Source organism: Mus musculus, chromosome 13 (genome assembly GCF_000001635.26).
Source record: "Mus musculus strain C57BL/6J chromosome 13, GRCm38.p6 C57BL/6J".
Taxonomy (NCBI): domain Eukaryota; kingdom Metazoa; phylum Chordata; class Mammalia; order Rodentia; family Muridae; genus Mus; species Mus musculus.
Window position 1 is genome coordinate 29001361 of NC_000079.6, and position 72089 is coordinate 29073449.

Genomic DNA, 72089 nt, shown 5'->3' on the forward strand with positions numbered 1-72089 from the left:
TTGTGTTTTGTTTTGTTTTGTTTTGTTTTGTTTTGTTTTGTTTTGTTTTGTTTTGTTTGTTTTCGAGACAGGGTTTCTCTCTGTAGCCCTGGCTGTCCTGGAACTCACTTTGTAGGCCAGGCTGGCCCCAAACTCAGATATCTGCCTGCCTCTGCTTCCCAAGTTCTGGGATTAAAGGCGTGTGCCACCACTGCCTGGCTGACTTTGAGGTTTCAAAAGCCCTTACCAGGCCCTCTTTGCTTGCCTGCCTGCTTCTCAGCTCCAAGTTTCTTGCCATAGTGGTAATGGACTAATCCTTTGAAACTGTAAGCAAGCCCCTATTAAATGTGTTTTTAATAAGCATTGCCTTGATCATGGTATCTCTTCACCACAATGGAATAGTGATTAAGAACTGTTTTAATTCTGTCCTTACCCACACAGTTTTCATTTCCACCTGGAACTCAATAGTAAATGATTTGTTCAGGGTTCACTATCTCCTAGTTCAAGAATCTACTCTTATGCCATATATATACACTTAGAATTCAATCTCCAACTACCTGTGATTAAGAGAAGAAGAGAGAGAGTGGGAAACAAGAGAGAGAGAAGAAAGAAGACAGACATACTGGCCATCAGAATTAATGGAGTAAGGACTTAGTCATATCTGGGAAACATTTTCCAGGAACATCAAGATGCTAGGAAGAACTCTACACTAAACAAAAGTCCCACACCACTGGATCTTTCCAAAGACACAGCATCTATTAAACAATGTCTAAAAGCTAGAAACATTTACATAGTACACAAAATAGGACTACACATAGGTTTTTAGACTTACATGCTTCTGGTTTAGCATTGTACTGATTGATTTTATTCAACTTGACACTGGCTGGGGTCATTTGGAAAGAGGGAATATGAATCACAAAAATGGCCTCACTAGATCAGCCTGTGGGTAAGTCTTTGTAGACATTTTCCTGATTAATAGTTGGTGTAGGAGAGCCCAGTATGTTATGGGTGTTGCCACCCCTGGGCAGGAGGTCCTGGGGTGCATAAGAAAGCAGGCTGAACAAGCCAGGAGGAGCAAGCCAAGAAGCAATGTTCCTCTATGGTTTCTGCTTCAGTTCCTGATGCCAGGTTCCTGCCTTGGCTTTCCTTGATGATAGACTGTAACTGGTAAGCCAAATACACCCTTGGTCCCTAAGTTGCTTTTGGTCATGATCTTCATCATAACAAAAGAAACCTAACTAAGACAAGTATGTTTTACCAAATAATATCATGTGTGAAAGTTAAAGCTGTTCAACAGAGTGGAGGGAGAAGAGTGGCCTGAAAATGGTCTACAGCTTAAAGAAACAATTATAGGGAACTGTCCTGTTTAGACTCATTTTTATGACAGGATCACAGAGCATACCATTATTTTCAAATTATCTTACAGCCCCTTGCTATGCAATTATTCATTTGGTTCTCTGTGCTTTATGAATTAGTACCCCTCAAGATCTAAAAATATTACACAAAATATGGTGATTATCTTTAATGTTACAGGGCTTTCCAAAAGGTAATTGCCATTTAATTTCCCAGGTCTGAATTTACTCCATGACTTGGTGATGAGCATGTATTCCCAGGATGTCTTACATGGCTATTGGGGGTAGAAGGGCTCAAAATACCGTGCATGCTTAAACTTTGGAACATTGTTAAAGTAAATTTTATTCTCCTTTATTAACTGTTGTCTCTGAGGCTCACTGCCTCCCCTGCAAACCTAGGCCTAGTCCTGGAAGCCTCTAGCCTCCATACAGTCTTATCTAGGCCTAGAATGCTTTCAGACTCTGAGACTTACTGCTGAATACACTCACCCATACTTGTTCTTCCTATGCTCTAGCTGGCTGGTAAACTCAGCTGTTCTGGCTCTAAGCTCCTCTCCAATACTAATGGATTCAACCTGGCTTCTCTTGGCTTCTCCTGAATTTCCCTCCTTGGCTTCAAACTAACTCCAGCAATCTGTCCTAAACTTCTGGCTCCTCTCGTTCTCTGGCTCATTCTGTCTTTACCTGTATCTAACTTGTTCTCTGTAACACTCCCCTGGTAAAAAACTGCCTCTTCCTTTTTTCTACACTGCCCTGTAAGTTGCTTCTCTTTCCTCTCCCTCCTCTTGAGAGTTGGGTATAGCCCATTCTGCCAAATCTTTCTCTGATTCCTCACTTTGTCTGCCACTCAGTAGACATCACTTTCAAACATGGCTACTTCTACAAACTAACTTTACCTTCATTGTTTGGGACCAAAGTTATGTACTAAGGGCATGTCTATACTTCAGCCTGAGGGACTAAAGGTGTGTGCTAAGACTGAGCCATACCACAACTAGAAATAGTTATTTTCAGTAAGTAACACACTGTCAGGGGTTCATAGTGTGATCAAATATCCTGCAACAGGATATCCCATAGGAACAAGTGTGAGTCCATAATGGTGAGTTTTGTGTGTTTGTGCATGCTTTCGATTCACAAAGGGACTACAAGAAATATATCCACGGTTGAACGCATGCACAAGTATGTACACTGTACACGCACACATAAACTCACACCCATAGATGTCTTAGCTCTCTCAGTGGCTGAGCAGCTTCACAAGAGTGAGGCAAGCAACCTTTGACTCAGGTAACCTACAGCTAGTCCACTTAAAAAAAAGTAACCTTATGGTAGGCCTAGTGTCATGGAAGTTTAAACCCAGCATTCAGGAGGCAGAGAGGCAGGCAGATCTAAATGAATTGAAGGCCAGCCATGTCCACACACTGAGCTCCAGGCCAACAAAAGCTGGATAGTGAGACAGCTACATACTCTCTAAAAAGAAAACAAAACAAAACCTTAAAAGCAACTTAAATTTGGTAGATATGTTCTTCAGTCGAGAGGAGGAAACAACAACAACACAGCATCAAAACAACCCAAAACCACCAATCTATAACATTTTGATTTTCCTTTTAAAGCCAAGAATAAAAAACGTAAGAACAATTAAATGCAAGAAATAAAAGTAAATATTTGACAGGGTCATCACAAAAGATACAGGAGACACAAGTGCGTCTGGACTTTTGACCCTGCAACATGACGACATTTACAAAGTCCATGTTTAAAAACTCTACAATGAACTTAACAAAAACCCCTCCAGTTCCTCAAGTATAACAGTAGTTACCCTCAGCTGCATGCAGCCCTAAGTTTCAGGGATTCATAATAGCAGAGAGCTCTGGGTCTATGACAAAGTGCCTTGTGCTATCATCTGGAATCCTTGAGTCCACTTTGTCATCTGGAATCCATGAGGAATGGACATAGGAATCCCTGCAGATACCCAAATCTGGAGATGGCTCAAGTCTCTCACACACAGAGCAATGGTATGTTTTGGTGTTACCTACACGCACCCTTTTGTCTCCAACTTACTTATAATACCTGGCTCATTGTGACACAGATACTAGGTAAGTGGCCATTATATTGTATTGTTTGGATTTATGACATCTGGCTTTTCATTCACCAGCTTATTCTACCAGGCCAGTGATAAGTGTAGACAGGGCTCTTTCATATTTTTGTGATGTTGTTGTTGTGGTTTAGAGGAGTACAATAATAACTAATTCCCTTGTGGGAATAATAATGGTCCTTTATATACAGCTCTTGGTCTTTTATATACAGTTCCTCTTCAAGGAAAGCCTTGAATAATTGTCATTAGAGATGACAAAACTTAAATAAGCTCTGTTGAAGTAGTGATCGTTCTACAAGGTACTCATAGTTACAAACAGCATCCTGTATAGTCTAAGCATATACTTTTTCTTTCTTTTTGCTATACAGAGGATTGAACACACAACCTTATACATGCTAGGGGAACTCTCTGCCAATGAGTCACATTGTCAGCCCCAAGATTTTTGTTTCTCATATGTAAAATTAAAAAAAATCCCTAGGATGCATCATTGACTATTGCTTTTAAGATAGGGGAAGATTAAGATTATCACATGTGTCTCATGCACTGTAGACAGTAAATGGTACACGTTTTTGTTCTTTTGGGAGTGCTGTTATTAGAATTTTATTTAGAACACCATCTTCCACAGGGGCTATGAAATTGATGTGTTTTAGGCCACAGCCTGGCCCAAAACTGTCATCAAATCTGATGCCAGTTTGATGGGTAATTGGTAAGCTGTGTAAACATCTGGGTGGTCCAGGAGGCTACAGAAGGAGGCAAGGCAGGGAGAGAGAGAGCAGATTGGGAAACCCACAGAAAGAGGAGGCTGACTGCTTAGATGTTCTGCAATGATACCACCTCTAATAAGAGGAAATCAATGTGTCACTTTATCAGAAAGGGAGATGTGCAGAATTGAATATCTACTTTCTCTCAGCTTATAGAAATTAGGGCTCAATCATGCCCAGCCTATAATAATGACACAGATAGCGTTCTCTGTTTTTTCCTTCCAGGAACTATCTTTGAGTTGGGTACCACAGTATTCACACAGTTTACTCTTTGGTGATTAGACCAGGATGGATGGAAGGAAAGGATTCTGTATATAACCTTTAGTGGCTTCTCTTCCCTCATGCTTTGGTGGAAAACTCATTTTCAGAAATGCTCAGTGCAGAGACACTGAAAGGATGGGACAAAATCTGGGGCCTGTTCTGTGAGTGTTCCAGCTCTACCATACTGTCCAAACATAAACTGGCCCTACAGCCTTCTGTTCTCTTCACACAACTTCTGAATTCTTTAAGTCATCTCTGCGTTGTGTATAATAGCTAAGGAAGTGTAAGTTCTATGTGAATAATTGTTATACATATTGTTTTTGCATAGGACAAGGGAAAATGTCTGTATGTTTCAATATGGATGGATTATTTTTTGATCCAAGGTTCATTGAGTCTGAGATTCAGAACTTGTGGATATAGAGGGGTGACTATGATATTTATCTGGTTTCTCTTTAATCTCCAAAAATTTTGCTGAACGTATGTCCATCAACAATTACCTTGTTGAATTTATACAACAACATCAACTCTTCAAATTTCCACAGTCCAAAAGGGTCAAGAAGTGTAAAGCAAATTTCTCTTCTCTAGAATCCCAAGTTGGTTGCATGTGGTGTTTTGTCCTTCTGTCTACAATCTCTTTAAAATGTCTTCCCTTGAGTCAGTATAGACAATGTCAATCAAATACAATGCCCAACTGAAGGAAAGGGAAGAGAGAAACAGGAAGATAATCTTGGCAAATAGCCATCCAGAGTTGTGTAAGTGTGAGGAGGACCTATGTTAAGTGATAGGCATTCATGTAACATGAGCTCAAATCCAAGCTGTGCATGGCTACTAGTCCTGGTTGACACAGAGGAGGCTCAGCCCCTGGAGAGTGAATTGATTTGTGCAAGGTCACAGATAATCAGTGGTGTAGACAGGATCTGAGACTGGCTCTCTGTCCTGAGAACAGCACATCCAGACATGTGATTATGTTTTAACCATTCTGGATTCCAGAGCTAAAGTAAAGGATTGTGAGACAACTTGGCATAATTAAATATTACAGAATGTAAACCAGATGTGCAGAGAAAAACAGCTGCAAGTTGCACATTTGCCTGTTTCTGTGGTGTAAATATCCATTCCACGGTTGATTTTAATCCAAGGATGGTTTATCACTGAGTAAAATTCCTAAATATTTAAAAATTGCCAACTGACATCAACATCCCAGTGGCTTTAAGCCTCTCATAGGAGGAGCTGGGTGGAGGTCTAGAGGACTAGGGTCTTGTACTCTATGCCTCTTTGCTACGTGAGCCAAGCCAAAAGAATCACTTACCTTAACATCCCCCACTTCATGCCAAAGAGCCTCAGAATTTAGGAAGGTCTGGTGTGAATTAGTCAATTTGGAAGTAATTCTTTTTAATACAAAAATTAGGACTCTGCTAATAACTTGAGCAAGGTCACTTTAGAAAGATACATTCAGTTTTAAATTTAATAAAGTTTAATAAATATACTTAGTAAATACATATACTTCTTAAAAGATTCATTATTTTAAGTTTATGTGTGTGTGTGTGTGTGTGAAGAACAGAAGCGTCAATCTCCATAGCTGCAGTTACAGGTAATTCAGAGCCAAATGATGTGAGCCATCCCATCCCTCCAGCCTCAAATATGACCTTCCATTCTTCTTTCTGCTCTGGATCTTATCAAGGATTTTCTTGAACTTTCTTCCTTATTAAATAATCACTGGAACGTGGACAATGAGATTCACCCTGCAATTAATAGTAATAGTTCTTAAGTGAGATCTGTGATACAATTTATATCCTCGGTAATTCTGTGCGTTATATTGCATGTACGTTGAAGAATATTATTGAGAAGTGATCTATAGACTTTTTGAGACTTCCAGAATGAATGTGTTTTAAAAAAAAAAAGAGGAGGAGGAGGAGGAGGAGGAGGAGGAGGAGGAGGAGGAGGAGGAGGAGGAGGAGGAGGAAGCAGAATGAATTGGGAGGACTTGCAAGAGGAGTAAGGAAGGATGACACAACACCTGAGAGTAAACCACTTCAAAGGGGACAATCGACAGAGACCCATGGTTTCAGACATTCTGATCCACAACTGCTTAGCCCTGACTCTTTCTGAGTATGTGTTGAGGAGGGAGGTCATGGTGGGACAGTTGGACAGAGCAAAGCTGCTCATATGATGGCCCAGAAGATGAGCACAGATTGCAGCATCAAGATACTTTTAAGGGTACATCCCTAATAACCCAACATCATCAACATTCTGAAGGGCCTATTGTCTCCTAAGAGGACCACAGGCTGAAACCAAACCTTCGCCACATGATACTTAAAACACAGAAAACACTTAAGACCTGAAGTATAACAGCCAGGGAGAGTCACACTCCCATTGGTCTATTTTTCCAAAATACAAGAAGTTAGAACATTTGCCTCTTTTTCCCCAGAATAATATCTAGAATGAACTGATGTTAACTGCATTAGGCTTTGATTAATATTGTTTCATCTAGCTTTCATTGAGCGATCAGTCTCTCTCTCTCTCTCTCTCTCTCTCTCTCTCTCTCTCTCTCTCTCTCCCTTCCTCCCTCCCTCCCTCCCCCCCTCTCTTTCTCCACTTTGGGTCTCACTCTGGACCTCAGGTATTTCTGGAATGGCCTCAAATACACGATGAGCCTCCTGTCTCAGCTATATGCTAGGATTATAGCATGATCTACTACTACCAGCTTCTTCTCTCTTTCCACATTTTCTGTGATTTTTTTAGGTCAACATTTACAGTACAGGACCAGCGTCCTTCAGTTTTTGGGAAGCATGTAATTTCAGGATGACCTGCAATGGAAGAAAGTCATCATGTTCTCAAATTGGAAATGTGGATATCCCTGCCATCTTCAGTAACATAAGGAAGAGTTCACTGAGCCTTGATCCTGTTATGTACAAGTGTGAACAGATGGAAGGAAGGCAGCAGGCCATGGAGATGAGTGTGCCACAGTCCAGAGAACCCACTCTCAGAGAGCTCATGCATCCATCACCCAAGGAAACAGGATTGAACAAAAGGTCTCCATGACAGCACTGCTGGAGAAGGGCATAAGGAGCTGTGGAAGGGTGCTTACATGTTGTTGGACTGTCCCCATGTACGGGGACATATGGATGTATCACAGATGTTGATTTTCCTAGTTAATTTCAATTTCTATCGATTTATATAGCATTGGAGTAATAAAGGCAAGTTTGAGGATTATTTTCACTTTTCCATATGTGTTTTAAATTATGACATTCATAAATGTGTTTTAATTTGTAACTACAAATTCACATGTGAAAGGAAGAAAAAGCAAAAAAAAAAAAAAAAAGACTTTAAAAGCAAAAAAATAAATAACCCTTATGTGGAGTTGGATGTGATGGCCCAAGCTATTTGAAAAGCAGAGACAGTCACACCAAGGTATTTTATATTATTTGTGACTATTGTGAAGGGTGTTGTTTCCCTAATTTCTTTCTCAGCCTGTTTATCCTTTGTGTAGAGGAAGGCCACTGATTTGTTTGAGTTAATTTTATATCCAGCTACTTTGCTGAAGTTTTTATCAGGTTTATCAGTTCTCTAGTGGAAATTTTGGATTCACTTAAGTATACTCTATCATCTTTAAATAGTGATATTTTGACATCTTCCTTTCCAATTTGTATCCTTTTTCTCCTTTTGTTGTCTAATTGCTCCAGCTAGGACTTCAAGTACTATATTGAATAGGTAGGGAGTGAGTGGGCAGCCTTGTCTAGTCCCTGATTTTAGTGGGATTGCTTCAAGTTTCTCTCCATTTAGCTTGAGGTTAGTTACTGGTTTGCTGTAGATTGCTTTTACTTTGTTTAGATATGGATCTTGAATTCCTGATCTTTCCAAGACTTTTATCATGAAGGGGAGTTGGATTTTGTCAAATGCTTTCTCAGCTCTAATGAGATGATCATATAGTTTGTTTTTCTTTGAGTTTGTTTATACAGTGGCTTATTGAACCATCCCTGCATCTCTGGGATGAATCCTACTTGATCATGATGGATGATCGTTTTGATGTGCTCTTGGGTTCGGTTTGTGAGAATTTTATTGAGCATTTTTGCATCAATATTTATAAGGGAAAATGGTCTGAAGTTCTCTTTCTTTGTTGGGTCTTTGTGTGGTTTAGGTATCAGAGTAATTGTGGTTTCATAGAATAAATTGGGTAGAGTACCTTCTGTTTCTATTTTGTGGACTAGTTTGAGGAGTATTGTTAATAAGTTCTCGCTGACAGAAGCCTGTTATAGTTGTCTCCTGAGAGACTTTATCAGTGCCTGACAAATACAGAGGTGGATGTTCGAAGCCTACTATTGGACTGAGCACAGGGTCCCCAATGAAGGAGGTAGAGAAAAGACCCAGGGAGCTGAAGGGGTTTGCAGCCCCATAGGAGGAACAACAATATGAACTAACCAGTATCGCTAGAGTTTCCAGGGACTAAACCACCAGCCAAAGAGTACACATGGTGGGACTCATGGCTCCAACTGTATATGTAGCAGAGGATGGCCTAGTTGGTCATCAATGGGAGGAGAGGCCCTTGGTCCTGTGAAGGCTCTATGCCCCAGTGTAGGGGAATGCCAGGGCCAGGAAGTGGGTGTGGCTGGGTTGGTGAGCAGAGGGAGAGGGAAGGGGATAGGGGGTTTTCAGAAGGGAAACTAGGAAAGGGGATAACGTTTGAAATGTAAATAAAGAAAATATCTAATAAAAAAATCTAAAAAAAAAAAATAGAAAAGGAAAGAAAGAAAGGAGGAAAGAAAGCAGAGACAGAAGGATTCAAGGTTCTGAAAAGGAGGCAGAAAAATTTTAAGAGCCAGAGGGAATGGAGGACACCAAGGAAACTAGGCCTTCTGGAAGTGGAAACTTCTGGTTTCTTTGGAAAGTCAGGTATGTCAAATGATGTTTTGCTGGGGGACACAGGTGAAAGGATGCTTTGCTAAAGCAGCCATGTGAAAGGATGTGTGATGAAGGAATATTAATATGACCCCACACACAGTGGGTGCTAGAGTATTGGTTTACTTTGTTCTTCTACCTCACGTTGTGTTGCTGAGCTCCACCATAGAGAGAATCCTGCCAAAGAACTTTTTGTGAGGTTCCTGTGGCTTCTGGCCGCTTCCCCAGCCTCAGCCCGTGGGCAAGCCTTGTGGTTTCTTCAGCTGCTGATTCGTATTTGGTGTTTGCCATGGGACTGAACTACTGACATCCTGACAATGAAAATTGGACACTCCCCAAAGAACTATTGCTAAACAGGTTCTCTTCCCCCATAACCTACTAACTTTTTTCTTCTACTACCTGTGGTGGGTGGTGGGCTGGAGGTTGAATGTTTATTAAAGTAGATTGAGAAAAATGTATGCCCTCACCTTCTAGACACAGTGGGACTGATGTATCTATGAACTCACAGAGACTGTAGTAAACATGTACAGGGCCTATGATCCAAGCCAGATGGAGCTCCTGTACTGAGAGGGGGAAGTGAATATGAACTCCCATCCCTAACCTATCAGCAATTGACAAACACTCACATACAGACAAATTAATTTCCTTCAAAGGATTCTCACTGGGGATGTGTCTTAGGTAGGATTTTCATTGCCATGAAGAGACTCTATGACCAAGGCAACTCTTATAAGGACAACATTTAATTGGGCTGACTTACAGTTTCAGAGGTTCAGTCCATAATCATCAAGGCAGGAAGCATAGCTGCATCCAGGCAGGCTTGGTGCTGAGGAGCCAAGAGTTCTATATCTTGTTCCAATGGCAAATAGAGGATGGTCTTATTGGCAGCTAGGAGGAGGGTCTCAAAGCTCACCCCTCAGTGACACACTTCCTCCAGCAAGGCCACACCTCCTCCAACAAGGCTGCACGTAATAGTGCCACTTCCAGGGCCAAGCCTATTCAAACCACCACATTATACAAACCACATTTAAGGGAATTAGGCTCCACCATAGGAGGTCAACACAAAATACACAACACACTCAATGATATTTTCAGAGACCTTTCTTTCTCTCTCTCTCCTCTCTCTCTCTCTCTCTCTCTCTCTCTCTCTCTCTCTCTCTCTCTCTTTCTTATTTATTTATCTATCTCCTCTTGCTTTCTTTGGGCATTACTGGTCTTCTGCTGATTATAGTATGGTTTCTGATTTTGTGGTGTTGGTGTGTGTGTGTGTGTGTGTGTGTGTGTGTGTAAGTAGCATGTGGCTGAGTATGTTTGGACTTTTTTGTGCTTTATTTTGTTTCCTTTTATTTTTTAGTTTGTTTTCTGAGACACAGTGAGAGAACGCAAGGAGTTGGGTGAGTAGGGAGGATATGGGGAGAGATGAGGCAGGAGATCTATGATCAGAAATATTGAATGAAATTTTTATTTTCAAAACAAATTCTGAGAAAAAAACTAAACAACGGAAATAAGGTGGAGACACTGGACACCCACCTCCAGTTTACACACACACACACACACACACACACACACACACACACACACACTTGTGTACATAAATATAAAACCTGAGAAGCTGAAACAATGAGGAACCATCAAACTGAGGGAAGGTTTGTAACCACACCAATGTTTCAGTTCTGTCCTGGACAACGGCCTAAGGGAAAAACAAATCACAACGTGGAGTAGGAGGTCTTCAAGGGAGGTAAGAGCCATGAGGGTGGCACTGCCACAAGGACCCACACTGACCACCACCCTTCCTGACTTCTGCTTTAGCTCCAGTCTTCCCTATGACCACCAGCAGGTCAGGACCCTGGGCACACAGGATAAAGCAGGAGAATCGACCTCCCTAATAACCTTGAGCCCCCCAGTTATGATTCCACCATCAAGGACCCACCTCAAGAGAAACTGAATTTCCTTTTCGAAAAATTCAAGTAACTACTGAGGAGTCAGCCAACAGTCATGGATGGGAACCATGTAGGGCTTGCTCCCTACCAGCAGGTTATCTTCTAGCAATTTGCCTATTTGTTTTTGTTTCACTGTCTCAGATAGCCCAGGTCATCCTTCAGGTTCCTTATGTAACTGTGGATGACCTTCACCTTCTGATTTTCCCACCTCTTCTTCCTGAATGTCGGGAATACAGGTATAGACCATTAGAACTGGTTTTATGGGATCCTAGGGATCAAACCCAGGGTTTAGTTCAAGTAAGGCAATCCCTCTACCAACTGAGCTAGCAAGGCACATCTAAGAGACCATTCAACTATATTACTATGAGCTGAAAAGGGCAACTGAGTCCAGATTTTGTTCTCCCTAGGTAACACTTCTCAGCGCTTCTCCATAAACCACAAAAGTGGGATCCAGATGCCATCTAATACTATAATTAAATGGAGGGCGTTTCTTCATCTAGTCTTGACTCCTCTGCCTGCTGTCCGGAAACATTTTCTTTTGAGTGAGATTCATGTCTCAAGAAGCAAACAGAAAACTAAAATTCATAAGTGGGAAACAGAGAAAAGATCACCAAAACCCCAGGGCATGCACGCACACGTCCTTAGCACAATCACCTGTAGGCGTGTCCTAAAATGGGTCTATACCATTCCGCTCAGCATCCCAGAGCCTGACCTGGGCGGAGCTGCTCGTGGGTTGCTCCAGTAGAGCAAACAGCCCATTCGGAGTGCTGTTAAATGATGAGAACAGGAAGTTCTCTTTAGAGGCTATGCCCTTAGAGGACGGTGCCATGCGAATTCTCCCATCGCTATTCTTTTTTAGCTCAGATTTATAATTGACTTTCTGTTAAACATTGCAGCAAGTTAAATTAATGCAGTAGGATTACAGTCGTTAAACAAATGCCTGATAATGACTGCTTGCTTATTTTAGCAGTTCCTCAAACCGCTGGGGCAGTACCTGTATGAAGCTTTTGGCTCCATTGTCACATTAATTGAGACGCACATGGAGTTTCACAACAGAAGCAAACGTGATGCTTCGTAACGATGACCATTATTTAGGGCTTCTGCCAGACTAATTTACCTTCGAGTTTTCTCCGTTGCCCTTAACCAATGTATTAGGTACAATTTACGAGTTCATGATAGCATCCCTGTAGCTTAAGACAATTTCTACCTGATTTAAGGACAGAAGAAGGGGGGAGGGGGAGAGGATAGAAGGGGTAGGGGAGAAAGAAGAGAGTTTTTAAAACGAAAACACCAGCAAGAATTTTTCCACACACACTGCAAGGAACCCAAGTGATATGGACAGTGATGGTTTTAACCCATTTCTTCATGGAACAGTCAAGTCACTTTCGGGAATGGCCTGTCAGCTTAAAAAAAAAAAAAAAGCAAGATGGAAATAATTCGTTCAGTCTTGAGTTAACACTGCATTGGCACAAACACATGGAAGAAATGATCGCCAGCTGGACAGATGTAGCCCGCAGTCCTGCAGCCCCCTGCAGGACCCCGTTGATGTCCAGGGTCATGTGCCTAGTACCACCTTAGAAACTGTCCCGATCCTGTTCAGGACATTGAATGATAACACCCTGCAAGTCAGCTGACTGCTGTGTCATACTGCATTCCTGCAGATGCCAGCTCCTGCTCCTGCAGATTGCCAGTCGAGATGCGGCAAAGCAGAGGCAAACAGCTAGGCACAAAGCAATAGAGTTGTAAACTTTGTTTTTTTTTGTTTTTTGTTTTTTTTTCCTGCTGCCGCCTATACTGCCTCTCTCCCATAGGAAGAACACTACCTCTGGGTAGCCAGGAGCTGAGATGCAGTCTGAATGTTCACGGTGGCTTCTGACGTGGCAGCGTGAATTCTCAGCTGGGCAGGTACTGCTTGGAGCTTGCTGAGCAAACTGGCAGTGGTGGAGTTCAACTGCTTGCCCACCTTGTATGGGAGTAGGCTTGGAGGTGGGGAGGCGGGTTCTTGTGCCATGCTATGGTACCTTCAGGAGATGATCTTGGCATGATTTGTCCTGACTCAGACCTGGGCAACTCATCACATTGGCACTGTGGGACTCTCCAGCTCCCATTGCAGGCTGGTCATGGGACTGGCGTAACCCCCCCCCCCCCCGCCCGCACTCCTCAGTTAGATCATGCTTTAAAGGAGAAACCAGATTTATTGGCCTAACTCAATCTTAGTCCTCTCTGGATGCAGGACAGCTGTCGGCTAGCAGGGACACAAACAGCCATCAAGTGGAGAGTCGTTGGGACTTTGGTCTGTGTGCAGGTGGAGCCTGGAAGACTGACAGTCTAATTTCGGTCATCTAATGACTTCTTATTTTCCTAACTAATTGTGCTTGCTAAGCACACAATGGTCTGGATTAGTCTTGGAGCCTTCATCAAGTTGGGCTGCAAATCAGGATGCCAGCAAGCCTGCAATAGCCTTGGCTCCCTCCTGTGTGATGCTATGCTAATTCCCAGGATGGGTCACTCTGACAACAAAAAAGAACGCTTGACTTCTCTTGTGATGCTAGAAGAACATAATTCTTTTTTGCAGCGATTCTCTCTCTCTCTCTCTCTCTCTCTCTCTCTCTCTGTGTGTGTGTGTGTGTGTGTGTAAAATTCATCAAACCAAAGAGCCTAAGAGAGATCATTGTGGATGTGGCTTTTAATGATTTGCGGGAGAAAAAGAAAAAGAAAAAGAAAAATGACAGCCTGTGGAGACGCCGATTGGAGAAAGCAGCACACTGTGGTTATTGCCAATTTGAAATACTGGGTTTGTGAAGCCAAGCCCTAAGGGAGTAGCCGGGTAACTGAGAAAGAGATCGTAGATAAAGAAATAAAAATGACAAGCGTAATGGAGGCTGTGCGAAGGGACTGTCAGAGCATCCGTTCATGGATGGCAATCTTGCCAGGCAGAGATTGAATAATTCATAGATGGAAACTACCCTGCCTTCACCTTCCCATTTAAACCGGGCATGAGCTGAATCTCTAATAAATTTTCAAGATAAAGTAAAATGCCAATTTGAATCTGAAGAGCTTTTAAAAGCAGATGTCGCATCCCCCCGAATCGTTCAGTATCTTTCACAATTACACTCTGAGGACTGCACTTCATCAGGAAGCACCGTCACCGGGGAAAATGACTGTGATTACAATAGCAACAATAGAATGCCATCGAATGATCTCTAATTTACCTAATTTGCTAAGACTGACTGGCTTAAATACCCATTGTGTGTTGCTGGTGCCCTGTCCGTGGATCTCTCTCAAGACAGAACAAAAGTGGTGTACTGTGTGTGCTCCCTTGGTTCACACAGTCTGGCAGAGATCGGTCTTCTAAGTTACAATGTCTCTTTCGTCGGCTTTTCATCTTTGTATTTTTTTATATTTTTACTTTTTTCCTAATGCTTTGTCCTAAATGCCTTTTGAGGGAAAATGGCAAGCAGTGACTTGTTAATTTATACACTTCTTAAATTTTAAAATATACAGGCCTGGGTCTATTTGAGGAGAGGGCAGATTTGGTGCTGGGAGAAGGATTTAACAAGCCAGCCGGGATGGGGTGTGTGTGCGTACGCATGTCGTGCTCGTGCATGAGTGCGTGCAAGTGTGTGTGTGTGTGTGCGCGCGCGCGCGCGCGCGTGCGCGAGTGCACATGCACGTGTTGTGTTGTGTTTCCTCCATAAGAAATTCTTTTCCTGGATTTGTGATCCCTGTGGAACATTAAGAACCTCTCCGATTGAATCTCAGGTAGTAAAGCCGGCAGCCACTCCACGTAGCTCTTTCAGAAAGGCTGTGTGCCTGATTCCTTGATGCATCAAGGCTTTTAGGCTACTTGGCTGTGTTTGTGTCTGCTCAGCGCACAGAAGTCTGTGCTAAAGAGAACTTTCTGTCTGGCAGAGTGCCCTGCTCATTCGTCTTGGGGTGACTATGCCATTCTGAGGAGGTGGCACGGGGCTATCCATCCTCCCTGGGGAACAGAGCGGAATCATTTAGCAGACACTGGGGTTTCTGGAATTGTCCTTATAGCATGGAGACAGCATGCCAATCAGTATTTGAATATTTCAGGGAGGAACCGGAGGTATGAATGACAACTGTTTGAGAAGAAGGTCCCAAATCCCTCTCTTAAAACCTTGGGATTGTGCTTGAGACTCAGCCCCGATGTGTTCCGTGGTGAGTCACTCACCTGGTTTACCCACACTGTATGCTCCCCCTACCTGCCCCTACCTTGTCATAAGGTAAGTTGTGTTGCTAGTTATTTATATAATAAGCATGAGTGATCCTTATTGTGTGATGTTAGTGGGAATGCGCTGTTGATGTTGCCTTTTCTTCCCATTGTGTTCACACCATGCTGGGGCAGACTTAGAACTTTGTGTTAAAATATGGCATATTGAAGCATGACTTAAATATTGTAGGTTTTTTCCCCCTCTCTATTTTTTCTTTCTGAGTGCATCCAAGGCTTTAATAGTGTTTAAGGAAAGGGGGAAACAGCTTTATGTAGTGAACACTTTGCTTAAAAGCAGTAAGCAGTGTGCTGGCTAGTACTTCTGTTACCACAATGCTGCTTTAGGTAGCCTGTTCCGGAAAGAGGCTCTATTGTGAGTATGTGAAAGTCCACACTACGCCCATGCCAGCATCTCCTTCCCTTTTTTGTAATTAAAACGTAATTAAAAAGTTTTGCTTATCAGCAAGGGATTTAACTTCTGACACCTTAAAGCTATTGAAGAACTGGGGTGTGAACAGGATAGTCATGGAGTGAACCGATTGGATTTTCTGTTCAGCATTTAACAGGTATGAGTACCTTCAAATTATCCAAGAATAATTGGAAACCAGGCTAGTCATTTGGGGAGACCCATAACAAACCGATCTTCGTTATTGGGTAAGAATAGCAAGTCGGGAGCTTATTTTTTAATAAGAGGATTTAGACATCAGAATCTTGGAAAATGAGGGTGGGTTTGGTTTTTTTAGGCTGTAGGTACAAGAATATTAGTGTTTCATGTATAATATCTGTAAGGTTTCCTACAGTATGCTGCTGCTTGCTAATAATGGCACTTTCTCTTGCTTTGCCTCTAGGAACATGGGACTGCAGAGTCCCTTAAAGATTTTAGATACCATTGCTTCTTTATAGCCAAATTCTTCTTTACAAACTTATCATAGTGATTATGCATAAGTGAGCATTTTTTACACATAAATTCTGTATGTAATTTTTAATCCAGTAGTGACATCTTGTCACTCTCACAGATACGTCTCACACTGCTCTAGATGCAGTGGCTGAGTGAGAGATAATGGGCGACTTTATAACTGCTCACAACCGCAAACAAGGAGGTGCTGGAAATACGTGTCAGCAGGGTTCATTTAAGTCAAACCTAAGAAATGGCTCCACTGTATATTTCCAGTTTTGTTTGAGGTTTGTTGTTGTTGTTGTTGCTGTGGTTGTTTTTTTATGAGCAAAAAAACAGGTGCCAATAATGCCTTGCCTCCATACTTGTAAGGTACCAGCACTCCAGAGACTCAACATCAGTTAGGAAGAGTGACTGAAAGTTTAAAGAAATCCCCCAGCAACCCACCCATAGAAGTTACAGAAATGGAAATGGCTTGCACTCTAAGAATGTGTAAATTTGGTCCCTTATTAATTGGTTGTGTTGGACATCTTTTTGTGAATGCAGGCTACATTCTATTTCATTATTAAAGTCCAGCTTGGAGCAGAAACCCAAATTGAAGTGACCTGAAATTTCTCCTAGAGAATACATTAATCTGCACAGAGCCATCTGTGAGCTACTTTTAGCGAAGTTATGTGGATGCATTTCACAGATCATCAGACTGGATATTCTGTCATCAAGCCTCGTGGCTCTAATTGAATTATCTTACAAGAACAACAGCACAGTATATTTCCATGATTTTTAAGTGAGTAGTAGTGAAAAATGTCTTTATCAGGTACCTATATTTGTGCAGCCTTAGTCTGGGAGGGAGAAAAAGGCAGGCACAAATAAGAAGCAGATAAGAACAACACTTCCATTCTTTGGTGAGCTGTTTTTGACGGTGGTAAGGTCAAAAGAAGTTGGTATCTTAGATAAATTATTTTTAGGCATTTGTGTCTATAATGTGTTGGTATGTACTCGTGAGTGTGGGTCAAAGAGTGTGCCAGATTCCCTGGAGTTACAGACAGTTGTGTGATATGCACTTTGTGCTGGCAACCATACTTGGGTCCTCTGCAAGAGAAATATACGTTCTTATCTGCTGACTGAACTATCCCTCCAGGCCTGAGGTTGGTATCTTGTGTCTATAGAGTGAGTTTTTTTTTTTTAAATAACTTGTTTTCTATAGTAAAACTTTTTTCCTTTATTGCATTATGATAAATCTCAAACACGAAGAACACAAAAGTAGGAATAACCATGCACATATCAGAGTCTATAAATACACTTTGTAGCTTTTACTCTGCCATCTATGTTCTTCGGCGCCCCTCCACCCGTCAGCCTCTTCATTTTCAGATGCAGTTCAAAGCAAGTTGCAGACATCACTACACTCCATTCCTGAGGCTGTGCCTGCTGAGATGTTTAGCTAGATTCAAAGTTTACGGTTTTCAGTGCTCTCCTTTAAGCACATTTGGAGCAGGACAGAGAGTTTTTGAGAAGAAAGCACGTGACACAAAGTTCCTCTTGTACTTATCATGAATGTATGGTGCAACCTTCAGGAGCCTGAGGTTTAAACTGGAGGGCAAAAGTCCCTCAGTTTTTGATAAAGTATGAGTGTCCCTAGGCCCTCCCCTAGTCTCAGTCTCCATTCACAGGCCAGACTTCATCCACCAAGCCCTGGAGGCCCTGGGACTGCTAGCAAAGGCACTGCCACTGTACTGGGGTGGAGGAGGGTTAAGGCACACTTCAGCAGTTCCCAGGGCTGCTCTTGCTCCTGGGCCCATGGGAAGGAACCCTCTTGAGCCACCAGTGGCCTTCCTGCTGAAACTCGCTGCTCTTCCTTGCTACTCTCTCCATACCTGCCCTCTCTGCCTTCTCTCAACTTGTCTTTCCCGCTTCAGATACAAGAGAGCAACTTTGCTCATGTCCCCCCAAGTCACTGTTTCATGAATTTCATAGAAATGGTTACAGGAGATGACAAAAACCAAACCAAACCAAACCAAACCAAACCAAACCAAACCAAACCAAACCAAAACACTCAAGAATCCCATGACCTCTCATTAATTTTTTTTGATCTTAATTAAAATGTAAGTGATTGAGAATTGTGTCCCAAGTCATCAGTGCTCATTCATCTCTTGGATCTGTTCATGTGGGCAAGGGCTCTCCACTTCTCCCTGTCCTGAAGCGACGTCATAGTTCTCTAAGCTCCAGGTCAGTGTAGCCCCCCAAAGAAACCTTCCCTGGGCTTCCCACATCTAATGAGTTTCCTAGGCACCAGCGTCTGTTGCTAGCTGTGGTCCAAAGCATCTCCATTCAGGAACAACACTAAGTCATATGATATGGTCTTTCCCTTGATTCTTAAGGATCTGCCTGTCTCTGCCTTCTGAGTTCTGGGATTTGGTCTTCTCATCTCTTCCCTACCCCTTCCCCTTCTCCTTCCTTTCTCTTCCCTTTCTTCTTTTCCCTACCTCCTACCCTCTCTCCTCACTTATTCTGGGTGCCTTTTTCTTTCTTTCTTTCTCTGCCAGGAATTGAACCTATAGCCCCTACCTACTAGGCAAGTGCTTTACCACTAAACGATACTTCCAGCCCTTTCTTAGGCTTTTTAATCCCTGGAAATACAGCAGATGGCTGAAGTTATACCAGGAAAACACATCCCTTAGACCTAGCAAAGAGACCACTGGCCAGGCACCAGACTTCCTAGGGACTCAGCTTGCCCTAGTGTGGCTCTTGTCAAAAGAGTGAATAGAAGAAGCAGAGGTATTTTATTTTGCACTAAACAGATGAACTTGGAAGACAGAAGTTAAGGAATTAATACGCAGTGGACAGACAGCCATTTCTTCATAAAATACAACTTCAAGTAATTTCCCTGGTTGAGTTTTCAAAAGACAATTGAAGTGATATAGGAGAAGACTTAGGCGATGCAGGGACATGTTATGCTAAGACTATGCGAGTGTCTCACATGCACTACGGTGTGCCTGTGTGCAGCTGAATGGAAGACGACCCAGCTACCACAATGTCTGATATGATGGAGTCTGGAGCCAGACAACCTGGGTCTGAATTCTGACCCAGCTGCTTCTTATCTTTATGGCTGGACCACTTGTTGAAAGTTGGTGTTGGGAGAGATTAACATCTTTCTTGTAAGGATAGGCTAGTGGTCACGGGAATGGCTTAGGTGGGTGGTGGTAAAGCAAAGTGGTGACTTTGGCCCTGCCACCTCCTCTGCAGATATTGTGAGGTCCTCTCCTGAAGCCAGGCACAGGCTGGCATTCTGCTCTCGGACTTCCAGAACCTTGGGGCAAATCAGCATCATTTCTTCATACGTTACTCAACTCAGGTTGTCTGCCGCAGCCGTAGTGAGGACGCTCTTGGCTTCTTCAGACCTTACAGGAAGAGTAACAGTGTCTTCCTCATAGGGAAGAAATAAACTCCCACTAAGTAAATAGTTGGTGAAACACAGAGAATGTCCGGCAGGTGGTGGGCGTAAATAACAAGACTGAGAAGCTAGACCAGGCGTGGTGGCTCACGCCTTTAATCCCAGCACTCGGGAGGCAGGGGAAGACGAATTTCTGAGTTCGAGGCCAGCCTGGTCTACAAAGTGAGTTCCAGGACAGCCAGGGCTATACAGAGAAACCCTGTCTCAAAAACAAAACAAAACAAAACAAAACAAACAAACAAAAACCCAAAAAGGCTGAGAAACTAAAGTTCAGGGAAGTTATCAACCTGCTCCCCAACACATAGCAGATTAGTGAACCATTTACAATGTGACAGAGACACCCAAACCTCAGGGCAGTTTTGAAAATTGCACGTTGCCCAAGATCTAATTTTGGTCAAAACACAGATTTGTGTGGTTGTTGTGTCTCTAAAGGAAAACCAAAAGAATTCTTTAAAAAAAAAAATCACACAGTGATATACTGTTAAATACTGAAGTTTGTGTGTATGTGTGTGTGTGTGTGTTATACCTTCTGTATTCTGCATCTCTTCTAGGTTGTGATTTTTACAGGCTTTTTGAGTTCATTATTTAAGGTTTGTTTTTAATTGTAATTATGTCCATATGTCTGTGAGTGTATTAACTGTGAGTTCTGGCACCTGGGGAGATGAGAGGTTCAAGTTGAGCTGGGGTTATTGGAGGTTGGGAGCCACACAGTGCAGGGGCTGGGAATTGCTCTTAATACTGACCTGTTGCTCTAGCCCCGAAGTTCGTTTTTAAGTTCCCAACCAGAAAGTCTATGGAGACAGACCACAGTCATTAGTTTCCTTGTTTGTTTAATGTTTTGGAGAAAGTGCAAGAGATATGTGATTGCACGTGTATACATATAAACACACACCACACATATAAACACATCTAATCTAAAACATGTACCTGTGTATGTGCACACACATACATTCTTGTACTGGGCTAAGGAATAGCATGATGAAAATAACAGAGGAATAAGAAAAAAAATGGGAAAATATACAGCAGCATAAGGAAGATGACCCCAACCAATGTCCTCTTGCTTTTTAAGACAAGCACTGAGTCTGTCATTCAATCTTGTACATGTAAGTACACTCTGAGACTGTTACTACATTTCATATTCTGTGTTGTAAATGGCCTAAACATTTAGTATATCAAGGATATGGGTTAGGGATATACTCCAGTTATTATAGTGCTTACCTGACATGCATAAGGCCCTGGGTCCAATCCCTAGAACTGCCAAACTAACTAACTGACTAACTGACTAACTAACTAACTATCAAACAAAATAAATAAAGATAAAAAACCAAGAATGTGTAACAGGCCTTTTGGAGCTTGTGAGATGGCTCATAAAGGTGGCACCACGGCAACCCGAAATTGATTCCTGGAACTCACATGCATGTGGAAGGAGAGAAGTGATTTCACAAAACTGTTCTGATTTCCATATATAGACAGTGCCATACATGTCTGCATGTGTGCACACACACAATACATAAGTAAATGTGTGTGTGTGTGTGTGTGTGTGTGTATGAAGACTGGCCTGGTGAGATGGCTTAGCATGGAAAGACACTGCCTCCAGCCTCACAAACTGAGTTGGATTTCTGAGACCCGCATGGTGTGCTGTGTTCTTGCACAGCTCCTAGGGTTTGCCCTGACTGTGGTGGTGAGGGAGTGAAGGTAAAATAAACACAGACAGAAGCGATGGGATCAGATGGACCGGACTCTGCTGGAGAAACCACAGCACTCCAGAAAGCTCAGTGAGTTTCTTATATCCAGTTGGCCTGGGAGCCATTGCATACAGCTGAACGCGGAGCCAGGTCCTGAGGCTTGTTGCGGTCCTGGGCATGGCTGTGCCCTTGGTCAAACAACACAGACCACACAGGACTTCACTCGCTGCCAACAGTGCAAGGAAAGAAAGAACTGACTTTTGCTTTTGCTTTTTTGGCAGTGCTGAGGATTGAACCCATGGCCTCGTTGCATGTCAGGTAAGCACTTTGTGACTGAGGTATATCCCTAACACATAACATTGATATACTAAGTTTTAATTGTCCTCTGAATTCCACACACTCCACTTGGCACACACTCCCCTCCAAGAGAACTAAAATAAATTGCTAAAACAAACAAAAAACCCAGAAACTGGAAGAAAAGCCTTTTGAAAGAAGGGTATGTTTTTTAAACTCTACAACTTTTTGGACTCTTTTAATGGCTGTATATTATCCCAGTGGCTACTCCCTCTAGTAGGGCATTACGTTTCTCTAGTGCTCACTATTATAGATGTAGTCTGGTGACTTATTCAAACATTAGTGTACGCTACTGAGAATATTTTGAGACTAAGTTGCCTGATTTGTAGGCTGTAGATTTATTTTAAAACCACAGATGTCTTTCTTCCCTGTACTTTCCAAGGGCTCCAGTGCAGATTTAGATCCACCTTCTGGATGCTTTGGTCCCTGGAACAAGGCAGCAGGCTCTTGCTATCAAGAACCTGTCCCTGAGAAGGTGAGTGACAGGAAGCACAGCCAATGGGAACTCACAGGCAGGATGGAGATGATGGAGACATTGAAACTTGCAGAGGGCCTGGGATGTTTTGAGATAGTGAAAAAAGATATGGTTCCTCACAAGGCTGGGATAACAGAGCCTACAGGGATAAAGCAAGGTGGGAGACTAAGGATGCCAGGAAAGGCCCTGGATCCCTGTGGAGCAAGGACATGTGAGCTCAGCATAGACGTTGGCTGTGACCGTATGTGTGTAGAAGCCAACTGGGAACGATCTTACCTAAGCATATATATGGGCTGTTTTCTATAACTCAGAGGGATGGAAGACAAAACCTCAAAGTAGAAACAGACTGGGTACCAAATCTGAATGTGATCATTTCCTTAGGATAACTTGCCGTAAACAAAGTGAACTTAAGACTCAGAATGACCCAAGGTTTTCTGTCTGTATCATTCTCTGTATTTGTATTTTTCAAGTCTCTGGTACTTCTATTTATCTCTGGCAAAATGTTATTAGAGAAAGGTGGGAGAGAAAAATTACCCAAGCTAATTGATCATTAAGTATAATTGTCCATTAAGTACAAATTTCCATTTATAATCTATTTCATCCCAGAGGATTTCAATTATTTGATTGCCTTATTGATACGCTGAGGGGGTAATCATTAAGTGTGTAAACAAACAATATAACTTTCTACACGAGAAAGAGGCAGATATTTATCAGTTATGCATATTGTCAGAGAATTCTCTAGAAGGGTGAAGATATGTACTAGAATAAACAGAGGTGAGTCTCATCTCAAAACCCAGCTCCCACCTCTTGGCGACTTCTCAATAGCTTCAGGACACAGGCCTGTTTTGTGCTCAATGGTGAGGTGTATGAACTTGGCAAGGTGCCTTGACTTCCATGAGCCTGTAATTCTTCTTTTCTAAGCAGTGGATAATATGGAGACTCTTCTCAGAGGGGTTCTGGAAGAAATAAAATCATTTAATCTTGGAACCTTCTAGAAACATTCCTGGTGCCCCACGAGCCTGTGGACTCTTCTGGAACATGGAACCCAACATCAAGCCTCCTGACTTACCTTACTCTGTTCCCTTACCATAGGTATGCCCCAGCTGACATGAGGGTCTTGTCCTTCCCTCTGCTCCCGCCATCTTCTTTTTCTGACCTTTCTAGGCTCCTCTGCTGTCTGGAATGATGGCCACATTCTTGTCTTGCTTGATTCTTCTAGAGAAGTACTAAAGATTGCTATTCTCTGCTTCTGTTTATTCCTTGTCCTGGCAGACTAGCAAGTAAGGAGATAGTGGCTTTCTCTGTAAAACCCTCCAGTCTGATCTGGCCACATTTCTCCGGGCTACTTGTGATAATTAGCAGAGTAATTTAATTGCTCTACCATAGGAACAATCCCGGAAGCCAGGGAGCATGCACTTTGTTGACTCTGTCAGTCCTTGTCTCCTGTGGTCATCTTAGGTGCTCAGTCGCTGTCACTCTTGCTCTGGTTTATATCTAAGTTTTGGGGATCCAAGCCAGGGCTCTTCCATGACAGACAAGCACCCTGCCACTGAGCCTCCACCTCAGAATCAAGCATCATCTAAGAGTGACTTCACTTGTTAGTTAGCGGACAGTGTGAAAGGAGGGACAGGACGCCTCATCTCACTTTTGTTTCAAGCATTCTGCTTACGTCCCATTAGACTTACAAGGAGCAAACAAACCACAGTTAGGAATACTTTCACCAATGTCCATGAATTGTAGTGTCAAAAAAAGAGATGTCACTCAGTACTGAGGATGGATCTTTCTGATAAGGTCACCTGCCAGGAGTATGGCAGCAGGATATTAGGCTAAATCAATCAATCAATCAATAATGTGGCATTCAGAGCTGAGCAGGGCAGGTCCCACTCAGCTCTGAAGATGAGCTGTGTGACTCCAAGACGCTACTTGTTTGCTGTCTCTGGGTTTCATCTCTTAAAAAAAAAAATGTGTCTAAGAGCTAGGGATGGTTTAGTCAGTAAGATGCTTGCCCAGTCAGACTCACATTCTGAGTTCAATTCTCAGAATCCATGTGAAAAAGCTGGGCATGGTAGAATATGACTGTAATCTCACAACTGAAGTGGAGCTGGGGCATTCTGACCACATTGTAGCCTACCTAGCAAGTTCAAGACCAATGAGAGACTCTGTCTTTAAAAAAAAAAAAAAAAAAAAAAAGCAGACAGTGCCCAAGGAATGACATCCAATTTCAACTTCTGACCTCCAATCCAAAGGCATTGTATCTAGGTATTCACCCACCCATCACCTCATGCATACACACACACACACACACACACACACACACACACACACACACACACAGAGGCAGGGGGCACACAAACATGTATATAGCCATAGCAGCTACCTTGTACTGTGGGGATGTTTCACCATACTACAGACTTCCAATATTCCAATATGTGGAACATCATCTCCTAAGTAGATGCTCAATAAAAATCCGTTGGCTCTATGAAAAGAGCTAAAGACTATTGATGGCATGTGACACAGAGCCTGGTGTTGGCTGAGAGGAGTTGCTAGCTGCCAAAACCTCCACAGAAACAACAAAATGTTATCATGTTTCCCTCTGTGAATCCAGAAGTACAAGATGGAAAAATAAAATAAAAAAGACTGGCGAGATGGCTCAGCAGGTAAAGGTGCTTGCCATTAAACCTGATAACCTGACTCCCATCTCTAGAAGCCACGTGGTAGAAGGAGAGAACCAGTTCTAGGAAGTTCTGTAAGTTGTCCTCTGCCTCTGCATTCATGTTGTGGTACACATCACCCCTGCCCCTGCCAATACATAAAAAATGTAATTCTTTTTAAAAAATCAGAAAAAAAATTAAGGGAAAAAAAGGCGGGGAAGGTGTCGGGGGAGGTGGGGACAGCAGCTGAGTGATGGTGGCTCATGCCTTTAATCTCAGTACTTAGGAGGCAGAGGCAGGCAGATCTCTGAGTTCAAGGCCAGCCTGGTCTTCTATAGAGTGAGTTCTAGGACGGCCAGGGATACTCAGAGAAATCCTGTGTTGAAAAACAAAACAAACCAACCAAACAAACAACAACAAAAACCTAGACAAAACAAAAATGAAAATGAACTGGCAAGATGGTGGGAAAAGATACCTGCCACAAAGCTGGACATTGGGGTTTGATCACTAGAGCCACATGATGGAAGGAGAAGACTGACTCATGTAAGGAGTCATACATACATATACATACATAAGACATGGATGGCATAACACATGCTTTCTCTCCTTTCTTTCTCATACACACACACACACACACACACACACACACACAGACAGACACACAGACACACACTCATACTAAGTAAGTAAATAATAATAAATGCAATTTTAAAAGAACTTTTAAAATGTTATAGATTTTTATTTAACGTCTATTGGTGTTTTGCCTGCATATATGATTGTGCGAGGGTGTTAGAAGCCCTTGAAGCTGGAGTTACGGACAGCTGTGAGCTGCCATGTGAATGCTGGGGATTGAAAGTGGGGCTCTTAGAAGAGCAGTCGGCTCTCGTAACTGCTGAGCCACCTCTCCAGCCCTAAAAGAACTTTGAACAAGTGTGTGACCTGGACCTTGGAGGTTTATATAATTCAGGTTGCTGGTGCGCATGATTGCACCACATTTGCACGCCTTGTACACATTCACCGCACTGCAATGTCTCCCTCCTGCCACCTGGGATATGGAGGCTTGTCTGGGATCGCTGAGCCACTGCCATTATGGATCCTGGTGTAGGAAGTCTATGTTGCAGTGGGAGGCAGAATGAGACCGGGTGTTCTCCATGTACCTGACCCGAGGTTTCTGGTGAAGACTGGGATGGGGTATGGCCAGTGATTCTTGTGTGTGTGTGTGTGTGTGTGTGTATGTCTGTGTATGTGTGTGTGTATATGTCTCTGTGTGTGTTTGTATACATAGAACATTTTGCATTTTGGAGATAGGGTTTCAGGTTTCGTAGTCTTGAACCTACTATGTAGACCAAGATGACCTTCCCAGTGCTAGGCACGCATCACCGTGCTCATGTGGAGCTAAGGATAGAAATCAGGGCTTCCTGCACACGAGACAAGCATTCCACCACCCAAGCTGTATTTCTAGCCCATAATCCCATGTATTTTTTTATTACATTTACCTATCTAACCCTATCTATCTATCTATCTATCTATCTATCTATCTATCTATCTATCTATCTATCTATCTATGTGTATATGTGTGTGTATGTGTGTATCTGTATTGTGTGAGTGCACAGACCATGGCACCTTTATAGGGATCAGGAATTGAGGATAAATTATGGAAACTTGTTCTCTCTCTCTGGGACATGGGTCCCGGGGATGGTCTTGGCAGTGAGCCATCTCACTGGCTCTATCCTGTATTTTTATTGTACTGTATGGTACTCTGAGGGGTCAAGAATGGAGGGCTTTGAATTAGTGAATCAAATAATCATATACCTAACAAAATTACTGAATAGTCTTCAGGCTTCAGAGGCAACCAAGTCTCTATATCTCTAAGGCAAGAGGGCGTTTCCCTTGTCAGATCTCTTCAGATTTAGGAAGGTTTTCACATGGCCTAATGGAAGGACTATTCCTAATGAAAGAACTATCAGTTGACTGATCTGTGGCAGATAACCACGGAATAGCCCGGCACTGGTTTCTAACTGCTTTTTCTTTCCTGCCTCTACTACAGGTGCTGGGAACATTAAATCTTCATGTCTGGAGGACAAGAAAACTAAAAGTACTCATTGTTCAGTAGCCACTGAGGCTGATGGGAGGCGGGACTGTGGATTCACGTGGCTGACGATGACTGGTCTTCCTGGCCATATTACTTTCTCTTTCTTTTATCAAGTACAGACATGGCGCCTGCCTGGAGTGGTGGTATGAGTGCCCAATCTCAACGAAACAACCAAGGCCACCTGTTCCCATTTTTTTTTATTGCTGTTGTTACATGTGTATATGTGACATATGTGCATGTATGTTCATGTGTTTGTGGGTACACATTGTATGCCGGTGTGTGTGGATATGTCTCTACGTGGCCATTGAAGAAATTAAAACAGGAAGACTCGATTGTTATCGAGTTATAGTTTCTTTGTGTTGGTAAACCTACAGAAAGAGATGCACACAGTGAATGGGGCAGAGAAACTGCATTAGTAGCCATTGGCTACTTAGCAAATGTTTGGCTATGCTATTTCATATTTCAGCACGGACCTTCTATAAATAAGGAGGTGTTTCTATTAAGTTCTTCAAAAATATATATATATATTTTTTTTTAAAATGAGACTCAGGACTCCACACAAATCTGAGTGCTTACTGCTTTCAGGAAGTTTAGTTCTCAGCACTTGTGTTGCATGGTTCACAACACCAGTAACTCCAACTCCTCTAGTCTCCTCTGGTACCCACAGATACACACACACACACACACACACACACACACAAATAAATAAATAAATAAATAAATAAACAAACAAACAAACTAACTCAATTTCTCTTAGCAAGCAAAATTATCCTTGGAAATGACATTCTTAAACCAGACATATTTAAGCCATGTCTATCACCCTGAGTCTCAAGAGGCTGAGGCAGAAGGACTCTTGTTAAATTTGAAGCCAGTCTGGGCTATATAATGAGTTCCAGGCCAGCCTGGGCTACCATGTGAGGATTCATCTTCCACTCCTACTCCCCTGTCTCCACCACAAAAGAAACTAAATAGCTGCTAGTTTAAGTGAGATAGTCAAGTTTGGTTTTCTCTAAGGTTCAGTCCAGCTACTTTAGGGACCATCTCGGAAAGCTTGTTTGTACAAGAGACTAAGGAAAGATCATGGAATGCTAGGGTCATGGAAAGAGCAGGGAAGCCGGCCTGAATGTCTCGCACCTGGCCAAAGCCATGCCAGTTTGAACACTGTGATATATTATTTTATAAATAGTTTAACTCAACCAATGATGCAAGGGGTATAAACCTTTACACAAAGAATAAACAGCACGAGGAATCTGTGTCCTCAAGGGATTGCACCTCCAAATTCTGAGGTCACAGAGGAGGGGAGATGATTGACCGTGCCTGGCGAACCCTGACTTTGGAAATGAATCTGAATATCACCTAAGGGGTACAAAATGAAGTTACCCATCACTGAAAGGCATAAGCTGCACAGCAGCGCTTGCTGGCTATTCATGCCTGTGATGCCTAGCCAGCTGGGGAAAGCCCAGGGAGTCACTTGCTCTGCTCTGCTCTGCTCTGCTCTGCTCTGCTCTGCTCTCTCAGGCTCGCCTGAGTTGTTATGGTGATGCCTTGACTCAGAAGGGCTTAGTCTTCCCTCCTGCATCCTTATGCTAGTTTCCTTTGGAAGGGATGTGAGATTCTGGGGACCGGATCCTTTTGCTCTAAGTCCATTTCTGAGACCACTAGTGGAATTTTAATTCCTCCCTCTCCCGCAGGTTTGAAGGCAGCAATGTGCCCAGTGTTCATTTTCCCAATGTTGACGGTTGTGCTGTGGTTTTACTGAAGAATGCCCCTTGAAGGTAGGAAAAAAATGTACGTACATTAAAATATTTTAGGTGAGAGGACAACAGGCCACACACACACTCCCAGATGGTCCCCATCAAGAGCCATGCATACAGTAGCTCCAACATTGCTGCAAACTTGTGATAATTTTGAAGAAGGGTGGAGCTGGCTGTGATGGCCCCCTTTTGGAATCTGACCACATGGAGAGCTGAGACAGGAGAAGTACCACGAGATCGAGGCTCGTCTCGTCTATGTAGTAAAAACCTATCTTTTGAAAACAGACAAATATCTTCCAAATAACTCTTGATCCCCAAAGAATTTATAATCAGTTTCAAACAAACAATGGATCATTAAAAAAAAAAAACGTTATCTACCTCAGCATTTTAAAAGAGACTTATTTCATTTCACGGATGTAAGTGTTTTGCTTGCATTTGTGCGAGCTTGCTGCGGCTCAGGCATGCGATCCCCTGGAACTGGAGTTGCAGACAGTTATGAGTGACCATGGAGGCACTTGGAACCAAACCCAGTCCTCTGCAGCGTCAGCTAGTGACCTTAACCACTGAGCCAGGCTCCACCTCTCCCCGACACCAAGTAGTTCTTAAAAGCAAACCCCACGATTTTTCATCCATCAAAAATAGACAACTGCTTGGTTTCTGTAGAGTTTGCCTGAGTATTAACAACACTGCCACAGGGCCTAAGAATGTGGGTGCCACCCACGTTCAGGGTGGGTCTTCTCCCATCTGCCCCTCTAGAAATATCTCACAGACACACCCGAAGGTGTACCTCAGAAATGCCCAAGGTGTTCCTTATCCAATCAAATTGACAAACTAACGATGCACCTCACTTTATATAGATTCTTGCCTTGGGCATGCAGCTTAGTTGGGAGAGTTCTTGCCTAGTACACACAAGGCTTTGGATTCGAGTCATAGCCCTGTATAAACCAGGGATGGTGGCTGTGCCTGTAATCCCAGCACTTGGACAAAGGGAGAAGAGATCGGGAGTTGACAGTCAGCTTCCACTAGTGAGTTTGAAACCAGATAGAGCCACAGGAGACCCTCAAACCAAATAAACAAAAAAGGAATCTTGCCCATGTTTTGCACTTACCTACAGCTCTGCTGACCCACCATCTGGATCTTTTTTTCCCCATACAATGGGGTTAATCTTTCCCTCTCCATCCTTAGGATGGTTTCTTTGACATTAAAGGGAAACTCTAGATTGATTTAGAACCCAGTCCTGACTAAGGTTAGACATGCTTAAATGAAGGAGTGACAAATACTGGCTTGGGCCTCATGTGAGTATATGTGAACTTGTATCAGCAGGAAGGAATATTCTAGATCAGCCTCCTGGGAGGCAATTAGTTTAAAGAAGACCCCGGGCTTTGGTAGCATGACGTCTACTTATATGTGATGCTGGGTAAGTCACTTGAATTCTTATGCATCTCTTGTGAAATGTGGAAAGTGTGTCACATAACCAATGAGATGTTTTGAATGAAGTGTCGTAGACTTCTTGTACATAAGATGCCTGAGCACACACCGAACACTTTGAAGTGACTGGTGTGTCAGTTCACCCAGAACAAGATGTATCGATTCTCTCCAGTCGCAGACATATCACGTGTTTACTCATGGTCAGTGAGAACGCTCAGTAGCCCACCCTGTAGGACAGGCTATATTATTCTGCAGTAACAACCACCTTCACCTCCCAGTAGCTTTAAGAGCAACCGAGAGTCTGTTGAGAACCTCTAACAGAGCCTCTGTAAGCAACAGGTGTGCACATATGCAAGCAAAACACTTAAATGCATAAAATAAAACAAGTCTTCTTTAGAATGCTGAGGTAGACAACTTTTTTTAAAAAATGATCCATTGTTTGCTTTGAGACTTATTATAAATTCTTTGGGGGACTGAGGGTTCTTTAGAAGATTTTTTTCTGTCTTAAAAGGATAGGTTTTTACCACATAGCCAGTAACTTTTAGAGCAACCAGAAGTCCATTATCATTATTCAAACAAAGACTACTTCAGACCCCTTGACTTTTCAGAGAAGGCTTCCCTTTGGGATGGCTCAGCCTCCTTCTTAAGACAGGTTTTTTTTTTTTTTTTTTTTTTTTTTTTTTTGTGGTGCTGAGGTAGGGAGAGAATGAGGTCCAGCTGAACTGGAGTGATTAGATGCTCGAGTCAGATAGGAAATTCAATTTTCCCCCCATTTCATTGGTAAAGACCAGCTCTATGGCCTGATATAAATGCAAGGAGCTAAAGTCATGTAATCTCTTGAACTTCTAAAAGGCAAATGACAAGTGAGAGCACGGATGGCTCTCTGTCTACTTGGAGGGGGACATTTCTAATCAAGTGCTATTAGAATTGTCGAATTTGTAAACCGCACAAAAGCTTTGATGGCCAATCCAGTGATATTTACAAATGATGCCCTTTTGAAATGAGAGCTGTGGTTCTAGACTACAGAGCCTGCTTTCTCTTCCCTATTTTTCAACATTTTTGCAGTGTTATGACTTAGAGAAGTGTCACTGAATCCCACCAAGCACGTACTAAGTGCTTAGTACTTACTGACGGAGGAATACCACCATAAAGAAACTACACTTGAAACGTCAGTGGATTCATGGTTGTACTTCATATCCAAAGTCACAAGGCCATGACAGAGCCAGAAAAAGAGTTTTCCTGTATATTGCCATTAACTACCAAAGTGCTTTTATTACTTCCCTGAGAAAAGCTGGACCCAGCAGAGTTATTTATGTCTGTTGGCAGTTTCCAAAGGTGATTGCCATCTTTAGCCTTGGACTCTATTCATGCCCAGGTTTGGCGCAGATATAGAGCAAAAACAATGCCTAGCACAGTTAGAGGCAATATCCTACTGTAGTTACTCCATAGTGCCTATCCCAACAGAGAATGTACAAAGACACTACCCAGATGCTTCCTCCTCTTAGATTAATTTCCTGCTATTGTGATAAAAGACCCCAGTAAAAGCAACCTATGGGAGAAAGGGTTCATTTGGTTATAGTCTGTTATGGCAACAGGAACATGAAGCAGCTGAAGGCATTATATCCACAGTCAAGAGCAGAGAACAATGAATTAATGCAAGCGAGTTACTGCTTAGGGAATTGTGCCACCCACAGTGGGTGGGTTTTCCAACTTTAATTAATGTAATCAAGGTAAGCATTCATGCCTACAGGTCAACCTGGTCTAGACAGTCTCTCATTGAGACTCTTTTCTCAAGTGATTGTAGATTGTGTCAAGCTGACCATTAAAACTAACCATCACATATTCTACAAACTTCCTAAGGACCAATCAGAATGAATGTTTATACTAATAGCTTGCCTATCTTCTTTGCTGGATCCTGTGAGATCGGATCAGGACACTATTGGGGAGGAGAGAGCATACTGGCAAGAGGGGAATGTTGATACCAGAGGTGGGAGGGAGGAGTCAGGGAGAGGATGAATGAGATTTAAGTACAGTGATAGATATACATGAAAATGTCACAATGGCCTGGGGAGGTGACCCAGTATGCAAGCTTGAGGGTCTAAGTTTGGATCCCAAGAAAGAACATAAAAGCTAGGAATGGCAGCATATACCCATTACTCCGGCACTGGAAAGGTAGAAAGAGATAGTTCTCCGGATCTCAGCAGCCAGGCTGTCTAGCAGAAATAGAGAACTATGGGTTTGGTGACTGGCATTGTCTCAGAAGGAAAAGTAAGGCACAAAGAGCAGCATGCAGCATTGACCTCTGACCTCGACCCAGGCACACAGGCACAAGCGCACCCCACATATATGCATACACTTACATACTCCACACTAAACACATGCACACGGAAGCCGACTTCTTTGTATGACAACTCAAATCTTAATAGAAAAGAATGAAGATCTGGTTTGTGTAGAGTTTTGAATCCCCTGCTCCTGAGAGGATTCTTAGACTAACAAAGAGCAAAATCAGTGTTTCCTGAGTCAGACAGAAGCCCTGCAGTCACACCAGAGACCCGAACGTTAGCCTGCACCTTTCTGCCTTACTCTGTTTTACAATGATAAATTGGCGTCTGTATGCAAAGAGGAAAATGGGGACAGGCTGAGTTTGTATTCTCAGCTGTTGCCCAGACCATGCGAGAAGAGAGACTTCGATTTCATTTTAGCATCCAGGAGACATCAGGTCCAATTTAATTTGATCCCCAAATGACCAAGCTGATTAATTGTCAAGTCTGGTTTTACTCCATAGTAAACCTTAATCTTTCATAATTTGCCATGAAATTAATGGGAGTTGGCTATTTCAGGCACGAATGAGGGAGGCCTAACAAACCTCCCCAGGCTGTCTTTAGGCCAGGTGGGGATGGCCTGGCTGCACCCGAAGAGGAACAGGTGGAATGAAGATTAGGTCACATGGTGAGAAGGGGGTGGCCGGAGGCCGGCAGCTGTTGAAATCCCAGGTGTGTGTGAGTTGGCAGGGGTACAAAGCCAGGAGCTGCTAACAGCTCAAAGTCCCAGGGCTGTGCAGCTGCTCGCTTGGCGCTAGCTGTGGACCCACCTGTAGTGTTGACGGGCACACCCCACTCTTGGAGCAAGAGAACATGAGAGGTCTGGGGAAGAGCAGCCACCCACCCCTTCTTAGCCAGAAGGTTGCGGGGAGCAAACTTACTCCCTGACTGACAAAAGTGAGTGGACTTGAGACCAGACCTCCTTGGCTTTTCTTATTTACCACGCAGCCCTTGGAGGTCTAAAGAAAAGATACACATTTTCTTTCTATCCAAGAACCTAGTCCCAAGCACCCCTAGGAAGTAGGGAAAAATTAACCCTGAGCTGGAGGGTAAATCAACAGGCAAAGACATTGGCTGGGGGTAGGGAGACCACAAGGGATCAAGACTGAGAGACCAAAATAAAAGCTGCCCCTGCTGGGCTGGGGAAGTGTGTACAAAAGTCCTACAAGCCAGCCTGTCTTAGTCTGTCTCTGCCCGGAACAAAGCCGGGCTGTGGCTTTCTCGGAATGGAACACAGCCTCAGCTCTGAAAAGGCTAGGCTCAGTAGCTGTCAGTTATGCAGTGTTTCTTTCTTTTCTTTTTTTTTTTCCATTTTTTATTAGGTATTTAGCTCATTTACATTTCCAATGCTATACCAAAAGTCCCCCATACCCACCCACCCCCACTCCCCTACCCACCCACTCCCCCTTTTTGGCCCTGGCGTTCCCCTGTACTGGGGCATATAAAGTTTGCAAGTCCAATGGGCCTCTCTTTGCAGTGATGGCCGACTAGGCCATCTTTTGATACATATGCAGCTAGAGACAAGAGCTCCGGGGTACTGCTTAGTTCATATTGTTGTTCCACCTATAGGGGTGCAGTTCCCTTTAGTTCCTTGGGTGCTTTCTCTAGTTCCTCCATTGGGGGCCCTGTGATCCATCCAATAGCTGACTGTGAGCATCCACTTCTGTGTTTGCTAGGCCCTGGCATAGTCTCACAAGAGACAGCTATATCTGGGTCCTTTCAGCAAAATCTTGCTAGTGTATGCAATGGTGTCAGCGTTTGGAAGCTGATCATGGGATGGATCTCTGGATATGGCAATCACTAGATGGTGACCTCCCGAGCACAAAAGGCAACTGAGGGCGGCACATTCAAATAATAGCAGTGTGCACAGGTGAAGTAACAATCTCTTGCTGGGGTGCAGGCTACAAAGTGTTGGGGGATCTCATTCTATGTTAAAGCCAGCCTCCAGCCTCCAGAAGAAGGATGAATCTGGCCATTGCCTTCATGGTTCGCCCATCTCTGCTTGTGAGTACAAATGGCAGAACTGCTGACCTGCTATCACGTGAAGTCACTCTCCCGCGTCCCTTGTAGAATTAGAAGCCCATTTTGAAGGTATGGGGACATTACAGACCTGCCAAAGGCACGTGGTCTCAGCTTGGTTGGGGAAAGGGGTGCATGATCAGTCAATGGTCTTCATGTGTGGGCCCCCAGGTCACTGGAGCGTGATCCCGAAAGAGGATTAGATTATAGGACCTTGTTCCCTTTCTCTTACCTTTTGTTCCTTCCTGAACTGTGGTGGGAGTGGCTTTGATGTCACTCAGTGAGAGTAAGTCAAATCAAGAACTGGAACAAAAACTGTGGACCTAAACTCATTTAAACTTAAATCAGTGCATCTTTTCTCTTGATGGGTTGGCTGTCTCAGGCATTTTGTCATAACTACAAAACACTGATAAAAACAAAGAAATGACAGACAGTATGAAAGCTATGGCATTCTTGCCTCTGTGTATTCTGCAGCCCCTTGGCTTGGCTGTGCCACTCTGACTACCACAGGATCTTAAGTAGAGGTTATCTAGAAAGGTTTTCCAGTTTTTGAACAATATAGTCTGGATCCACCTATTTTTGTGGTGGAATGAAGATGTATCAATAGTACATCTTGTTGCAAAGGTTAAAAAAAAATAAAAAAAAGCTCTGTGCTAAACATGCCTGAGAGGGACACAAGAAAAAAAACTAGGGTCCTCTTTTACCTTGGCTGTTGCTGTGGGGACCAGTCTTGACGCCCAAGTCAGGATCTCTCATGACAGAGGATAGTCTTGTGGCTCTCATACCTGATTGAGCATCTGTGGTCATTCACAGGACTCTAGAGTCAGGAAGTCTGGATGGAACTTAAAGCCTAATAATGATCTAGACCCAGACGGTGCTGATCCACCTATTGGAGACAACATTGTTAGAACCTCTTGGACAGCTGTACGTGATTTCTCAGATATACTGCCCTGAGATAACTCTCAATGGCTATGCAGCCAACCCAATCTTTCAGTTCTAAAAGGGGACAAAGAGCTCATTGGATCACAAGGTACACAATATTCAATAAAGTTGTCTCTCTGTTTGGACCCTGACCAGAAAATAATCATTAAATCATAGAAACAAATCTCGAGTTTTGTTTTCAGCAACATTTAATTGTGTTTCCTTTCTAATTTAGTTTGATTGAACATATTTATGTGAAGTACTGTGATCATTTAATGCATGTATTTAATGTCATGGCCAGATATGGGCAATTAGCATTTCTTGATCAAATATTTACCATGTTTAAAAATGCACATTTGTATGTATGTATGTGTGTATGTTTGTGTTTAGGGTGTGCACGTGTGTATGCATACAAGTGTGTGTGAGTGTACACATATGAGTGGAAGAACAACCTTGGGTGTCATGCTCAGGGACACTGTCCATTTCCTTTGAGACAGATTCTCATTGGCTGGGACCTCACTAGTTAGGTTACCGTGGCTGGCTAGAATGTCTCAGGGATCTCACTCTCCCCCACTGCCCCAGCATTGGAATTAAAAGTATAGTTCATCACACACCTCCACCCCATTTTCCCATGCATTCTGGGGGTCAAGTTCGGGTCTTCATGCTTGTAATGACTGTGCTATCTCTCTGATGCAACATCTATCATTTGTGTTGGTAAACCTTTCAGAGGGTTGGAGAATTGAGACAGGATTGTACTCTAGCTCAAGATGGACCTGAATTTACTGTGTATCTGAAGCTAGTCTCAAACTCACTGTATTCCTCTGGCCTTGGGTTCTCAGGTGCTAGATAGATAGATCACAGGTGCACGTCACCATGTCCAGGTATGTTGGAAAACTGAATTTCTCAAGTTCCTTACCAAATATGTAATAAATGGTTAGTTGCCTTGAATACATAAAAATGCAAATAAAGTATAAAATAAACTATAGCTACCTCACAGTACTTAAAAATACTAGCATCTAGCTGGAGAGATGGCTTAGTGGTTAAGAGCATCAACTACTCTTCTGAAGATGCTGAGTTCAATTCCCAGTAACCACATGGTGGGTCACAACCATCTTTAATGGGATCTAATACCCTCTTCTGAAGACATCTACAGTCTACTCATATAAAATAAAATAAATAAATGGTAAAAAAATATTCTCATCTTTTTATCCTAGCCATTAATAAGCACATTTTGGTACTCATTGTCCAGCCTTCCTCTAATCCCTCCTTACTCCCATTTCCCTTCCTCCAGTGCCTACTGTTCGATGAAATAAACTTTTCTTAGCTTCCACATTTTGGTGAGAATATACATCCTTTGCTTTTCTCTGCCTGGCTTATTCCAGTTAATGAGATACCCTGTAGTTCCATCTCTGTTGTTTCAAATGATACTATCATGTCATGAATTTGGCTAGATAAAATTTTGTTTTGTGTATATATACCTATTCTTCCATAAACATAAGCCTTAGTCAAAGAATCTTGACTTTTTTCCCCTTCAGAGGCAGTAGGATCACACCTAGGTCCGCACACCTGTTGGGTAAGCACTCTTCCATGGAGCTATATCCCCTCTCCCAGAATCTCTACTTTTAACTTGGAGATACTGTCAGAGGTGGAGGGAGGAGACACTCAGAATAGAAGAGTGAACTAGAATTTGTAGAATATCAAATATTCAATTCCACTTTCAAGTCTGTGTTTCCTGGGTTTCTTTCTTCTTCTTCTTCTTCTTCTTCTTCTTCTTCTTCTTCTTCTTCTTCTTCTTCTTCTTCTTCTTCTTCTTCTTTTCTTCTTCTTCTTCTTCTTCTTTCTTCTTCTTCTTCTTCTTCTTCTTCTTCTTCTTCTTCTTCTTCTTCTTCTTCTTCTTCTTCTCTTCTTCTTCTTCTTCTTCTTCTTCTTCTTCTTCTTCTTCTTCTTCTTCTTCTTCTTCTTCTTCTTCTTCTTCTTCTTTCTTCTTCTTCTTTTTTTCCCTAACCATAGAACCTGGGGCAAATTCTTTAACTTTTCTAAATCTCAATTTCTTTCCTCTAAATCTGAAGTGATAATATTTATCAGACAGATTTGCTGTCAGGCCTAATGATGTTAGGGAATCAGAGATGGCCTGTCAATCACTGGATAGTAAAATGCATACATATCACAGCATTGTATATCAAAGAAAGACACAGCAAAATAGATGCACAGATTCCAGCTCAAAGAAGCCATGAAAACACAGGTGCTTAGGGGAAAGAATAGGTACTGAATCACTTCTATAAATTAGACAATAAAGGAGATGCATATCAAGTATACATTATGTCTATATATTAGAATTAGAGTGGGAAAGGAGAACAAGATATGAACATGAAAACTTCAGAAATAAGTAAATCACTCTGAGTGGTAAAAGTCTGTGTCAGACAATACTAAGAAGCTATGGAGTCAACACCCTGTGGATAGGACAGTATCATGTGGGAGCCTGGCCAGGCCTCCATAATACTGTTTCCTCCTCTGCAGAATTGAGTTCTGTTGCTTTACATAGCCACTGAGAATAATCAATGCCCCAACCTCTTTCAAAGGTGCTGTCAGGTGGGTTCTGACTAACGTTATACAACTGCAAAAGTCACTAGAAACTTCTTTTCCATAAGTAAAGGAGTCTTCATAAAGGATTTAGTACAAAAGTACATCTCAGAGAGAGAAGGGAATTATAGAGAATGTCTGAAATTGTTGCCATAGCTGACCCACCCTAAGGAAGAGAGTTGTCTGCAATGCTCACACTGTCCTTAAAGGCAGAGGAGAATGGCCTTGGGAGATGCAGCCTTGTGATGGTTCATCTTGACTAAGTTTGGAACCCCCAAAGATACATCTTTGGGTGTGTCTTCAAAGGCATCTCTAGAAGGGATTAATGGAAGATTAATGAATTCACCATCTTGAATGTGGTTGGTACCAATTCATGGGTTGGGGGGCAGGGCCGAATAAAAAAGAATAAATGAGCTGAATATTAGCATTTATCTCTCTCTGTTTCCTCATTAGGGATGCTGTGTAACCAACCAGCCACCTCGTGCTTCTGCCACTGTTGCTTCCCCACTGTGATAGACTGTGCACACTCAAACTGCAAGCCAAAATAAACCCCACCCTCCTTAGTTGCTTTTCCCAGGAATTTTGTCACAGCAGTGCTAACATAAGCCAAGCTTGGGGTTAGGGTCATTAACCCTAAGAGGGAAAAAAATGTCTGTTCAAAGAAAGAGTTATAAACAAATAATAGACATTAATAGAGTGGCTTTAAGGTAATTTGTGTCTGTAAAGAATAATTCTTTCCTAAATCTCTGCCTTAGCTTCCCTGTATACTACCTGTATATGCATGAGTACTCAGAGTTCGTTTTGATTGGGCAATCCTTTACAGAAAGAGATTATGAATTCAGTTTGATCATGTTTCTCTTTCCTAAAAACAAAGATATTCTGGTCCTCTGTCATCTGACTTGTTTCAATAACAGCGTGTCTAGTACAGAAAACCACAGCCACACATCTGCTGCTAATAAAAGTCCCCGATCGGCGGATGCCCATTGCCCTTCAAAATGCATTTCCTTGGCTCCCAAACTGGTTGTGGACCTGGCCAAAGCTTGTTTATGTTCTCGTCAAGATACAATGGGCACTGTGCTTATTCCAAGAGGAACAAATGACCAAGTGGAATCTGTGTCAGCCACTGAAGGTTACCACACATTTGAGCCTTAATGACAAGTTGACAGTCTCATTTATTAAACTGCTGAACATGCAGGTTTAAAAATTTTGTAACATTTTTCAACTCTTGGTAAAACTTGGTTGCAAATCTCAAGGCTAAATGACATTTGATAAGCAAAACAGACACATTTCCAGTAAAAACTGATTCTTAGAGCAGCAACCTTAGGAGCCCCCCCCCCCTTCTTTTTCCAGGAAACATTGACTTAGAAGAACTGAGAGCTTTGACTTAAGAAATAAGCTACTACTATCTAGCCAAGAACTTCAGCAGGCTCTAGACCCTGCTTGCAGGTACCTAGGTAAATGAGTTAAGGACAGACTATAGTCCTCCCTGTAGACAGTGTTGTTTCTAAGCAAAAATCAGATATGTGTGTGTGTGTGCGTGTGTGTGTGTGTGTGTGTATTTGTGTAACCTGCTTGTGCAACTTGCACTTTCCAAATAGAGTAAGCAGGAAGGTAAGAAAATTTCCTGCTAATCTGGGAATGAACTTACTCACCAGAAGAGGACGGGGGGTTCTTCATTAGGAAACCCTAGAAAGACAATGAAGATGAGTTACAAGGTCAACTGCAAGGACAGAAAATAGAAACTTCTGGCACAATGTGGCATGTCCAGACAGCCTCAGCATTTGTTTCCATAGACTTCTGTGTTGGGCACAAGAGGGGGTCTACTGGCTGATTATGGGTGTCAACTTGACACAAGCTGGAGCTATCACAGAGAAAGGAGCCTCTCTTGAGGAAATTCCTCCATGAAATCCAGCTGTAAGGATCAGTTAGTGATCAAGAGTGGGAGGGCCCATTGTGGGTGGTGCCATCCCTGGCTGGTTGTCCTGGGTTCTATAAGAAAGCAAGCTGAGCAAGCCAGGGGAAGCAAGCCAGTGAGTAACCCCTCCATGGCCTCTGCATCAGCTCCTGCTTCCTGATCTGTTCAAGTTCTAGTCCTGACCTCCTTTGGTGATGGAATATGGAATATGCAATATGGACGTATAAACTGAATAAACCCTTTCCTCCCTAACTTGCTTCTTGGTCATGATGTTTTGTGCTGTAATAGAAACCCTGACTAAGACAAGAGGTCAAGGGGTGATTTCCCATGAGCTCTTGGAAGGTTAGTGGGGAATGGAGGAGTAAAGACACTGTAAGCTCTCTACTCAGCCTGTTGGGGGTATAAGTGATAATCATGAAGTATAGGCCTGGGCCCAGCAACAGCTCTGAGTACTAAACAGGCCTGAAACCAAGCATGCTTCTTTCTTCCTTTCATCTTTACAGAGAGATTTCCCACATACCAGGGGAGAGCATCAGGTCAGGCACTGGAGGTGAGACCTTTCTCAGGAGGTACTAGCAAGTGTCTTGTCAATGCTAGCAAAGAAGAATGTGGATAGAAATAAGTCGAAGGGGATACCGTGCAAGTGCACAGGGTTGAAGGGAGACAAGAGGTATTAGGACACCCTATTTGATTTTAATTTTGATCTCATCTGCACCCACAGAGGGTCAGCCTTGAAACACTTTATTTTCCATACCAAGAACCAGGGAACACTAATTGTACCCTGATCAGCTCAATAGCCAGTGGCAAGAGGATCCAGAAGATATCCAGGTCCTGGGGACACTAACAGAGAGACTGGACCATACTCCGATCATCAGTAGATGTGGCACAAGGGCCACAGAACCCTTGGGAGAGTGTATCTGACCCAGGACAGTTGAGAATGTCAGTAGATGGCACTCACTCTATTTCTTGGACATCATTCATTATTTTCCAAAGGCTCCAGTGAGCACCTGTCAAATGCCAATCACTGTTTTAGGTATAGGAGAAACAAGCACAAATAGAAAGGATATAAAGACACTGTCCTCCTTGACCTATGCTTTTAAAAAGCTAGCAAATAAGATATAGTTTCAACCAACACATTATTTGGAGAGTCTCATGGAGCCCAGGCTGGACTCAAACTTGGTATATGGCTGAGAATAACCTTAAACTTCTGATCTTCCTGCTTTTACCTTCCCCAGGCTGAGGTTCCAAGCCTGTGCCACCATACTCAGTTTATGTGGTGATGGGGATCAAAGCCAGAGCCGTGGCTATGCTAGGTAGGAACTCTATCAACGTAGCTGCTTGGACTGGATGGTTTTGTGTGTCAGCTTGACACAAGTTAGAGTCACCTGAAGGAGAGGAACCGCAGCTGAGAACAGTGCCTCCACGAGACTAAGCTATAGGGCATATTCTTAATTAGTGATTGGTGGGGAAAGGTCCAGTCCATTATGGATGGGGCCATCCTTGGGCTGGTCTCAGGTTCTTTAAGAAAGCAGGCTGAGCAAGCCGTGTGGAAGCCACGAGAAGCCATGGCCTCTGCATCAGCTCCTGCCTCCAGGATCCTGCCTTGTTTGAGGTCCTGTCCTGACTACCTTCAATGATGAGCAGCAATATGGACGTGTAAACCAAATAAACTCTTTGCTCCCCAGCTTGATGTTCAGCCAGTGTCTCATTGCAGCAACAGAAACCCTAAGACACTACTTGAAGAAAAGCTTTTTCGTAAGTTATATATAATAGAGTATAAGGACAGAGAAGGATTGGAAGAGCTAGTGACTAGAGCTAAAAGCCAAAGGGCTCCCCCCAGAAGAAGCTCAACTCTGGAGTAGGGAAACTACCACCTGATTGGCTATCTTCTCTGCCCCCTTTCTCTCCCCCCTCCCTCCCTCCTTCTCTCCTCTCCTCTCCTCTCCTCTCCTCTCCTCTCCTCTCCTCTCCTCTCCTCTCCTCTCCTCTCCCTCTCCCTCTCCCTCTCCCTCTCCCTCTCCCTCTCCCTCTCCCTCTCTCTCTCTCTCTCTCTCTCTCTCTCTCTCTCTCTCTCTCTCTCTGAATGTGCTTATGTATGATCAGATGGTGTCTATGATTGGCTGAATCACAAGGCTCCACAAAACAAAAAACAAAACACCAATACTAAGTTAGGTGTTAGTTTGTCTGCATGCCAAGCTAGGATACAGTTTGCTAAATCTGCACTAAAATGTGAGACCGCCGCAGGCTTGCCTGTTTACTTTGTTCTAACACTACATTAGATGGTAATGAACGTTAAAATATAAAGCTGAGAAGAGGGGAAGAGTATAGGGAGACTGTCTGTGAGATGTTATTTGGGGGAGGGGGAGGGAATCAGCGATTGCTTCCCTTCAGAATGTAGTGAAGATGTGAAGAAGGCTGGGAGGGGGGCGTGGGGGGCGGGGTTCGTGCAGGCATATGCAAAACAGCCTTCCAGACACAGCAGAGAACATGTCTAAAGACTATAGGCAGGAGCATGCTGGACACTGGAGAGACACAGGAGAGGCATGAGGCTGCAGCGAGAGGAGAAGATGGAGGAGGCCCACATGAGGTCCAGAAGGGGACACAAGATCCACCACCAAGTGCACTGAGACCATTTCCCTCTCATTTCTTCTTAACCGAAATTTAACAAACAAACAAAACACCAAAAACTTGAGACACATGTAACTTGTATGGCTGCCCGAAGGAAGAAAGAAGAGAATGCCTAACAGAAGCCAGGCAGCTGCCTTCCTGTGTATGGAGAGGTTTCACAGAGAGAAAGTCATTCAGCTAGACGCTTGTTATGTAGCTAGTCCTGAAACACCAGGGCCCCTTCTGGGGAGCTTAGTCTCTTCAATAAATGAGTTTAGAAATGGTCAAAATCAGAAGCCCATGGACAATTTTTTTTTTTTTTTTTAGAGTTTAAAAGAAAAATTCCAGGGCAGGCAAGCTGTAAACCTCAGTAGCTGCCCAGAGGAGGAGAAAGGGGAAAAGGACCAAAAAGGCCACAGCAGTTGAGTTGAACCAGCATGGAGGTCAGACACATGTCCGGACAGGCATCTGCATGGTCAGGCACAGACCCTAAGCCAGAGTGTCAGCCAGTGAGCATGATTAGAAGAGAGACGAGAACTATCGTGCTTTCCTGCACGGTGGAAAGAAGTGTGCAGATGTAGGAAGCTGCAAGTGCGGCTCTGGCAGAGACTGCCCGCACTGAGGTTTTAGATCTGCTACTTTTCTTGGTACTCTGACCAAATAGCTGATGAAGCAACTTGAGGGAGGATGGGTGTATTTTGGGTTCACACGTGGATGTAGACCATCACAAAGAGGAAGGCACTGTGACAGGCTGGAGGGAGTCGGGGCTAGGAATGTGGGAGCGGGGAGGGATGGGGAGTAGGGGGAAAACAGATAGGAGACAGCAAGCAGGCCTGGCTATAAACCTACCGTGACTCACTTCCTCCAGCCAGACCCCTACCTCCCAAACATTCCATATCCTCCCCCAAACAGTCTCAGCAGCTGGGGCAAATGATGAAACACCTAAGCCCATGCTGATAGTTCATTCAAACCACAAAGAATGAGAAAATATGGGGAAACAGGGGCAGAGCAGAGGAAAGAAAGCTCTCCTACTTGCAAGGAGAGCCCCTCCAGGCCCCTAATCTGAGTTCTGATGTAGGTTCTCTAGGACCCCCACTTGGTTTGAAATTGCTACCCCTGCAGGGCTGTAGAGCAAGGAAGGGGGTCAATGGGTTCTAAGTTCTTCCATCCTGGTTGTCTTCTGAGAATAGATACAGTACAGCAAGTACTTGAACAAATGAAGAGGCTTCAAAATCTCTTTAGTTTGGGCACCTCCCACCTTTGCCTCCAGTAGACAGCAATCACCCCAATAGAACTTTCCTGAAGAGAGAGGAGTCTTCAAGTCACACTCCGGATGGAGTCTGGAACTCAGAGGGGTGTCATGCTGCTCAGTCAAGAAAATACCAAGGAAGAGGGTTTTTTTTTGTTTTTTTTTGTTTTTGTTTTTTTTTTTTTGTTTTTAGATGGCAACAAGTTAATTTGGGCCCCTGCCTAAGTGGCCATTCTTCCTCCATCTTCCAACTTGAGTCGCAAAGAGGGCACCTCAGGGGGACATAGTTGAACAAATGGCAGAGGCTGGCCACCTGCATGAGGAGAGAAGGGTGCTTGCCCAAGGATATCCCCAAGTCTCTGGTCAACAGAATCATTCTCCAGGCCCCTAATCTGAGTTCTGATGTAGGTTCTCTAGGATCCACACTTGGTTTGAAATTGCTACCCCTGCAGGGCTGTAGAGCAAGGAAGGGGGTCAATGGGTTCTAAGTTCTTCCATCCTGGTTGTCTTCTGAGAATAGATACAGTACAGCAAGCTTCAAGCTTATTCTGTAAAAGACTGAAGACTCGCCCCCTCCCCCATTAAGAAACAGTCTCTCTCTCTCTCTCTCTCTCTCTCTCTCTCTCTCTCTCTCTCTCACACACACACACACACACACACACACACACACACACACAGAGACACACTTTTCTCTTTTTAATTATTTTGGGACATTGTATGAGTGATTTTTGTAACAGTCCAGACAAATTGGACTGTTAACTGATATCTATAACCAGACAGGATGAAACTTGTCTCAACTGAGGTTTAAAGGTAGCTTTTCCATCAGGTTGAGATTTGCAAGGAGAAATTCCCAAGCCTTGAGTTTCCATTGGGGATCCCCCCCTGAGAAGAAGTCAGAACTCGCCAGGTGCCAGCCTTGCAAGTGAAGGGGGACTTGACCACCGAGATGTCTCTAATAAGTGACAAAATTCATGTGGGTAACAACTTGACATTTCTTTATGTTCAAGTCTCTATGGAAATAGAATGCACAAATTAATAGTCTTAGGAGACCCGTGTGGAAGAAAACCAGAATGGGGATCATGGACTCCATTAACTCACTCGTCTCAATCCTCTAATGAGACGATCACTGGGGAATGGAGAGGGGGCAGGATGTTCAGGGCATGCAGATGCTTTTAAAAGCTCACAAGCATCCATTTTACCAAGATTCATAGCAGCGCCTTCCATTGAATGTGGAACAGTCTTAAAGTACAGCAGCTGGCTCTGTCTGGAAAGGAAGCAGTAACTTCTCTAAAGATACTGTTTGCGTTGACAAGTTATCTGGTTTTTTGCTTTTGTTTCTGTAACACTCTGCAGGTTGTAACTCAAAATCTATTGTTGTATCAGATCAGTTTCCCCACAGGTGAAAAATGCAGTAACAACCACACATAAAATTCAGTGCTGTCTGCTAAGACCTGCACAAGAGTCATCGAGATTCTGGGGGCCTGGGCCATAGAGATGGAGAAAATACTTAGGGTAAACAAGTCTGCTTGCTGATTACATTCTAATAAAACTGCTCATTCTGTCAGAAAGTGGCGAGAATTAAATACAAACAGATTTATTTAAACCCAGTTGTACTACTGTGCAATAGATTGCTTTAACCCCATTCTGACATTTGTCATTAAATACATGGTGCTGTTTCTATGGATAGAAGTCGGCTGAGCTGAAGGTGTCCATTTCTACAGCCCGGTTCTACAGTTTTACTGTTTACAGTTTGAGAAAGTTACACACTATAGGACATATTCAAAGTTGCACACGCTTGAAAGTCTATCCAACAGCATAATTATAGATTTGGGGAGAGTCCGAGGAGAGGAGGTGAATCAAAGCACATTGTAGAAATTCTTAATGAACCAATAAACAAATAAAGTATAACACAGATTATAAACTAAACTAGAAAGTTGCACTCGTAGCCATCCTGGGTACTGACTACGAGGCAGGCACTTTATCTGTAGTTGAGCTCCAATCCATCCCAGCAACCTTGCCAGGCAGGATTAATATTCCTATGCTTAGATGATAAAGTAGAAACTTAGCAAAGTTTCCCAAGGTTAACTTAAACTTTAGCCAGGATTAACAAAAAATATACAGGCAGGTGGGCACTCAATGGTAGTTTGTGTATTTAGCCTGGAGGCCCTGGAATTAACTGCCAACCCCCAAACAAAATTGAATAGTATAGAATCAAGATTTGAGCTTTTGCATTGTCAGAGCACCCAGGGCCAGCTCCAGGGACTCGAGGCACACAAACTCCAGGACCTGTTATAGTGCAGTTGCAGCTCCCAGGGTGAGCTCCAGAGTAAGTTTTCAAGTTAATTGATCTAAAGAACCAACAACAGCATCACCAAGTCTTACAGGTGCTTTCGTATCACCCTTCTTAACACGCATGATCATAGAGAAAAGCATTGTAAGAGGTCAGCGAGATGGCTCAGCACACAAAGGCATCTGAACATGGGTTTGATGTTCCATACTCACTGTGGAAGGAGGGAACTGACTCCTGCAAGCTGCCCTCTGATAACACGTGCACTGTGACACACACGCTCACACTAAATAAATATAATTTAAAAATCCAATACTACAGACTGCATTTTAAAAGTAAACTGCGTGAGTTGACAGGGAGCGACATGGAAGGCTTCTGTGATAACCCCTACCCCGACCCCACCACCCTAAAAATGTAACAACCTAGACAAGAAGCCACTGAAGAGAACTCTTAACAAATGCGACAGGGCTGCTGATGCAGCTCCCCACAGTCAATGGCTTCCGGTGGAGGTACGGGAGGAGAAGGACTCAGTTTTATTTAAGGAGCAGACCACTGAGAGTTTGACCATCTTCCAGTGAGTATATAGATAATACACCTGGGACTTCTTTTTTAATTTTAATTTTTTCTTTCCTGGGGAGAGATGTCATAGGGAAAGGCGGAAGGACTGAGAAGTGAAAATGACCAGAGTATATGGTAAGAAACTCCCAGAGAAACAATAAAAATACTATGTTGAAAAAAAACAAAACTATGTATGTGTGCATGAGCAGGCTTGCATAATCTTGAATGTCAGCCTTCAGATAATCTGTTTTGAGAGAGGGTCTTTCCTTGGCTTGGACCTTTACCACATAGACCACTCTGGCTGGCCTATAAGCTTTTGGAAACCCTCCTGTCCCTGTCCCCCTAGCATAGTCCTTCTGGGCATTCAACACTGCTCATATTTTTATGTGGGCTCTGGGGAATCTAAAGTAGTCTGCCCAGTTATGAGGCAAGCGCTTTCAACAGCTGAGCTATGGAGCAGCCTCATGGGCTTTGTTACCATGGTTGCAGGGTGATGCACCAGACACTGGAAGTGCATTGCGATTTTGGACTTCTCCATGCCTCAGTTTCTTCATGGATTAAATAGGAAGTGGGGCTAACTCTCTTATAGACCAACTATAAATACTCTTAGCATCATATCCCAGAATATGGGAATGCCATTGGTCAAGTTTTTAGTCCTACCTGCACTTCTGTCTATCAGTGTGAGCTGACAGGAGGTCCTTGCCAATTTTAATAATTTGCTTTTTTTTTTAACCGAGAAAATACTTCCTGCCCTTCCACAGCCATATCTGACTCCTCCTCCTGAACTGCCCAGTATCATCTTACCTGAGGATATCTCCTCGCAGCACCCAAGCTTCCCTGAGATCTGCGGTTAAGTTTGCCAGCCACATTCTCCCTGCTCCTGAAGCCCTTGGCTCTCCCTTGCAGTAGTGGCTCACTTTTCCTTGAATTATTAATTATCAGTTGTGCCATTGTTTTGTTTTGTTTTGTTTTGCTTTGAGTCTTGGGATTAAACCCAGAGCCTTGCCCCTGTGTGGAAGGAAGCACTCTACCAGTGAGCTTGATTTCCAGCCCTAGGCCATGTCTTAATGATCTCTGTTCCCATCCCAGTCCTCAGAACAATACTCCTGCATGATGAATGAGACGAGAAATAGGGTGTCGTTGAGCATGGCGACATGAGTTCCTCCTTCTTCTCCAGGCCTCACTCTGTAATTAGCCGAGCTGTCACAGAGACAGGTATGCACAGCGAGCAATTGAAAAGTGTGTTTTCCGGGGAGACTATGACTCTCTACCACTTGATAAAATTCCTAGTAGCGTTCCAGTGGAGAAGTGATTTTGAGAGAAGGTATTCTTAGATAACATTCCCAAAGATGGGGCTGCTACATTCCTCCCTTGAGACTGGCTTCCAGTGTGCATGTGTGTATGAACATTTCTTTAACACAAATACACATAAATGTTTATTAACCCCCCTAAAGCTGTGCACCTGTTAGTAAAATAATATGCCCACCACTGTATTAATTAAGGCATTCTATAGTATACCGCATGTAACTATATAGTTTTTAAGTGAGGATTTTTATCTTTTCCCTTTTGCCCTCTAAGAAACAGTTATTTACAAAAATGTTTAATCTCAGTTGAGTGGCTTTTCTTTCTAGGAGACAGAGGAAACCATGCCTTTCTCTCCCTGGTCTGTTCCCTGATGGTGGCTGAGCCCCTTGCTCTCCTCGGGTTCTGTTACAGGGCACCTCTATTTGAGAGTTAGACTGGCGGCAGAGTCTTTTGACTCTGCACATTCTCTATCTGGAGACACCATAGATCGCCCCTCCCCCCTGATTTGGGGTGAAGCTGTAAGCGTGACAGTGTGAAATGTGACAGAGCATTGTAGAATTCTTTGTTTGTTTTCCTTGTGACCTGACCTCTCATAAAATTGATTTCATTTTTCTTCCAAGCTTCCAGAGCATGTGGTCATATGATTCAAAGGGGGGGGGGCAGTCAAAACAGTATAAAGGAGTTGTCATTTTTTATGTTGTTTTTATTACATGAAAAGCTTCAAAGTGCAGATCTAACAATCTCTTTATCTGCATCTAAGAGTATCAAATATGTTACTATAAATGCAAATTAGTATTATTTGATATTCTTGGCATTATGACTTTTATTTACATCTTAAAGAAAAAGCTAATAAATATAATACCAGAGTTTGTCTGGGAAATGTATGCAGAAACTTGTCATGTTAAACACACAGATGCCCCATACCATATATACACACTACACAACATCCCACATCCTCCATCCCACCCACCCACCCACCACCCACCCATGTCACACCACACACATACATGCCATACACACACCCTACATAGACACACACACACACACACACACACTACATACATACCACAGACACACATGTATCCCCACATATATCCCACATCCCACAAACACCACATACACATACTGCATACATCCCCACCCCCATCCACACAAGAAGTTCATATAGACATTCTGTCTTCCCTTATTTCGTAACAATAAGATTGCAGTGGATTTTGTGTTCTTCTTGGTGTATTGCTGTAATTTCCCTAACATTCTATAATGGCCAAATTGGTTTAGCTAGAAGTATGCTTTACAACAGTTGCACACAATTTTACAGATTTCTGACTTATAAGCCTCCAAATAGAAACTTTAAAAATACCCTTTGAAGCCACTGGCATTTAGGAGAAAACTGTATGTTTTGTCTAAATCCGGTTTAAACTGTTACAAAATATTTAATGCTATTTTGGTCTCGTGTAAGGAAAATAGCATTCTAAACTAAGTACTTATTAATAGAGCACCATCCCAATTTCAGACAGTTTGGACTGAGGATCAAAGGAGAGGCCAGGAATGAACGCAGAGGATCCTGCAAAACAGAGGAGTCCAGGATGAGATACAAAAGTGGAGACGTGAACTTCCCACTGTCTTTACAGGTTCAGTGCTGCGTGAGTCTGAGGACCAGAGTTTGGAACTGCAGAGCATGCATCAAAGCCAGATTCAGTAAAGCCAGACTCAGTAGCCTGGGTGTTTGCAATTCCAGTATGCCTACAGAAAATGGGAAGCTGAGTCAGGGGAAACTCGCAGGCCAGGTAGCCTGACTTACACGAAGCAACAAAGAGGCTTTCTCTCAAAACACAGTAGAAGGCAAAAGCAGACCCTGGAAGGTTGTTTTCAGATCCCCCAGAGGTGAGTGCAGTGTGCGTGGATGAGCATGTCCTCCTCTCGACATGCTTAGAAAATTAGACGAAAGCCCTGCTACTCCAAACACTCTTAACAAGATATTCCCAGAAGCAGAGCAACCCCCCCCCCCCCCAAGCTGGTCACAGGCTCAGAGAGAACCGACTGAGGCTCTGCTACAATCTTGACAAGCTTTTCCTAGACTCGGAGCCATGGTCAAGGATGCTGTGGTAAGTGGCATGCTGTCACTATTATAGTTGGTATTAAAGGTCAATCTGCCACCAATTAGAGTCATCTGAGTAGGGAGTCTCACCTGAAGTATCCTCCCGTTTGCTTTGATAGATGTGCGAAGACACACCCCAATTGTGGGCTGCACCTTCTGCTAGCAGTCCAGATTTTAAAAGGGTGTGCCGGAAAAAAGAGCATCTAGATTGAAGCTCGCTCACTTGGCCCTCTCTTTGGTTGCTGAGTTGCTCTTCCTGGTTGTTGCTATGATTCCTTTGCTGATTGCAGAAACATCGTTTCCAAGTTTTCTTCCTGGAGTAGGGAGCAGTCGCTGGAGCTCCAGGAGCCTTGCAGGTCTCCCGTGCCAGAGTGGGGTTATGCAGAAACCCACTTTGTGGACTGAGTAACTACTGATTGCCAACTCAGAGAGAGCCACTATCCTGGGGCTACACTGACTCTTTGGCCACTGTTACTATTTTAAAGCTCATTCAATCAATGATATGTATATAATATACATACATAACACATGCACTCACATACACATATATGGAGACACACATATATGTATATATACGTAGAACACACACACATACACACAGATTGTAGCAGGATTGTGTTCCTCTAGAGAACCCTAACTAAAACACCTACCTAAAAAATGAAAAGTCTCTGGGCTCATAAGATGGCTCAGTAGGGATTGGGACTTACATGGTAGAAGGAGAGAAGTGATTCTTGCAGGTTGTCTTCTTGCTCTCACACATGCACATATGCAAGTGGCCCCCTAACCCCCGCACACACGCACACATAAAAGAAAGTCTAAATGTTCTTTTAAAACTCTTCTATTGGATACAAGGAATAAAAATTATTTCCCTTTAAGTCAAGGAAAAAAATAAGTTATTTCAAGAAGTGAGTTTGATTAGAGGTCTTGAAGATTCAATGAAAAAAAAAAAAAAACCAACCCCAAGGGGGCTGGATCCAGTGACACACACTTTTAATACTAGCACGCAGGAGGCTGAGGCAGGAGCATCTCTGTGAGTCTGAGGACAGCCTGGACTACACAGCAATCTCTAGGACAGCCGGGCATAAGCATACTATTACTGTGCACTGTGTAAAGATTATCCGTGTATTAGTTAACTGCTGATTTCTGTGCTTCATGTCTGGTGGCTCCCCAATTATTTCCTAATTGGTCAATAAAGAGGCTGATTAGCCAACGACTGAGCATGGGAAAGAATAAGGCTGGATTTCCTCTCAGCCAGGGGAGGGGGAAGAGAGAAAGGAAGTGAGGATTCAGTCATGGGGAGAGAGATCAGCAGACATCACAAGAAAACACCTGGAGCCCAGACAGATAGATCAGTACTAAAATGCAAGTATTACTGGCATTTTGATGGGGGAGGTAAGCAGATTAGTTTACAGGATTAAAATAATGTAATACTTGTTAATATAATAGTCCAGTCTCAATTATTTGGGAGCTAGCTGTGTTAAGAGAAAAATGCAGCAAACATTTATAAAACTGTCACTAACAGCCAGGGATACAGAGAGACACGCTTTCAAAACAAACAACCCCATATTTATCTTCAAGAACACAGAACAATGCAGTCATCCTTCCTGGGCATAAAATATGTACGGGTGATACAGATACATAAACAGAAGGCCAGGAAAGCCAGAAAATACCCTCAAAAGAGTATGTAAAGTTTTCCCTCTCTACTGGTTGGTTTTATGTCAACTTAACACAAACTAGAATCATCAGAGAGGAAGGAGCCTCAGTTGAGCAAATGAATCCATGAGATCCACCTGTAAGGCATTTTCTTATTAGTGATCAGTGTAGAAGGGCCAATCGAATAATGGCTGGGATCTAACAGAAAGCAGGCTGAACAAGCCAGGTGGAGCAAGCTAGTAAGCAGCACCCCTCCATGGCCTCTACATCAGCTCCTGCCTCCAGGTTCTTCCTGCCCTGTGTGAGTTTCTATTCTGACTTCCTTTGATGATGAATAGCAATATGGAAGTGTAAGCTGAATAAACCCTTTTTTTTCTTTTGAAGCAATTGATAGAAACTCTAAGACATCTTCTATGTGCACATTCACATTTTTATGGGAAATTCATTTTTGTAACTTGTATTGTAGACCACACACACACACACACACACACACACACACACACCCCAAAGCAGAAACTAAGGCAATATAGAGAAAGTATCAGCTTTGGTGTTTAGAGAGAGTTGAGTCACCTTTGTAATTTGTTAACTGTGGGAACTCAAATGAGTTGAATTGATATATGCCTTTTGAATTATGTATTTTGAAGTAATGTGTAAGTACTCGTAACACTATCTCCTCTACAGTCGATACTTTGAATGTAGCAGCTAATATAGATACCTCATCCTGTGCATTTTCTGCATTCCCAGCTCCCCCTGGTTTATTCTAACAAAACTTCAGCTTTGTTCAGATGGTGTTTTAGTTACCTTTAATTGTGGTAGTTTGAATGACCTGTCCTCCATAGTCTCAGGCATTTGAACTCTTGGTTGCCTGTTGATAGCTCTGTTTAGGGAGGCTGAGGAGGTGTGACAGTGGTAGAGGAAGTATGTCACTCGGAATGGGATTAAAGGTTTCAAAGCTTCACCATTCTCAGTGTATGCCTCCTTCTCCCCACTCTCCCTTCCTCCCCCTCTCTTCATTTCTTTCCCTCCCTCTCACCACCTCTCTCTGGCTCCCAAACCCATTTTGTTTACAATTCAAGAAGTGAGCCCTTAGCTTCCCACTCTTACAGCCATATCTGTATGCTTCTATGCTTTTCAACCATGATTGATCCTCGTTGCTCTGGAACCATAAACTCAAATAAACCCTCCCTTCTATAAATTGCTTCTGGTCATGGCATTTCATCACAATTGAAAAGTAACTAATGCAATCATCAACTTCATACAGACCAGAGTCATCTGAGAGGAAAGCCTTCATCAATGAATTGCTTACAACAGACTGTCCTGTGCACACATCCTGGGAAAATTGCCTTGATTACTAATCAATGCAGGAGGGCCCAGTTCACTGTGATCAGCACCATCTCTAGGCAGGTGGATTTATGGAATAAAAGAAAGCTGGTTAAGCAGGAGCTGGCAAGTGAGCCAACTAGAAAGCAGCATCTCTCATGGTTTTTGTACCACCTTGGTTCTGGGTTCCCTGGTTGGAGGTAGTACTTTGTGGAACAGGAAGCCACCCAGACTTCCATCAGTGATGGACCATAACCTGTAAGCTGAAATAAACCCTTTCTTCTATAAGGTGCTTTTAGTGTTCATCACAGCAACAGAAAGGACACCAGAACAGGTGACCATCCTTTCATGTTAATATGTAGATAGTGAATGACATTCCTCCTGTCACTCACCCTTTTAGGCAGCCCTTGGCATTGGGGACCATGATACACATTTCTCTAGGTACATGCCATATAACAAGATAGTCCAAATGGTATCCAACACATCTCAGAGCCCTTGTTAGCTCCAAGTGGGGGAGGGTCTAGTTACAGGATATAGCTCCCCGTCTAAGCACCTCTTGTCATAAGAAATCTTATCCATCACTTTGAAACTGATTTTCAGTCTGTCTATGGCTTTGTGGTTTCCTCTGTGTATGTTCGTGTGTATGTGTGTGTGTGTGTGTGTGTGTGTGTGTATGTATACATGTGAATGTGCTTGTACATAAACATTTTATCTATTGTCCTACCAGAGAGAACATGCTGCAGTGACTTAAAATAACTATTCCAAACATTAAGCCATCACTTAGAGAAGAGAATCCACTTCCATTTTCTGTGACATGTTCTTGCCAGGTCACCTAGAGTCTAGGAACCTTTTTATGGGTCACCAAGAGAGACACTGAAGCAGGATCAGTATACCTTCTATAAAAAAACAAACAAACAAAAAAAAAAACCAAAAAAAAGCCAAATATATAAATTGGAGAAAGTATGCACACTAGCCATGTAAAATTCTATTCAAGCTTGGCCGTGGTGATAGGTGAAAGCTAAGCACTCAGGAGGCCAAGGCTAGGGGATTCTTGAGTTTGAGCCCAGTCTTGGCTGTATAGCTGGACCTTGTTTTTGTTTGTCTGTCTGTTTGTTTGTTTGTTTGTTTGTTTGTTTAAAAAAACAACTCAATTGACGCCTGGGTCAAAAAAATCAAACAAACAAACCATATTGATTGTTTGCAAATTCTGGCATTTGTGGAAAAGCTACTAAAGTTTTACCTTCAGTCTAATAGTTTAACTTTTGTCTTGAGAACACCTAGGTTTTAACCTAATAGTTTCACTGTGCCTCCTAGGCTGGTTGTCTAAGGACCAGGTTCCCCAACCTTCTGCGTCCTCATTTCATTTAATATCAGTCTAGGCTTGAAGCACAGCGGTGGAATATATGATGACGTTGGTATTCCTTTCAGGGTTTTTTTGATCATCTTTTACTCTGACTTCCATGGTTAGTGTATCCTGCCTTCTTGCTCCCAAAGGCTGCTTTATCCTCCACTGCCCACTTCCCAGGAGCAGTCAGTGTCCCATGCACTATATTCTCCTGCAAGCTCTTGGGAGTAGTGACCTTTCCTGAGACTTGGGAATTAAATATTAATACAACAACTTGAACCCAAGTATAGCCATCTCTCTCCCAAGAGCACAGCCTCTTTGCAATCTTCAACGATAGAGTTTCCTGGCATCCTCTTGCTTCTAATTCAGAGAATCCTCATCCTATCCACCCCTCTACTTCTCATTCTAAGAACCTCTTCCCTCTTGCACCACTACAGAAGATTTAAATTCTTTCCTAATGTGGTAAATAAAGTAATTTTACTATTTTTATTGTGGTTTCTTTCCTTCCAGAGGGCTCAGGGGAGACAAGTGGTTCTCTAGACCAGTGGGTTTTAATCTGTGGGTCTCAACCCCTTTGTGGGGGGGTGTCAAACAACCCCTTCACAGAGGTCACATATTGGATATCTTGCATATCAGATATTTACATTATGATTCATAACAGCAGCAAACTTACAGCTATGAAGAAGCAATGAAAATAAATTTATAGTGGGGGGATCACTACAACATGAAGAACTGTATTAAAGGATGGAAGCATTAGGAAGTTTTAACCTACTGCTCTAGACAAAAAGTCTTTTATGCCTAGTGGTTCTTTGTTCCCTACTTACAGATTTGGGGTAATAGTTCTTTTAGATTTGCTTGTTTGTTGTTGTTTGTTTTGATTTCATTTTTGTTTTTGTTCTGAGACAGTCTTCTATAGCCCAGGCTGGCCTTGAACTGGCTAAGTAGCCGAGGATAGCCTTGAATTTCTAATCCTCCTACTACCACTCCCCCTGAGCTGGGATGACAGACAATGAGCTGGCTTAGGTTTGTGTTCTGTGAGTATGCATGTGTCTGTAGGTGTTCATGTGTGCACATGTGTGCAGAGGTCAACCTCCAGTGTCTTCTTCAATCACTTGGGTTTTGAGGCAAGGTCCCTCACCCCGAACCTGGAGCTCTTGTTTGACTAGGCTGGCTGGCCAGCAAACACTATGGCTCCTCTTGGTTTTTTTTCACCTTCCCAGTTCTGTAGTACAGGACTGAACTCAAGTTCCAGCAGTTTTACATGGGTGCTGGGAATCTGAATGTTCTTGTGACCACAGGACACATATGTCACCTACTGAGCCATCCTCTAGCCCTAGAGTTTTAAATTAACTTCTTTTTTTTCTCTTCCTATTAAACAAGATCTACACTTGTGGATCAAGAACTTTCAAGAACCATTGCGAAATCTCACTTGTAAAAGACATGGCTCTACATCATCAGAATCTCTTGGTATCCAACTCTACCTCTGTCACTCCTCAGAAAAGAGGGTTACAGAAGCAGACAGAGGCTATGCCCAGGAGTCTGCTCTCACAGCATGGTCATTAGTAAAAAGTCAAAACATGGAGATAATCCGAAGGTCTGATAGGAGATGACTCAGTGATTCATGACTCATTGGAATAACCTACAGACATTAAAAGGGCTCAAAGACATGAGACTAACCCAGAAAATAATTCTAAGAGTGTATTTTGATGGATGGTGAAAACTTCTAAAGAAGGAACACAGAAGAACAGGGCATGGCAGCAGTGGGGAGAGGAACACGAATCTGTGGTGTGTATCTTTTCTCTATAACAGAATTATATTCATTCTAATAAGAATAAGCTTAAAAAAGAAATACAATTTTTAACTCATTGAATCACTCTGAGCTTATTAAAATTTAAGTCAAAGAACCAAGTTTATTTCATTATTTTCAGTGTGTGTGTGTGTGTGTGTGAGAGAGAGAGAGAGAGAGAAAGAGAGAGAGAGAGACAGAGAGAGAGAGAGAGAAAGAGAAAGGGATTGTACACATGGTATTCAGAGTGCATGTGGAGGTCAGAGGACAACTTTCAGAGATCAGTTTTGTCCTTCTACCTTTCTTCAGGCTTTAGGGATCAAACTCAGGTGATCAGGCGTGTGAAGTTAGTGCTTTTATCCACTGAGCCCCTTCGCATACCTAAACTCTATGCTATTAGCTTACCTTTGAGTAAGTTCATTGGTACCCATTTGCTAGTTGGCTCAACTCTCTGCAAAGTGGTCAAGACCTTGGGAAAGGTCAATGTGTTCTTCTAGTAGGCAGAAGGAACATCAAAGCCAATACTTGCCCTAGCCTCTCTCATGAAGACCGGGTTATCGGCCAGGACTCTTAAGAGGCTAGACCCTCTAAGCCACAGTGGGTGGGAAGCAGGAAAATGACAAATGAATGAGGTGGCCGAAGTGACGCTTATCAGCCTGAAAAACTACAGTACAGAAGTAGAGAAACGTATTTCAAAATGGACTACACATTTCAAAAATGACTTCGTGTTGGATGCTGGACCTGACTAGATTACAGGTCATCTCACAGTCATGTCTTTAATGGTGACACTGGAATCTCCAACATCAAAGAAGCTGCCCTGCTTGGAGCACTTGCCTACTCAGAGAATACATGTTCTAGAAAACGATTCCACTTAGCATGTTTTCCTCAGAGAATCCTGGGTACTTGTACTTCTGAAGACAGACTAATCCCACCTAACTTCCAGGGACTGCTTGCTTCTTCATAACAGGCAATGAAAGGGTGGTAATTTATTACTTGGGAGAAGCCACCTTCTTCACTGCATTGCTAACAAATCATTCTGAGAATGTTTTCAGTCCCATAAGTCCCCTTTCCCACCACTCCTGCCCCCACTGCTCACATTGCTTTCCCTTCTATTACCCCCCACCCACCCACCCTCCTGCTTTATCATAGTCTGGAGCTGCACCAGTCTCCTGGGCTTTAAAATGGAGATATGAGAATGTCAGTTTCTATTACAGCTAACAAGAAACTCTCCCGCTCCTGTCTCTGGGAGCTCGGCGAGCCCTGGGAGATACCAGCCTATCACAACGGTCGGGACTGTTTGGAAACTTTTCAAGTTGTTTGTGTTCATGGAGCCATTCCAAGTGAGGCACATATCTAAAAAAAGAATGAAAGCCAAAGATAACAAAAAAAAAAAAAAAAAAAGCAAAGAAGAGGGACAGGAGGGGGCACTTATCCAGGCACAGGAGTAAACAAAACTGACCAAACAGCAAAATGTTCAAGGGCACTGGAATCTCCACCACATTTAAAATTGCCCAGAGAGATGGAGGTTAAAGACTGCCCAGCGGTCTCTCAGAAGACCCCGAATGTCTAACGGAGTCTTCACATCCCAGGGGGAGAGGTCACTGCACTTTGCTGTTATTTAAGCTGCTTACAGCCATCTTCCAGTGGGCCTTGTTGACAATGCTGTTTGCAGGCAATTTTCTAAAACCCCTCCTGATTGCCGCTGCTTGTCATTAGCTGCTATAATTTGTTTTCAGGGTGGACGGTCACCGCAATTGCACGCGAAATGCCAGTGGCTTTGTGTGATACTCGGTGCAACTCTGCCTCCAACTTACTGCTGTTTCTTGAACCCAATTTCAATTAAGAAGAATATGTCCTTCCCAGTTCCACTCATAATGAAAGATCATTATTTCTGTATTCTTACGGCTACACATTTCCACAGCACTCACGTTACCGGGCACATTACCATCTTTTATTAATTATCTAGCTCTGGATTATTCTGAGCTCTGAGCCATTTTGAGTCTGATTTCTAGACTAGCCGCTGAGGATAGGGAAGGGTAGTTGGGTGGTGAGAGGTTCCTCCCTTCCTGTTAGAATCTCCAGCTTTTTTCCAAGCCGCCACCCCACCCACTCGGGACCTGCACAGGCTGGCTTCATTACTTTGTTTGAAGTTTTTGTTTGATGTTCTCAGAATGTATAAAATGCATTCCAGACACAAATATAGATTATTTGATGTCTTGGATTTTCCCCACTACTAGTCAGTCACTTTCATTCACTCCTTTATCCATCATTAAAATCACAAATTGAGCTCTCCTGTGTCAGGCACGCCATGAGTCAGGAGGTGAGCTGCAGCCTTGCTGTGTGGTTTGTGGGAAGGACTGCCCACAGGTACTTAGTGCTGGAGACCATATTTAGAAAGACTTATGGGGACTGTTCATTCTCAGAGGGTTAGGGGTGGGAGTTGGGAGAAGGTGGGATTTGGAGAGTCTAGTTGATGATGTGTGAGTGAAATACAAGGAAAGGGGGGGGGGACAGCATCGTTCTGGGGAATCAAAACAATATGGGAAATGGGAACTCAGGATAGTGGTCTTCTTCGTGAATCATGACTAGAGCGATGATTATAAGAAATGCTGGCAATGAGGCTGGAAGAAAGGATGCCACAGGTAACATGACATACATGTATGAGAGTAAGTTGCAGGGGGGAGTTTTGTAGGATGAAAATGCATCCATTATTCAAGAGAACTGAAGTAAAGCCAAGAAAATAGTCATTATGAGGGACAATTGGTCATTAAGCAAGGGGTAAATGATGCTGAACACTGTCAACCCCCGACAGATTGGTTAAAGAGAGCTCTCTCTGAGTCTATATCAGGTCACACACTCTGTCATAAATAGCATGGCGTTCATTTCCGTGCACATTCATTTGTCTGTGGGGCTAAAGGATCCGTGTCCCCATGATGGTCTGGCCTTCCTTGCTAGTGGACGCTTCTGTCTTTGCTCCCTTCAGACTTCTTATTGCCACTTCTTCCTACATCAGACTTCTGTCAAGCTCCTTCTGTAAGACATGTAGTCAATATTAATGACACTGATTTCCACAGCTTATCTATCTATAAGGTACAGAGGTGGAGTTGTGGGTCCTGTCACAGTTGCTAGCAGTTTCACTCAGCTCAGTAGCCCCTGGCTTCTCTAGCCTCTGTCAGGATCAGTGTTCACCCGCATGAAAGTGGCCCTGCTTGCTATCCATCATGTAGATCAGCCCCCGACCCACAGTCTTGTTATACAGGGGTACAAAGTACAACATGAGAAGAGCATCTATCATCTATTTAGCAGCTACTGCGTGCCAAGACACTATTTGCCTATATTATCTCTGTGATATATACTGCAAATTTTCACCTTGACAGAATATAGAATCACTTGGGAGGAGGGCCGTTGGGGGATTATATTAACTAGGTTAATGTGGGCAGACCCACCTCATCTGTGAGCAGAGCCACTCCCTAGGCAGAGAATCCTACACTGTATAGAATGGAAAAAGCTAGCATCCAGCCAGCTCAGCTTCTGGATAGCAGATGCTCTATGACCAAAGGTGTCTGGCCCCTACTGGGTGACTTTTCCTGCCATGACTGTAGAGTCACCCACAAACTGTGAACCACAATAACTCTTTCTCTCTTAACTTGCTTTCATGAGGGTATTTTATCACAGTCACAGGGAAACAAACCAATTCAATGAGCCAGGTACCATTTGCCATTTTACAGAGAAGGAAAGAGAAGCGAAGTGGTATGTCCAATGTAATACAGACCGGAAGAAACAAAAGTTATCTGTTACCAAAGCATTGTACCTCCCACACTTGTGTGGGTGTGTTTTCCATGTGTGTATGTATGAACATGTTCAGATGTGTGCATGCACATCCATTTGTGCATGTTCAGAAGGGAGGCATATTGATGTAAGATATCTTCTTCAATTGGTTTCCATCTTGTTTTCTTTTCTTTCTTTTCTTTTTTCTTTTTTTTTTATTTTTAAGGATTTATTTATTTATTTTATGTGTATGAATACGCTGTCTTCAGACATACCAGAAGAGGGCATCGGATCCCATTGCAGATGGTTATAAGCCACCATGTGGTGCTGGGAATTGAACTTTGGACCTCTGGAAAAGCAGCCATTGTTTTTTTACTGCTGAGCCCAGCCCCCTCCCCTTGTTTTCTGAAACAGGGTCTCTCTCTGAATCTGGAATTCATTTTCTGGCTAGACTGGCTAATGGGTAGGCTCTAGGTATCCTCCTGTCTCCACCTGCCTGCCCTGGGAGAACAGGTTTAAGCTAGCAAGCTCACCTTTATATGCAGGCGGTGAGGATCTGAGCTCAAGTCCTCATGCTTGCATAGAAAGTACTTTATCCACTGAGCCGTTCTCCAAGATCCAAAGCGTGGGACTCACAAATCATCTTACCAGAATTGCCTTCAGTTAGTTAACACTGAAGACCCACAATACAGCTTTTAGGGTGGCAATTCAACTATTTAGAAGGGAAGTTAATATCTGATGACTAAAGTGATGGTCCTTCAGGCGTCAAGCTTTCAAATGACTATCCCTGTAGGATTAAAATCTTCCAAAGGGATACTGGACCCGTTTGTGTTAGAGGATAGACCACAGTGGACTTAATTGGCTGCTTCTAGAAGGTCTGCTTATTACCCAGGAAACATTTGCTGCTGTGTTGAATCATGGAGGCTAGGGAATATCCTCGGTAGGTTCATGTGTTCCAGCCCTTGGTCCTCAGTTACTAGAGCTGGTTTGGGAAGTTGTGAAGCTGTTAAGAGATGGGAGCCTTATTGGCAGAATTGGGTTACTAGGGGATGAACTTTGAGGGCAATGCCTTCTGGTTTTGAGCCAAGTTCTCTGTTACCAAGATATGAAGGGCTCTTCCACAGAAGAGCCTTCCCTGCTGCAGAGGATGGCCTCTTCCTTTCTATGTTGAAACCCACCCAAAACTATGAGGTAAAATGAGTCTTTCTCCCCTTACATGGTTTCTGTCAGGAACTTTGTTACAGCAATAAAAAAGATAACCAATATGGAGGCCAGCATGTGCCAGTATGTCTATAGTGCTTGCAACTTCTTACTCGAATTTACACTAAATGGCACCTTCTCCTGACACTATGAGTTAAATTTTGTCTTCCTAAAATGCGTATGTTGAGGCCGTGATATCTTGGATTTGTTCGGAGACAGGATCTTTTCCGGGGCTATTGATAATGAGGTCAGGGTCGGGGAAGCACAGCAGTACAGAGCTTAGGAAGCACAAGGTCCTGGGCTCAGTCCTAAATATTGTAACAAAAAATGCTTTGCCAGCGGTGGTGACATCCTATGCCTGTAATCCTCAGGTGTGGGAGGTAGAAACAGGATGACTTGGATACAAACCGAGACCCTTTCACAAAAAACAAAAGGCAAATGAAAAGACACTAGAGTTGTCCTCAGACCATGTCTTTTGGAAAGGGGATATCTGGACACAGAGATCTGAACAGAGGGCAGACCATGTGATAGGGGACTCTGCACAAATCTAGAAGTTGGGTCTGGACAGGCCTTCCCTCAAAGAGGGAACCCACTGTGCTCACCATCTAAAACTTAAACATCTCATTTCTAGAAATGTGGGACAATGGATTTTTGTTGTGTAAGCCACGTGTTTGTGGCACTTTGTTATGGCAGTGCTAGAAAGCTAATACACACTCCCAAAGCTATGGCACCTGGGATTCCTTCTCCCTGCCCTGCTCATTCCAACAGGAAGCAACAGTGGTTTGACAGGCTGAACAAAGTACAGCGCGAGCTTTTCCTGAAAGGCAGCCTTTTGAGTTGGGCTGCTCAACAGTTGAGGGATGCAAGAGGAACATTGGAATCCTACTTTTCTGGATAAAAAGTTATTTTAAAGCGATGAGTTACCTGAGAACTGATATCCACCATCGCGTGGGGCCCAACAGTAGCCAACTCTTACAGATGGACACCTCTGAGGATCCCAGAGGAGCCCCAGCAAGTTCTCCAAACAAGACCCGAGAAGCAACGGCTTCTCTCTTAAGATGTGTGAACACCCTGGCAGCGAGGCAGCCTCCCCATTCTCTCCTGTCTTGAAGTAATTTTCAGGACAAGCTGAAACACAGCTCTCACAGTCGGTTGCAGGAGGAGTTAATGACTCCGGAGCCCCGAAAGGAATGACTTTTCTGAAATATCCATTTGACAAATCTCCCTAAGGTAACACCCACTAACCCCCTGCTTGCTCCCCTAATTGAAGTTAGCAACTGTGTATCAGTCAGTTGAAGTCAATTCCCAGAAGGCACTAATCTTTGTCTTTTCATTTCCAAAGAATACTAAGTTTACTGTTAGAAAGCAAGCCACCTGGAAGTTTCTTGTGGCCCTTTCTGAAAGTTCCCTGTAAATCTTGCCTGCCAAGTTGAGGGCCTCTCATTGCCCTGGATCCAGTTCTCTCTGAAAACAGTTCGTTTTTCACAAACAGTGACTAGAGAGTCGGCAGAAACTTGTTCTTCTCCAAAGGACTTCCCCTCTCTGGCTTGTCATACACATCTGAACTTCATAATAAACACATCAGTTTGAAATTAACTGCTGGCTTCATTTCGGCATGAGAAGAAGTAACCTCTGGGGCCAGAGACACGGCTCTGTGGAAAAGAGGACATACTTCTCTTTCAGAGAACCCAGGTTTGGTTCCTAGCACCCATGCCGGCTGCTTATGATAACCTCCTGTAACTTGAGTTGCAGGGAATCCAATCCCCTCTTCTGGATTCTGCAGGCACCTACACTCACATGTGCACACACACGCCTCTAGCACACATACACAGATCAGTTTTCTCCAACTGAGCCTCATTTAAACTCAGAGGTAGATCGCCCACCCAAACCAAATTCAATGGTATTTTTGGAGGTTTTGTTCATCTTGTTGTGTTTTGTTTTGTTTATATTTTTGTTCGTTTTTTTAGTCTTACAATGTTTTTTTCTAAAAATTAATTCATTTGTCTTTATCTTTTGCACATTGGTGTTCTGCCTGCACATATGTCAGTGTGAGGGTGTCTGATCCCTTGGAACTAGAATTGCAGACAGTTGTGAGCTGCCATGCGGGTGCTGGGAATTGAACCCAGGTCCTTTGGAAGAATAGCCAATGCTCTTAACTGCTAAGTCATCTCTCCAGCCCCTATCTCACAATGCTTTGTCTGGACTTTCCTTGTTTGGCTCTGTTTATTTTACAGATCTTTCTTTTTTTTTTTTTTTTTTTTTTTTTTTCCCATTTTTTATTAGGTATTTAGCTCATTTACATTTCCAATGCTATACCAAAAGTCCCCCTTACCCACCCACCCCCACTCCCCTACCCACCCACTCCCCCCCTTTGGCCCTGGCGTTCCCCTGTACCGGGGCACACAAAGTCTGCGTGTCCAATGGGCCTCTCTTTCCAGTGATGGCCGACTAGGCCATCTTTTGATACATATGCAGCTAGAGTCAAGAGCTCAGGGGTACTGGTTAGTTCATAATGTTGTTCCACCTATAGGGTTGAAGATCCCTTTAGCTCCTTGGGTACTTTCTCTAGCTCCTCCATTGGGAGCCCTGTGATCCATCCATTAGCTGACTGTGAGCATCCACTTCTGTGTTTGCTAGGCCCCGGCATAGTCTCACAAGAGACAGCTACATCTGGGTCCTTTCGATAAAATCTTGCTAGTGTATGCAATGGTGTCAGCGTTTGGATGCTGATTATGGGGTGGATCCCTGGATATGGCAGTCTCTACATGGTCCATCCTTTCATCTCAGCTCCAAACTTTGTTTCTGTAACTCCTTCCATGGGTGTTTTGTTCCCACTTCTAAGGAGGGGCATAGTGTCCACACTTCAGTCTTCATTTTTCTTGAGTTTCATGTGTTTAGGAAATTGTATCTTATATTGTGGGTATCCTAGGTTTTGGGCTAGTATCCACTTATCAGTGAGTACATATTGTGTGAGTTCCTTTGTGATTGTGTTACCTCACTCAGGATGATGCTCTCCAGGTCCATCCATTTGGCTAGGAATTTCATAAATTCATTCTTTTTAATAGCTGAGTAGTACTCCATTGTGTAGATGTACCACATTTTCTGTATCCATTCCTCTGTTGAGGGGCATCTGGGTTCTTTCCAGTTTCTGGCTATTATAAATAAGGCTGCTATGAACATAGTGGAGCATGTGTCCTTCTTACCAGTTGGGGCTTCTTCTGGATATATGCCCAGGAGAGGTATTGCTGGATCCTCCGGTAGTACTATGTCCAATTTTCTGAGGAACCGCCAGACTGATTTCCAGAGTGGTTGTACAAGCCTGCAATCCCACCAACAATGGAGGAGTGTTCCTCTTTCTCCACATCCTCGCCAGCATCTGCTGTCACCTGAATTTTTGATCTTAGCCATTCTCACTGGTGTGAGGTGGAATCTCAGGGTTGTTTTGATTTGCATTTCCCTGATGATTAAGGATGTTGAACATTTTTTCAGGTGCTTCTCTGCCATTCGGTATTCCTCAGGTGAGAATTCTTTGTTCAGTTCTGAGCCCCATTTTTTAAGGGGGTTATTTGATTTTCTGAGGTCCACCTTCTTGAGTTCTTTATATATGTTGGATATTAGTCTCCTATCTGATTTAGGATAGGTAAAGATCCTTTCCCAGTCTGTTGGTGGTCTTTTTGTCTTATAGACAGTGTCTTTTGCCTTGCAGAAACTTTGGAGTTTCATTAGGTCCCATTTGTCAATTCTCGATCTTACAGCACAAGCCATTGCTGTTCTGTTCAGGAATTTTTCCCCTGTGCCCATATCTTCAAGGCTTTTCCCCACTTTCTCCTCTATAAGTTTCAGTGTCTCTGGTTTTATGTGAAGTTCCTTGATCCACTTAGATTTGACCTTAGTACAAGGAGATAAGTATGGATCGATTCGCATTCTTCTACATGATAACAACCAGTTGTGCCAGCACCAATTGTTGAAAATGCTGTCTTTCTTCCACTGGATGGTTTTGGCTCCCTTGTCGAAGATCAAGTGACCATAGGTGTGTGGGTTCATTTCTGGGTCTTCAATTCTATTCCATTGGTCCACTTGTCTGTCTCTATACCAGTACCATGCAGTTTTTATCACAATTGCTCTGTAGTAAAGCTTTAGGTCAGGCATGGTGATTCCACCAGAGGTTCTTTTATCCTTGAGAAGAGTTTTTGCTATCCTCGGTTTTTTGTTATTCCAGATGAATTTGCAAATTGCTCCTTCTAATTCGTTGAAGAATTGAGTTGGAATTTTAATGGGGATTGCATTGAATCTGTAGATTGCTTTTGGCAAGATAGCCATTTTTACAATGTTGGTCCTGCCAATCCATGAGCATGGGAGATCTTTCCATCTTCTGAGATCTTCTTTAATTTCTTTCTTCAGGGACTTGAAGTTTTTATCATACAGATCTTTCACTTCCATCGTTAGAGTCACGCCGAGATATTTTATATTATTTGTGGCTATTGAGAAGGGTGTTGTTTCCCTAATTTCTTTCTCAGCCTGTTTATTCTTTGTGTAGAGAAAGGCCATTGACTTGTTTGAGTTAATTTTATATCCAGCTACTTCACCGAAGCTGTTTATCAGGTTTAGGAGTTCTCTGTTGGAATTTTTAGGGTCACTTATATATACTATCATATCATCTGCAAAAAGTGATATTTTGACTTCCTCTTTTCCAATTTGTATCCCCTTGATCTCCTTTTGTTGTCGAATTGCTCTGGCTAATACTTCAAGTACTATGTTGAAAAGGTAGGGAGAAAGTGGGCAGCCTTGTCTAGTCCCTGATTTTAGTGGGATTGCTTCCAGCTTCTCTCCATTTACTTTGATGTTGGCTACTGGTTTGCTGTAGATTGCTTTTATCATGTTTAGGTATTGGCCTTGAATTCCTGATCTTTCCAGAACTTTTATCATGAATGGGTGTTGGATCTTGTCAAATGCTTTTTCTGCATCTAACGAGATGATCATGTGGTTTTTGTCTTTGAGTTTGTTTATATAATGGATTACATTGATGGATTTTCGTATATTAAACCATCCCTGCATCCCTGGAATAAAACCTACTTGGTCAGGATGGATGATTGCTTTAATGTGTTCTTGGATTCGGTTAGCGAGAATTTTATTAAGGATTTTTGCATCGATGTTCATAAGAGAAATTGGTCTGAAGTTCTCTATCTTTGTTGGATCTTTCTGTGGTTTAGGTATCAGAGTAATAGTGGCTTCATAAAATGAGTTGGGTAGAATACCTTCTACTTCTATCTTGTGAAAAAGTTTGTGCAGAACTGGAGTTAGATCTTCTTTGAAGGTCTGATAGAACTCTGCACTAAACCCGTCTGGTCCTGGGCTTTTTTTGGCTGGGAGACTATTAATAACTGCTTCTATTTCTTTAGGGGATATGGGACTGTTTAGAAGGTCAACTTGATCCTGATTCAACTTTGGTACCTGGTATCTGTCCAGAAATTTGTCCATTTCGTCCAGGTTTTCCAGTTTTGTTGAGTATAGCCTTTTGTAGAAGGATCTGATGGTGTTTTGGATTTCTTCAGGATCTGTTGTTATGTCTCCCTTTTCATTTCTGATTTTGTTAATTAGGATTTTGTCCCTGTGCCCTTTAGTGAGTCTAGCTAAGGGTTTATCTATCTTGTTGATTTTCTCAAAGAACCAACTCCTCGTTTGGTTAATTCTTTGAATAGTTCTTCTTGTTTCCACTTGGTTGATTTCACCCCTGAGTTTGATTATTTCCTGCCGTCTACTCCTCTTGGGTGAATTTGCTTCCTTTTTTTCTAGAGCTTTTAGATGTGTTGTCAAGCTGCTAGTATGTGCTCTCTCCCGTTTTTTCTTGAAGGCACTCATAGCTATGAGTTTCCCTCTTAGAAATGCTTTCATTGTGTCCCAAAGGTTTGGGTACGTTGTGGCTTCATTTTCATTAAACTCTAAAAAGTCTTTAATTTCTTTCTTTATTCCTTCCTTGACCAAGGTATCATTGAGAAGAGTGTTGTTCAGTTTCCATGTGAATGTTGGCTTTCTGTTATTTATTTTGTTATTGAAGATCAGCCTTAGTGCATGGTGATCTGATAGGATACATGGGACAATTTCAATATTTTTGAATCTGTTGAGGCCTGATTTGTGACCTATTATGTGGTCAATTTTGGAGAAGGTACCATGAGGTGCTGAGAAGAAGGTATATCCTTTTGTTTTAGGGTAAAATGTTCTGTAGATATCTGTCAGATCCATTTGTTTCATCACTTCTGTTAGTTTCAGTGTGTCCCTGTTTAGTTTCTGTTTCCATGATCTGTCCATTGGTGAAAGTGGTGTGTTGAAGTCTCCCACTATTATTGTGTGAGGCGCAATGTGTGCTTTGAGCTTTACTAAAGTTTCTTTAGTGAATGTGGCTGCTCTTGTATTTGGAGCATAGATATTCAGAATTGAGAGTTCCTCTTGGAGGATTTTACCTTTGATGAGAATGAAGTGTCCCTCCTTGTCTTTTTTGATGACTTTGGGTTGGAAGTCAATCTTATCAGATATTAGGATGGCTACTCCTGCTTGTTTCTTCATACCATTTGCTTGGAAAATTGTTTTCCAGCCTTTCATTCTGAGGTAGTGTCTATCTTTTTCTCTGAGATGAGTTTCCTGTAAGCAGCAAAATGTTGGGTCTTGTTTGTGTAGCCAGTTTGTTAGTCTATGTCTTTTTATTGGCGAGTTGAGACCATTGATGTTAAGAGATATTAAGGAAAAGTAATTGTTGCTTCCTGTTATTTTAGTTGTTAAAGGTGGCATTCTGTTCTTGTGGCTGTCTTCTTTTAGGTTTGTTGAGGGATTACCTTCTTGTTTTTTCTAGGGCGTTGTTCCCGTTCTTGTATTGGTTTTTTTCTGTTATTATCCTTTGAAGGGCTGGATTCGTGGAGAGATAATGCGTGAATTTGGTTTTGTCGTGGAATACTTTGGTTTCTCCCTCTATGATAATTGAGAGTTTGGCTGGGTATAGTAGCCTGGGCTGCAGTTTGTGTTCTCTTAGTGTCTGTATAACATCTGTCCAGGCTCTTCTGGCTTTCATAGTCTCTGGTGAAAAATCTGGTGTAATTCTGATAGGCTTGCCTTTATATGTTACTTGACCTTTTTCCCTTACTGCTTTTAGTATTCTATCTTTATTTAGTGCATTTGATGTTCTGATTATTATGTGTCGGGAGGAATTTCTTTTCTGGTCCAGTCTATTTGGAGTTCTGTAGGCTTCTTGTATGTTCATATGCATCTCATTCTTTAGATTTGGGAAGTTTTCTTCAATAATTTTGTTGAAGATGTTTGCTGGACCTTTGAGTTGAAAATCTTCATTCTCATCCACTCCTATTATCCGTACGTTTGGTCTTCTTATTGTGTCCTGGATTTCCTGGATATTTTGAGTTAGGATCTTTTTGCATTTTCCATTTTCTTTGATTGTTGTGCCGATGTTCTCTATGGAATCTTCTGCACCTGAGATTCTCTCTTCCATCTCTTGTATTCTGTTGCTGATGCTCAAATCTATGGTTCCAGATTTCTTTCCTAGGGTTTCTATCTCTAGTGTTGCCTCGCTTTGAGTTTTCTTTATTGTGTCTACTTCCCTTTTTAGGTCTAGTATGGTTTTGTTCATTTCCATCACCTGTTTGTATGTTTTTTCCTCTTTTTCTGTAAGGACTTCTACCTGTTTGATTGTGTTTTCCTGTTTTTCTTTAAGGACTTGTAACTCTTTAGCAGTGTTCTCCTGTATTTCTTTAAGTGATTTATTAAAGTCCTTCTTGATGTCCTCTACCATCATCATGAGATATGCTTTTAAATCTAGGTCTAGGTTCTCAGGTGTGTTGGGGTTCCCTGGACTGGGCGAAGTGGGTGTGCTGGGTTCTGGTGATGGTGAGTGGTCTTGGTTCCTGTTAGTAAGATTCCTCCGTTTACCTTTCGCCATCTGGTAATCTCTGGAGTTAGTAGTTTTAGTTGACTCTGTTTAGAGATTGTTCTTCTGGTGATTCTGTTACCGTCTATCAGCAGACCTGGGAGACAGATTCTCTCCTCTGAGTTTCAGTGCTCAGAGCACTCTCTGCTGGCAAGCTCTCTTACAGGGAAGGTGCGCAGATATCTTGTATTTGGACCTCCTCCTGGCCGAAGAAGAAGGCCCAAAACAGGACCTTTCTCAGAGACTGTGTTGCTTTGGCAGTTCCCAGGTGGTACAGACTCTCACCTAAGCAGACTAAACTCCTAAGTTCCTTGGAGTCCCGGGACCAAGATGGCGACCGCTGCTGCTGTGGCTTAGGCCGCCTCCCCTGCCGGGTGGGCACCTGTCCTCCGGTCCGGACGGTGGCTGGCTGTCCCCGGCCCACAAAGGGTGCTGCCTCAGCGCCTCTGTGCTTCCGCCTGTTCCAGAAGCTGTCAGGTTCTCTGGCGCACCCTCTCACCTGTTCAGACTAATTTCCTAAGTTCGGCGGGTCTCGGACCAAGATGGCGACCGCTGCTGCTGTGGCTTAGGCCGCCTCCCCAGCCGGGTGGGCACCTGTCCTCCGGTCCGGAAGGTGGCCGGCTGTCCCCGGCCCACACAGGGTGCTGCCTCAGCGCCTCTGTGCTTCCGCCTGTTCCAGAAGCTGTCAGGTTCTCTGGCGCACCCTCTCACCTGTTCAGACTAATTTCCTAAGTTCGGCGGGTCTCGGACCAAGATGGCGACCGCTGCTGCTGTGGCTTAGGCCGCCTCCCCAGCCGGGTGGGCACCTGTCCTCTGGTCCGGAAGGTGGCCGGCTGTCCCCGGCCCACACAGGGTGCTGCCTCAGCGCCTCTGTGCTTCCGCCTGTTCCAGAAGCTGTCAGGTTCTCTGGCGCACCCTCTCACCTGTTCAGACTAATTTCCTAAGTTCGGCGGGTCCCGGACCAAGATGGCGACCGCTGCTGCTGTGGCTTAGGTCGCCTCCCCAGCCGGGCGGGCACCTGTCCTCCGGTCCGGAAGGTGGCCGGCTGTCCCCGGCCCACACAGGGTGCTGCCTCAGCCCCTCTGTGCTTCTGCCTGTTCCAGAGGCTGTCAGGTTCTCTGGCGCACCCTCTCACCTGTTCAGACTAATTTCCTAAGTTCGGCGGGTCCCGGACCAAGATGGCGACCGCTGCTGCTGTGGCTTAGGCCGCCTCCCCAGCCGGGCGGGCACCTGTCCTCTGGTCCGGAAGGTGGCCGGCTGTCCCCGGCCCACACAGGGTGCTGCCTCAGCGCCTCTGTGCTTCCGCCTGTTCCAGAAGCTGTCAGGTTCTCTGGCGCACCCTCTCACCTGTTCAGACTAATTTCCTAAGTTCGGCGGGTCCCGGACCAAGATGGCGACCGCTGCTGCTGTGGCTTAGGTCGCCTCCCCAGCCGGGCGGGCACCTGTCCTCCGGTCCGGAAGGTGGCCGGCTGTCCCCGGCCCACACAGGGTGCTGCCTCAGCCCCTCTGTGCTTCTGCCTGTTCCAGAGGCTGTCAGGTTCTCTGGCGCACCCTCTCACCTGTTCAGACTAATTTCCTAAGTTCGGCGGGTCCCGGACCAAGATGGCGACCGCTGCTGCTGTGGCTTAGGCCGCCTCCCCAGCCGGGCGGGCACCTGTCCTCCGGTCCAGACGGTGGCTGGCTGTCCCCGGCCCACAAAGGGTGCTGCCTCAGTGCCTCTGTGCTTCCGCCTGATCCAGAAGCTGTCAGGTTCTCTGGCGCACCCTCTCACCTGTTCAGACTAATTTCCTAAGTTCGGCGGGTCCCGGACCAAGATGGCGACCGCTGCTGCTGTGGCTTAGGCCGCCTCCCCAGCCGGGCGGGCACCTGTCCTCCGGTCCAGACGGTGGCTGGCTGTCCCCGGCCCACAAAGGGTGCTGCCTCAGTGCCTCTGTGCTTCCGCCTGATCCAGAAGCTGTCAGGTTCTCTGGCGCACCCTCTCACCTGTTCAGACTAATTTCCTAAGTTCGGCGGGTCCCGGACCAAGATGGCGACCGCTGCTGCTGTGGCTTAGGCCGCCTCCCCTGCCGGGCGGGCACCTGTCCTCCGGTCCGGAAGGTGGCCGGCTGTCCCCGGCCCACACAGGGTGCTGCCTCAGCGCCTCTGTGCTTCTGCCTGTTCCAGAAGCTGTCAGGTTCTCTGGCGCACCCTCTCACCTGTTCAGACTAATTTCCTAAGTTCGGCGGGTCTCGGACCAAGATGGCGACCGCTGCTGCTGTGGCTTAGGCTGCCTCCCCAGCCGGACGGGCACCTGTCCTCCGGTCCGGAAGGTGGCTGGCTGTCCCCGGCCCCCAAAGGGTGCTGCCTCAGCGCCTCTGTGCTTCCGCCTGTTCCAGAAGCTGTCAGGTTCTCTGGCGCACCCTCTCACCTGTTCAGACTAATTCCCTAAGTTCGGCGGGTCCCGGACCAAGCCAGATCTTTCATTTATATATTATGGTTTCCAATTTTGTTTTTATGTTTTCTGTGTGTTCAAACATACGCGTCTCAGTGTCTGTATGTGTTTCGTGTGCTTTTTCTTTGGCCCTTCTTTTTTTCTGTTTGTTTGGCCCTATTCTGGTTTGTTGTTGTTGTTGTTAATATCTGCCTGTATTCTAACAAGAATAAAAAGGGAGTGGATTTGGGTGAATGGGGAAGATGTGGGAGGAATTTTGCACTAGACTCATTATATAATGGTCCTCCTCCTTCTCTCTCCTCCTTTTCCTCTTCTTCCTCATCTCTTGTCCTCCTCTCTCCTCCTCCCTCTTCTCTCTTCCTCCTCTCTTCTTCTCCTTCTCTCTCTTCCTCTCTCCTCCTCTTCCTCCTTTTCCTCTCCTTCTCCTCTTCTTCCTCTTCCTTCTCTCCCTAGATCCCTTGCAGTGCTAAAGGGCATGTGCAAAACGCAGGGTTTTGCACATGCCCCTCTT

The 72089-nt window shown here is 43.5% G+C and overlaps 1 long non-coding RNA gene across 4 annotated transcripts; it reads left to right on the forward strand.

Annotated features, from left to right (window-relative positions):
• The first annotated feature begins 13053 nt into the window (after positions 1-13053).
• A330102I10Rik (RIKEN cDNA A330102I10 gene) lies at positions 13054-38976 on the forward strand. 4 transcript variants are annotated; one of them, NR_045073.1, is made up of 6 exons: positions 14895-15031; positions 15350-15519; positions 21816-21852; positions 27062-27109; positions 28798-28881; positions 38583-38976. It is a non-coding gene; the product is annotated as an RIKEN cDNA A330102I10 gene (long non-coding RNA). The 4 variants fall into 4 exon arrangements; NR_045074.1 differs by lacking the exons at positions 27062-27109; positions 28798-28881 and adding an exon at positions 22271-22363; NR_045077.1 differs by lacking the exons at positions 14895-15031; positions 15350-15519; positions 28798-28881; positions 38583-38976 and adding exons at positions 13054-13174; positions 22271-22363 and having other exon boundaries at positions 27062-27444.
• Positions 38977-72089: the final 33113 nt, after the last annotated feature.